General features: G+C 45.9%; 1 pseudogene; it reads right to left on the bottom strand.

The window, feature by feature from the left end:
• Positions 1–31,096: 31,096 nt before the first annotated feature.
• On the bottom strand, positions 31,097–67,600 carry LOC139569809 (uncharacterized; annotated as a pseudogene).
• Positions 67,601–68,036: the final 436 nt, after the last annotated feature.

Raw genomic sequence — 68,036 nt, 5'->3', positions numbered from 1 at the left:
GTGTGGCCATCTGGTAGGAACGCAGCAGGTACAGCACATAGACAATACACACACACACACACAAAATGTAATTTCAACTGGTTTAGTAATAACTTTGTGTGTGTGTATCTGAATTACTGAGGAGTGAACTGCTATGAGTTTGACTAGGCAAACAATCGCTGAGGTTCGTAGACAAACAAAGTAAAGTAGTTTACGTTGGCTGATGATGAACAGTCTGAAAAAAGTTGTGCGGTTACCAAGTGGCTGTTTGGGACCAAGAAAGATATAAACACAATGATGTGAGAATATGCTTTCTACGTGTATTATAAAATGGCCTAATGATAATATTATTCAGCGGAGATATTGCAGATGCTATAATGGAGGCCAGATATTCTGAGGCTAGGTCAGATGCAGTGTATTCTGAGGCAGTGTACTCAGCCTCCTCGGTCCTGTAGTCCGTGTACTCTTGTGTATTCTGGGCCATAGTAAGTATACTCTTTAGCTGAGCTACGGCCACAGTGGAGGAAGCCATTCATTACACCATGCTGGGTAGGCAACGGGGGAAAACCAAGCCGACCAGGGCCACCACGTAGCACCAGCCCTGGGTCACCGAACCCTGCTCACCCCCCCTGTACCAGCCACCCTCCACGCCCTCCCAGCCAACACCCACTGGCTCTCACAAACAGCATCCACCACACCCCTCCCTTCTCCGTCGTTCCCTGCCCCCTCGACGATTCACACTGGGAAGTCCCTAGCGGGAGTCTAGGCCGGCTTAATCCGGCCTTGCTTGAAGGAAATGGGAATATTTATAGAACCCAAACCGTCCTCCAAAAAGCATGACATGGAGCAAAAAAAAACAGAGGCGGGACGAGAAAGAGAGATGGGATAGGACAGTGCTAAAATAAAGATGCCACAGTCAGATGAGATCCATAAAGCAGAAGGAAAGGGTCATGGTCCAGACGTTTTAACCCAGGGAGGAGAAGGGAAATGGGTTGAGAGGTCACTGTTGTGTCCCTGTCTGGAGATGGAGCAGTGGGGGAGGGGACCAGGGTTTTGACCTGTGCCGTTTTGATGAAGGGCACCACCGCTTTGGGGAAACTTTATGAGAACGGTTTGGCAACGTTTGAGCTATATACGAAACAAATCAAACCGTCTTTGTACTGTTTTTTTTTGCGAGGCGTTTTACAGTCGGTGTTGAGCGTGTGTTGTGTGAGTATGTCACATTTAGCCTGGTAAAAATAGCGGTGGTGTGTGAGGGCTGTTATCAGGCTGCAGTCACTCCCACATCCATGACCAGGGACTGACCACAGGGCACGGCTAGACGCGCACGGCTAGACGCGCACAGGTACACGCGCACAGGCACACAGAAAAGTGCACCCAAACGCAAGAAACCACCAGAAAACACACATGCACAACACACAATCCCTTGAACAAGACACTTACACAAAAATACAAACAAATAAGCACACACTCAAATACGTTTGCTACATTTACACCTAAGCATGAGCATCCAAAGATACAAACACGCAAACAATTCCGAACTAATGATAGACATGGTCCTACACACACACACACACACACAAACACACACAAACACGTTCTGAGACAAACAAGCCCTGTGGCATGTGTGAACAATGACATCTTCAATCTTTACCCGTCACGGAGTTGTGGAGCTCAACTGCACCCCAGGGACTTGCTTGTTATTGCCACTGTGCAGACGAGGGAGAGAAGCATGACCAGTGTGTGTCTGCGTGTGTGTGTGTGTGTTATGTGAACGATCTGAGCAGACAAAGCAGCTAGGGTTGTTGTATTAGAACAGTGAGCCAGAGAGAACATGGAGGAGTGGTGACCTTCTGTGTCCTCTTTCATTACGCATACTAGTACTACTCACCCTAACTAACAAAACCCTGGTCCCACATCACTTTGTGCTGTACTAGTACTACTCTCTACAGACCCTGTTAAGCTAAAACTTGTCCCCAGATCTGTTTGTGCTGTACTAGTACTACTCTCTACAGACCCTGGCTGAGTTCAAGAGCATCAAAACCATGATGTATGATGGGTAAATTGTGACTGACTGATCTTCAAAATAATAGTGAGTGGTCATTTATGATGCAAGGTGATTTGTAGATCAGTCAGTATAGACGCGCCTTTAAAGTCAGCTGCAATGTTGAATGGCCCCTGTCTAGCTATAGCCTGGACCCAGATCTGTCTGGGTGGTCAACCATAGGACTTGGCAAGCCAGCACAAACAGGTCCGGGACCAGGATAAATCGGGCTACAACCTCAGAAACAGCACTACAGCTAGACTTCCGTCAGCTACAGAAAAGCTCTGAGGCTACACACATACAGATAGTTACATTTATTTTTTATTTCACCTTTATTTAACCAGGTAGGCCAGTTGAGAACAAGTTCTCATTTACAACGGCGACCTGGCCAAGATAAAGCAAAGCAGTGCGACAAAAACAACAGTTATTTACACATGGGATAATTAGAATTTAGCAATTTACTCTGGAATGATATATGTACAGATGAAGATGTGCAAGTAGAAATACTGGTGTGCAAAAGAGCAGAAAAACATAAACAAATATGGGGATGAGGTAGGTAGTTGGTTGGATGGGCTATTTACAGATGGGCTGTGTACAGCTGCAGCGATCGGTTAGCTGCTCTGACAGCTGACGCTTAAAGTTAGTGAGGGAGATATGAGTCTCCAACTTCAATGATTTTTGCAATTCGTTCCAGTCATTGGCAGCAGAGAACTGGAAGGAAAGGCGGCCACAGGCGGTGTTGGCTTCGGGGGTGACCAGTGAAAAATACCTGCTGGAGCACGTGCTACAGATGGGTGTTGCTATGGTGACCAGTGAGCTGAGATAAGGTGGAGCTATACCTAGCAAAGACTTATAGATGATCTGGAGCCAGTGGGTTTGGCAACGAATATGTATCGAGGACCAGCCAACGAGAGCATACAGGTTGCAGTGGGTAGTATATGGGGCTTTGGTGACAAAACGGATGGCACTGTGATAGACTGCATCCAATTTGCTGAGTAGAGTGTTGGAGTTTGTAATTTGTAAATGACATTGCCGAAGTCAAGGATCGGTAGGATAGTCAGTTTTACGAGGGTAAGTTTGGCAGCATGAGTGAATGAGGCTTTGTTGTGAAATAGGAAGCCGATTCTAGATTTAACTTTGGATTGGAGATGCTTAAGGTAAGTCTGGAAGGAGAGTTTACAGTCTAGCCAGACAACTAGGTATTTATAGTTGTCCACATATTAAGTCTGAACCGTCCAGAGTAGTGATGCTAGTCGGGCTGGTTTGAGCAGCGATCGGTTGAAGAGCGTGCATTTAGTTTTACTAGCATTTAAGAGCAGTTGGAGGCCACGGAAGGAGTGTTGTATGACATTGAAGCTCGTTTGGAGGTTTGTTAATACAGATCGAGATTTTACATTTACATTTTACTCATTTAGCAGACGCTCTTATTCAGAGCGATTTACAGGAGCAATTAGGGTAAAGTGCCTTGCTCAAGGACACGTCAACAGATTTTTCACCTAATCGGCTCGGGGATTCAAACCAGAAATCTTTCGGTTACTGGCCCAATGCTCTTAACAGCTTGGCAGATACAGGTAACTGCCAAAATAATGAAAACTTTTGAGTAAATGGGGGATACAAAGTATATTGAAAGCAGGTCCTTCCACACAGGTGTGGATACTGAGTTAATTAAGCAATTAACATCCCATCATGCTTAGGGTCATGTATAAAAATGCTGTGCAGGCCCTTATTTTGGCTAACATGGCTATGCCCTCATATAGGATGACAATGCCCCCATCCACAGGGCACGAGTGGTCACTGAATGGTTTAATGGGCACAAAAACGATGTAAACCATATACCATGGCTGTCTCAGTCTCCAGATCTCAACCCAATTGAACACTGATGGGAGATTCTGGAGCGGCACCTGAGACAGCATTTTCCACCACCATCAACAAAACACAACATTTTGGAATTTCTCGTCGATGAATAGCATCTCATCCCTCCAATAGAGCTTCAGACACTTGTAGAATCTATGCCAAGGTGCATTGAAGCTGTTCTGGCTCGTGGTGACCCAAAACCCTATTAAGACACTTTATGTTGGCGGTTCCTTTATTCTGGCACTTACAGCTACAATGCTGTTTAGGTAACGAACCCTTCCTCCAAACACTTAAGAAGAAAAAAAAGTGTGTCCATGGGCAAGTCTACTGTACAACTCCTGATTTGTGTTGTGGAAATACACAAAGGATTAATTCCCCACCGCGTGACCTAAAACGCTACTGACCAACGCTATGCATACTGGATAGACAGGCCTGGTGCGTGTCGGGTGCGGGCGTCGGGTTCTGTCAGTGCTGGTCCGTCTGTTCCCTTGTTAGGCCGGTCCAGGGGAAGCCCAGGGAGGTTGTGTCAACAGAACTTATCGGGTGGACCGGGACAGTGTTGGCTAGCACTGTGTTTGGTGGTGCTTTAACCAAAGAGCCATCTCTAATAACTCTAACCTCTGTCTGCTGATGCATGACGCTCTGGGGATGGTCTCCTGGGGACGCTGAAGGTCACACAGCTAGAGGTGTGGGAGAGAGAGCTGGGAAGACTTTATCAGTGTACAGGGAATGTGTACTGTCTACGCGCCCTGTTAATGGATGTGAAAAGGGGCATTCTGGATAGCAACAGAAGCTAAGTTAAAATCAGCAAATTAAAGCTAGGAAGGTTTTTCCCAATAGGGCAGAGACAGCCACATCTGCAGCCTGTTACACACACACCAACTGACTCCCGGACAGTGGCTGTAACACATTAACATACATTAGCCATCCCCTGCAGCTGAACACACTGTCCTCATCACTTCAGCATAAACAGGGCCTCAGTATGATGTGCGCATACACACTATCTCCTCTATCTAGTGGGCCCTGGGTGATGCTCCAGTCCACACGTACACTCTGTCTATTTTGGTCTCTCCTCTATACTCTACAGTGTGTTTACAACCTTAACGTTTGCGTACAAACCCCAGCGCTCTCCACAACAACCCTCCCCCCTCTTGGCTACCCCCAGCCAAGCGCTCCTCCAGATCTCGACCCAGTGTCTCCAAACACTCCCGTTTATCTGTGGTCCATCAGGGGAAAGACACCCCTCCGTATCCAGATTGAACGGGCGGGACCTGACACGCTGGCCGGTCTATCTGTGGTGGATCGTCTAAAGTAAACAAGTACACTGACGCAAGGGCCCTTATACGCACAGGCATGCATGCACATACCACACACACACACACACACACTAGGGATGGGCATTTGAAAGAATGTCTGTGTTCAAGTACTCTCGTCAACAAAGAATCTTGAGTTCTCGCAATGTTAGTGTGAAATGAGGCTGAGGGCAAAAAAAGGTTTGCAGTATGCTATCCATTTTTCCAATTAAGCCTTCTGGTTGTTTTGAAAATGAAATTTAATATCACAGTATTTTCAAGGCAGTTGACTTCCCCCCCACATTTAACCTGCTAAATAGTTGAATAAAAAATAAGCAATCTAATACAAACCTTGAATCGAGTACTCAAGCCCATCCCTAACACTCACTACTCCAGCCCATCCCTAACATTCACTATACTATGACTTGGCTGTCCACTCTCCCTAGGATATTCGCTATACTCGACTCGAGTGGGTTGAATCACTGACGTGATCTTTCTGTCTGGTTTTGCGACCCCACGAGGCTCGTGTGGTGGAGGAGATCTTCATGGGCTATACTCAGCCTTGTCTCAGGGTAGTAAGTTGGTGATCTGTTGATATCCCTTTGCTGGTGTGGGGGCTGTGCTTTGGCAAAGTGGGTGGAGTTATATCCTGCTTGGTTGGCCCTGTCTGTGGGTAAGTTTGGATGGGGCAACAGTGTTCCCAGACCCACAAGTCTCAGTCCCCAGTATCTATGCTGCAATAGTCTATGTGCCGGGGGGCTGGGGTGGGTCTGTCCTATTTGGTATCATTCTCCTGTCTTATCTGGTGTCCTGTGTGATCTGAGGAATGCTCCCTCTAATTCTCCTCTCCCAGAGAACATGAGCCCTAGGGCCATGCCACAGAACTACCTGGCCTGACGACTCCTGGCTGTCCCCGCCCCAGTCCACCTGGTCGTGTTGCTGATCCAGTTTCTGCTGTGGCTATGGAACCCTGACCTGTTCACCAGACGTGCCCCTCTATCTATCTCACTCCCTCTGGCCTTAGTGGCCATGTACTCTTATAATCTTCACCCGACAGAGCCGGAAGAGGACTGGCCACCCTTCGGGTCCTTCTTCCTCAATAGGTTTCTTCCTAAGTTTCTGCCTTTCTAGGTTTTTTTTCCTAGCCACCGTGCTTCTACATCTGCACTGCTAGCTCTTTGGGGTCTTTGGTGTTTTAGGCTGGGTCTCTAGATGGCACTTTGTGACAACTGCCGTTGTAAAAAGTGCTTTAGTAATATGATTGATTGACAACAGAGTGTCTTCTTCCCTGTCTAATATGGTAGACAGAGGTGGAGAGAGTGTGAGGGCTGAGGAAATGAAATTATTTTGAGGAAACTTCGGTTGCAAGCTTTGGCTCTACTGTAACACCCCGTAGAGTATACACGCATCACATGGATCTTACAATCATCTTATCCTCCCTGTATGTTCTCAAAGTGGTCGTCTCTATTTCTCTCCTCCCTCGACCCTCCCTCCCTCTCCATTGATCCCTCCCTCTCTCCTCCCTGGCCACAGAGACACGGCTCTCCTGTCATCCTCAACTCCCAGAGAGAGAGAGGGACATCTGTGAAAACTCCACACATGGCCACCATGACCGGAAATAAAATAAACCCTGCTCTCACAAAGCCACCCGTAAGCCTCTGCGAGCCCATCTCTCCTTTTCTGGCTCCTTTTCTGGCTCCTCCTCCCTCTCTTTACTTACTTTTTATGCTCCCTCTCTCCTACTCACTGTATACTCTTTCCTTCTCACCCTGTCTCCATCGCTCTCGCCCCATTCCTCTCCCTCTATCCCACAGACCTCCCTGAAACACAGCCAGTATTTAAGACAAGAAACCACTATCAAATCATAACTGTCAGATCATGAAAGGAAAATACAAAACAAAGTTATTAATTGCTCCCCCTGACACTAACGCCCGATTTGGGCCAAGCTGTCCCATTATGAGTAAGACTGTGGCAACATCTCATTAGTATGTGTTGATATTACTGTGTGAGTGTTCACTTGTTGTCAGAGTGTGTTGACAGTACTAAATCTGTATTTACGCTGGACTGTAACAGTGTGATAATGGGGTTGATGGGATGTGCACTCTGTGTTAAAAGGATGTGTTGAGATCTGTGTCTGCGAGTGTGTGTTGAGACTGTGCATACTGTGTCAGAATGTTTGTGCGCGTGCAAATGTGTGTGCGTTGAGACAGTGCATTCTTTTTCAGTGTGTGTTGCCAGTATTAGAGAATGGAATGGGTTCTAGACCTGGAATAGGGTTCCGTGGATGTGGTTCTCCTGGGTTCCAGAGGCAGGTCCTCCGAAAGGGTCTGGAGGGTGGAGGTGGAACTGGGTTACCATGACGAACGGGGCCAGGGAACCGGCAACCATCTCAAGGGTCTGGTAGACCGCAGAACAACCACAGCAGAACACACAAACAACATACAACGCAGGTTAGAGAAGAGGGATTCTATCAAATACAATTGAATTGGTTGCATACACATATTTAGAAGATGTTATATTATATAACATATATACACAGTTGAAGTCGGAAGATTACATCCACTTAGGTTGAGTGATGAAAACTCGTTTCTCAACCACTCCACACATTTCTTGTTAACAAACCATAGCTTTGGCAAGTCGGTTAGGACATCTACTTTGTGCATGACAAGTCATTTTTCCAACAATTGTTTACAGACAGATTATTTCACTTATAATTCTCTGTATCACAATTCCAGTGGGTCAGAAGTTTACATACACTAAGTTGACTGTGCCTTTAAACAGCTTGGAAAATTCCAGAAAAAGGATGTCATGGATTTAGGAGCTTCTGATAGGCTAATTATCATCAATTGTAGGTGTACCTGTGGATGTATTTCAAGGCCTACCTTCAAACTCAGTGCCTCTTTGCTTGACATCATGGGAAAATGAGAAGAAATCAGCCAAGACCTCAGAAAAAAAATTGTAGACCTCCACAAGCCTGGTTCATACATGGGAGCAATTTCCAAACGCCTGAAAGTACCACGTTCATTTGTACAAACAACAGTACGCAAGTATAAACACCCTGGGACCACGCAGCTGTCAAACTGCTCAGGAAGGAGACGCGTTCTGTCTCCTAGAGATGAACATACATTGGTGCGAAAAATGCAAATCAATCCCAGAACAGCAGCAAAGGACCTTGTGAAGATGCTGGAGGAAACAGTTACAAAAATATCTATATCCACAGTAAAAAAAAAAGAGTCCTATATCGACAAATCCTGAAAGACCGCTCAGCAAGGAAGAAGCCACTGCTCCAAAACCGCCATACAAAAAGCCAGACTACGGTTTGAAACTGCACATGGGGACAAAGATCGTACTTTTTGGAGAAATGTCCTCTGGTCTGATGAAACAAAAATATAACTGCTTGGCCAATGACCTTCACTATGTTTGGAGGAAAAAGGGGAGGCTTGCAAGCCGAAGAACACCATCCCAACCGTGACGCACAGGGGTGGCAGCATTATGTTGTGGGGGTGCTTTGCTGCAGGAGGGACTGGTGCACTTCACAAAATAGACAGCATCATGAGGACTGAAAATTATGTGGATATATTGAATCAACATCTCAAGACATCAGTCAGGAAGTTACAGCTTGGTCACAAATAGGTCTTCTGAATGGACAATGACCCCAAGCATACTTCCAAAGTTGTGGCAAAATGGCTTAAGGACAACAAAGTCAAGGTATTGGAGTGGCCATCACAAAGCCCTGACCTCAATCCCATAGAACATTTGTGGGCAGAACTGAAAAGGAGTGTGGAAGCAAGGAGGCCTACAAACCTGACTCAGTTACACCAGCTCTGTCAGGAGGAATGAGCAGAAATTCACCCAACTTATTGTGGGAAACATTTGACCCACATTAAGCAATTTAAAGGCAATGCTACCAAATACGAATTGAGTGTATGTAAACTTCTGACCCACTGGGAATGTGATAAAAAAAAAAAAAAACTGAAATAAATAATTCTCTTTACTATTATTTTGACATTTCACATTCTTAAAATAAAGTGGTGATCCTAACTGACCTAAGACATGGAATTTGTACTAGGATTAAATGTCAGGAATTGTGAAAGACGGAGTTTAAATGCATTTGGCTAAGGTGTATGTAAACTTCCGACTTCAACTGTATACATATATGTGTATGTATATATATATATATATATATAATATATATATATACACACACACACACACACACACACACACACGTTTGGACACCTTCTCATTCAAGGGTTTTTCTTTATTTGTACTTGTCAGGTTTTGGCCAGGACTGTTCTGGTTTTTGTCACTAGATGTCCCCATTGCACCTTTTTTGTACCTTTTGTTTTTCCCTTGCTCTATTATTGTTTGCACCTGTATGTCGTTCCCTTGTTAGTATTTAATCCCTGTGTGTTCCTTAGTTCCTTGCTCAGTGTTTGTATGTTAGCACCCAGCCCCAGCCCAAGCCTTGTTGTGAACATATATTTTTCTCTTGTTGGATTTTCCAGAGGTTCTCTGGTTTTGTTCTTTTGTATTTTGGATTAGTCTTTTAGGTTTGTTTTTTCCCTTGCTGTTTTTACCACTTTGTGGATTTTCTTTGTATTTTGGAAGTTATCTATTTTTTATTAAACCACCATCTCTAGTACTGCTGTGTCTGCCTCATCTTCTGGGTTCTGCCGATTTAGTGACTGTTTCTCGCACCGGGTCCTGACAGAAACACTGAGCCATTAAAATGAACCCAGAGGCAGCCAGTACCCAGGACTTTTTTCCCATGCTGTCCCACCACGAGGGGACTGTCCAACGTCACGAAGCTGCTCTGGTTCAGCAAGAGGCCTTAATGGCTGGACATTCTCAACTTCTGTCGGAGATGATGACTTCCATAAAGCAGATTTCTGATCAACTTTCTCCTGCAACCGCTTCTGCTCCAGTTCATCAGATTCAAGTGCCCGTGGCAGTTAACCCCCTGGCTGAACCTCGTCTGCCGCCTCCCCAACGGTTCTCAGGTGATCCGAGTGGTTGTAAGGGGTTTTTCACCCAATGTTCTCTCTCCTTCGAGCTGCAACCCTCGTCATTTCCCACCGACCGGTCCAAGATAGCATATATCATCACCCTGCTGTCGGAAAAAGCCCTAGCCTGGGCTACTGCTGTGTGGGATGCCCAAAGTCCCTGCTGTGCCAGCTACTCTACCTTTGCTGATGAATTCAAGCGAGTGTTTCAAGGTCCTACCAGCGGTCCTGACTCAGCCAAACAGCTCCTGACTCTCCGCCAAGGTCGGCGCAGCGTGACGGACTATGCCATCCAGTTCCGCACGGTGGCAGCAGCGAGTGGCTGGAATGACGAGGCGCTCACAGTGTGCTTTTTGAAGGGTCTTTCCGACACCATCCAAGATGAACTGGCCACTCGGGAACCACCGGACAACCTCGAGTCCCTGATCAAGTTGGCTTCACGCATAGACCAGCGTCTGAGAGAGAGAGAGCTCAACCGTAGATCTCTCACCCTAGCTCCTATCGGTCCCAGCTCCGAGTCTCCACCTTTATCCCCGCTGACTCCACCGGAACCCATGCAGGTTGGACGCATCTCCCAGGCTGAGAGAGACCGCCGGATGAGGGAGCGATGCTGTCTATATTGCGGCAAACCGGGCCATTTCCTCTCCACGTGTCCCGGGCTCCAGGGAAAACGCACTCTCCCGTGCAGGCCTGGGAGGACTGTAACGGGAAACATAACCTCCTCCCATCCATCCAACTCCCGCCTGCTCATTCCAGTTACCCTTTCCTGGGACAACCACGAGCTTCCCCTTCAAGCCTTGGTAGACTCTGGAGCCGCAGGTAACTTCATGGATGGTGTCTGGGCGAAGGAGAATGGCGTTCCCTCTGAACCTCTAAGTGACCCCATAAGGGTTACTACGTTGGATGGAAGCCCTTTGGGATCTGGACTTGTCACTCGTGTCACTACCCCCTTGTGTCTTTCAGTTTCCCAACACCAGGAAGTGATGAACTTTCATCTGACCTCGTGTTCCGAGTTCCCTCTCGTCCTTGGATACCCCTGGCTTCACAGCCATAACCCTCACATCGACTGGTCTGTGGGCACTATCAAGCAGTGGGGTCCTACGTGCCAAGCCACTTGTATCTTCCCAAGTTCCCCGAGTTCCCCTCCCGAGTCTCTAGAATCCATCGACCTGTCCCGAGTTCCCGAGTGTTACCATGACCTCAAACCGGTATTTAGCAAACAGAGGGCCACCAAACTACCACCCCATAGACCTTACGATTGCCCCATCGACCTGTTTCCGGGCACCTGCCCCCCCAGGGGTCGGATCTTTTCCCTATCTCCTCCCGAACGAGCTGCTATGGATACCTACATCAAGGACGCTCTGGCAGCAGGCCTCATGCGTCCATCCACCTCGCCGGCGGGAGCAGGGTTTTTCTTTGTGGCCAAAAAAGACGGGGGATTACGTCCTTGCATCGACTACCGGGGACTTAATGCCATAACCGTCCGTAACCGCTACCCGCTACCCCTTATGGCCACAGCCTTTGAGCTGCTCCAGGAAGCAGTGGTCTTCACTAAGCTTGACCTGCGGAACGCATACCATCTTGTGCGGATCAAACCCGGTGACGAGTGGAAGACCGCTTTCAACACGCCTACTGGTCACTACGAATACTTGGTGATGCCCTTCGGCCTGACCAACGCCCCGGCTGTGTTCCAAGCGCTCATAAACGATGTGCTTAGGGATATGCTTAACATTTTCGTGTTTGTTTACTTGGATGACATCCTCATCTTTTCGAGCTCCCTTCAAGAACACACTAAGCATGTCAGACAAGTGCTCAAACGCCTCCTAGACAGCCATTTGTACGTTAAGCCGGAAAAGTGTGAATTCCATTCCTCTCGAGTACAGTTCCTGGGATTTGTAGTGGAACCCGGTCGAGTCCAGATGGACCCCAAGAAGGTAGGGGCGGTAGCAGATTGGCCCACCCCCAAGTCCGTTAAGGAAGTTCAGCGTTTCCTGGGCTTCACTAACTTCTACCGCAAGTTCATCAAGAACTTCAGCTCGGTGGCAGCCCCTTTCTCAGCTTTAACCAAGGGTGGCAACACAAGGTTTCTGTGGGGAAGAGAAGCTGAGACGGCCTTCCAAGGACTCAAGCAGCGCATCCTCTCTGCTCCCATCCTGACACTACCGACGGCGGATGAACCTTTTGTGGTGGAGGTAGACGCATCAGAGGTTGGTGTTGGAGCTGTCCTGTCTCAGAGGGGTGAAGACAAGAGGCTTCATCCTTGCGCCTTCTTCTCTCACCGGCTTACCCCGGCCGAGAGGAATTACGATGTGGGGGATCGTGAACTCCTAGCGGTTAAGATGGCATTGAAGGAATGGAGACACTGGCTCGAGGGGGCTTCTCAACCGTTTCAAGTGCTTACGGACCACAAAAATCTGGAGTATATCCAGCAGGCGAAGCGGTTGAACTCCAGACAAGCTCGATGGTCTCTTTTCTTCAGCCGATTCCAGTTTATTCTCACCTATAGACCCGGGTCGAAGAATCTCAAACCGGATGCCTTGTCACGAGTCTACTCTCCTGCCATTCGAGAAGATACTGACATGACTGTTCTTCCTGCCGCTAAGATCGTGGCTCCGATCTCGTGGCAAGTGGAGGATACCGTGAAACAAGCTCAAGCCATCGAACCGGGCCCTGGAGGAGGTCCTGCTAATCGGTTGTTCGTTCCCAAGGCAGCAAGGTCCCAAGTCCTTCTGTGGGGGCACTCCTCTCGCCTCACCTGTCACCCGAGCGTAGGTCGCACCTTGGAGTTCATCCAGCGTAAGTTCTGGTGGCCCACCATAAAAGAAGACGTTGCCACTTTCGTCAAGGCCTGTTCCGTGTGCTGCCAGGGCAAATCTTCTCACCTCCGCCCTCAAGGACTCCTTCACCCTTTATCTATTCCCCACCGACCCTGGTCCCATATCTCGCTGGACTTTATTACTGGCCTTCCTCCGTCCCATGGTAATACTACGATCCTAGTCATCATCGACAGGTTTTCTAAGGCGGCCAGGTTTGTTCCCTTGACCAAATTACCTTCTGCCAAGGAAACAGCTGAGTTGGTGATTAACCATGTGTTCCGAGTCTTTGGCATCCCGCAAGATATGGTTTCCGACAGAGGTCCCCAATTCGCCTCAAGGTTTTGGAAGGCCTTCTGCCAACTCATAGGGGCCACGGCCAGTTTATCTTCAGGGTACCATCCGGAGTCCAACGGCCAAACTGAGAGGATGAATCAGGAGCTGGAAACCACCCTCAGATGTATGGTTTCCAACAACCCATCCACATGGTCATCCTTCATTGTTTGGGCTGAGTACGCGCACAACACCTTGTGCTCCTCCTCCACTGGTATATCCCCGCACGAGTGTCAGTTTGGCTATGCTCCTCTATTGTTCCCGGACCAGGAGGCAGAAGTCAGAGTGCCTTCAGCCTCGAGGTTCATCAGACGCTGTCGGCTTACGTGGAAGAAGGCCCGTCTTAATCTTCTGCGTTCCTCTCAGCAGTACCAACGACAAGCCAACAGACGTCGCCGTCCCGGTCCTACCCTGTACCCCGGCCAGAGAGTATGGCTCTCAACAAAAAACTTACCGCTACGGGTGGAGTCTCGCAAGCTGTCCCAGAGATTCATCGGACCCTTTAAGATTGCCAGGAGAGTCAATCCCGTTACTTTTCGCCTGCACTTACCCAGATCCCTTAAAATCAATCCCACATTTCACATTTCTTTATTAAAACCTGTTGTTTTTTCTCCCCTTATTCCGGCAGGCAGACCTCCCCCTCCGCCCCGTGTCATCGGAGGCCAGTCGGCTTATACCGTCCACCGGATACTGGACTCCCGCCGGGTGCAGCGGTCCTGGCAGTATCTGGTGGACTGGGAAGGCTACGGTCCCGAGGAGCGCTCCTGGGTTCCTGCCAAGGACATACTGGACCCTGACCTCATTCGTCAGTTCAGGGCCCTCCACCCTGAGAAGGCTGGTAGGAACGTCAGGAGCCGTTCCTAGGAGGGGGATTCTGTCAGGTTTTGGCCAGGACTGTTCTGGTTTTTGTCACTAGATGTCCCCATTGCACCTTTTTTGTACCTTTTGTTTTTCCCTTGCTCTATTATTGTTTGCACCTGTATGTCGTTCCCTTGTTAGTATTTAATCCCTGTGTGTTCCTTAGTTCCTTGCTCAGTGTTTGTATGTTAGCACCCAGCCCCAGCCCAAGCCTTGTTGTGAACATATATTTTTCTCTTGTTGGATTTTCCAGAGGTTCTCTGGTTTTGTTCTTTTGTATTTTGGATTAGTCTTTTAGGTTTGTTTTTACCACTTTGTGGATTTTCTTTGTATTTTGGAAGTTATCTATTTTTTATTAAACCACCATCTCTAGTACTGCTGTGTCTGCCTCATCTTCTGGGTTCTGCCGATTTAGTGACTGTTTCTCGCACCGGGTCCTGACAGTACTATTATCCAAATTGTAGAATAATAGTGAAGACATGAATACTATGAAATAACACATAGAATTATGTACTAACCAAAAAAAAGTGTTAATCAAAATATATTGTAGATTTTAGATTCTTCAAAGTAGCCACGCTTTGCCTTGACGATAGCTTTGCACACTCTTGGCGTTCTCTCAATCAGCTTCACCTGGAATGCTTGCCCAACAGTCTTGAAGGAATTCCCACATATGCTGAGAACTTGTTGGCTGCTTTTCCTGCACTCGGCGGTCCAACTCATCCCAAACCATCTCAATTGGGTTGAGGTCAGGTGATTGTGGAGGCCAGGTCATCTGATGCAGCACTCCATCACTATCCTTCTTGGTCAAATAGCCCTTACACAGCCTAGAGGTGTGTTGGGTCATTGTCCTGTTGAAAAACAAATGAGCCCAAACCAGATGGGATGGTGTATCGTTGCAGAATGCTGTGGTAGCCATGCTGGTTAAGTGTGCCTTGAATTCTAAATAAATCACTGACAGTGTCACCAGTAAAGCACCCCCACACATCACACCTCCTCCTCCATGCTTCATGGTGGGAACCACACATGCAGCGATCATCTGTTCACCTACTCTGCGTCTCACAAAGACATGGCTGTTAGAACCAAACATCTCAAATTTGGACTCATCAGACCAAAAGGACAGATTTTCACCAGTCTAATGTCCATTGCTTGTGTTTCTTGGCCGAAGCAAGTCTCTTCTTCATATTTATGTCCTTTAGTAGTGGTTTCTTGGCAGCAATTTAACCATGAAGGCCTGACTCACGCAGTCTCCTCTGAACAGTTGATGTTGAGAGGTGTCTGTTACTGGAAATCTGTGAAGCATTTAGGCTGCAATCTGAGGTGCAGTTAACTCTAATGAACGTATCCTCTGCGGCAGAGGTAAATCTGGGTCTTCCTTTCCTGTGGCGGTCCTCATGAGACAGTTTCATCATAGCGCTTGATGGTTTTGACTGACCTTTGACTGGTTTGACTGACTTTGATGCCTTAAAGCAATGATGGACTGTTGTTTCTCTTTGCTTATTTGAACTGTTCTTGCTATAATATGACTTGGTCTTTTACCAAATAGGGCTATCTTCTGTATACCAGCCCTACCTTGTCACAAAACAACTGATTGGCTCAAACACATTAAGGAGCAAAGAAATTCCACAAATTAACTGTTAACAAGACACCTGTTAATTGAAATGCATTCCAGGTGACGACCTCATGAAGCTGGTTGAGAGAATGCCAAGAGTGTGCAAAGCTATCATAAAGGCAAAGGGTGGCTACTTTGAAGAATCTCAAATATAAATATATTTAGATTTGTTTAACACTTTTTTGGTTACTACATGAATCCATTTGTGTTATTTCACAGTTTTGATGTCTTCACTATTATTCTACAATGTAGAAAATAGTAAAAATAAAATAAAAACCCTGGAATGAGTAGGTGTGTCCAAACTTTGGACTGGTACTGTATGTTTGATTGAGCCCAGGGCTGGCCCATCCAATACGAGCCAGAACAGCTTCAATGTACATTACCAGTCTGGACCTGTCTATCACCTGGAATGCATTTCAATTAACAGGTGTGCCTGTTTCATTGCCTTACGAAAAATACAACCAGGAAGTGGGATATCTGAGGTTGGTCGATTTTCAAATCATCGCCTATTGAATTCACAGTGGGATATGGATCTGTTTGCACTTCCTACGGCTTCCTACGAGATGTCAACAGTCTGTAGAACCTTGAATGAAGCTTCTACTGTGATGTGGAGCCGGATGACAGGGGAATGAGTCAGTGGTCTGGCAGAGAGCCAGGTCCTGGTCACACGCATTCCACATGATATCGACTTGCGTTCCATTTTCTATAGACACAAAGGAATTCTCCGGTTGGAACGTTATTGAATATTTATGATAACAACATCCTAAAGATTTATTCTATACTTAGTTTGAAATGTTTCTACGACCTGTAATATAACTTTTTGAAGTTTTCGTCTGACGTTCGCCTGGATCGGCACGAGCGTTTGGATGTGTGTACTAAACGTGCTAACAAAAGTAGCTACTTGGACATAAATAATGGACATTATCAAACAAAACAACAATTTATTGTGGAACTAGGATTCCTGGGAGTGCATTCTGATGAAGATCATCAAAGGTAAGGGAATATTTATAATGTAATTTCTGACTTCTGTTGACTACCCAATATGGCGGATATCTTTTTGGCTGCTTTGTCTGAAAGCTGTACTCAGATTATTGCATGGTTTGCTTTTTCCGTAAAGTTTTTTTGAAATCTGACACAACGGTTGCACCAATGTGTACCTAACCATAAACATCAATGCCTTTCTTAAAATCAATACACAAGTATATATTTTAAACCTGCATATTTAGTTAATATTGCCTGCTAACATGACTTTCTTTTAACTAGGGAAATTGTGTCACTTCTCTTGCGTTCCGTGCAAGCAGTCAGGGTTTATGCAGCAGTTTGGGCCACCTGGCTCATTGCAAACTGTGTGAAGACCATTTATTCCTAACAAAGACCGTAAATAATTTGCCAGAATTGTATATAATTATGACATAACTGTCACGCCCTGGCCTTAGTATTCTTTGTTTTCTTTATTATTTTAGTTAGGTCAGGGTGTGACATGGGAAATGTATGTGTTTTTGTATTGTCTAGGGGTTTTGTATGGTAAATGGGTCAGTGTCTTGTTGTAACGGTTTTCTTCCAGGGGTGAAGGAGAGGACCAAAGTGCAGCGCGGCTAGTGTTAAACATGTTTAATAAAGAACAAGTGAAACACTACAAACAACAATACAAAATAACAAATGAGCAAAAACCGAGACAGACCTATCTGGTGCAGACAATCACAGAGACAGGAAACAAACACCCACAAAATCCCAACACAAAACAAGCCTCCTATATATGATTCTCAATCAGGGACAACGATTACCATCTGCCTCTGATTGAGAACCATATTAGGCTGGACATAGAAACAGACAAACTAGACACACAACATAGAATTCCCACCCAGCTCACGTCCTGACCAACACTAAACAAGCAAAACACATAATAACTCTGGTCAGGACGTTACACTTGTCTAGGTGTTTGTATGTCTATGGCTGCCTAGATTGGTTCTCAATTAGAGGCAGCTGTGGTTCATTGTCTCTGATTGAGAGCCATATTTAAGGCAGTCATAGGCATTGGGGTTTTGTGGGTAATTGTCTATGTTGTACGTTTGTAGCTTGTGTGTGCACTTACGTCTATAGCTTCACGATCGTTTGTTGTTTTGTTTCAGTTTGTTAAAGTGTTCGTTGCGTGTTTTTTTCCCTTTTCAAATAAAAGAGAATGTATTTTGCACACGCTGCGCCTTGGTCCACTCTCTCTCAGCAAGACGATCGTGACAGAATTACCCACCAAACCCGGACCAAGCAGCGTGTTAAGCAGCAACAGGAGCAACCTACTAAGGATTTCTGGACATGGGAGGAGATACTGGATGGTAAGGGACCTTGGGCTCAGCCTGGAGAATATCGCCGCCCTCGTGAAGAGCTGGAGGCAGCAAAAGCCGAGAGGCGGCGGTATGAGGAGGCAGCAAGGAAACAGGAGAAAAAACTGGACTACACTACGTGGGAGGAGATCGACAGTTGGGCGATAAACCCAGGGAGAATGCCGGAGCCCGCCTGGGATTCTCTGGAACAGTGCGAGGAGGGATACCGGCGAATGGAGGCAGCACGACGACGCGGTAGGAAGCCTGTGAGTCAACCCCAAAAAATTATTGGGGGGAGGCTAAAAGGGAGTGTGGCGAAGTCAGGTAGGAGACCTGCGCCTACTCCCTGTACTTACCGTGGAGAGCGAGAGTACGGGCAGACACCGTGTTACGCAGTAGAGTGCATGGTGTCTCCTGTACGTGTTCATAGCCCGGTGCGGGTTATTCCACCTCCCCGCACTGGCAGGGCTAGATTGAGGATTGAGCCGGATGTCATGAAGCCGGCCCAACGCATCTGGTCACCAGTGCGTCTCCTCGGGCCGGCTTACATGGCACCAGCCTTACGCATGGTGTCCCCGGTTCGCCTACATAGCCCGGTGCGGGTTATTCCACCTCCCCGCACTGGTCGGGCGACGGGGAGCATACAACCAGGTAAGGTTGGGCAGGCTCAGTGCTCAAAGGAGCCAGTACGCCTGCACGGTCCGGTATTTCCGGCGCCACCTCCCCGCCCCAGCCCAGTACCACCAGTGCCTACACCACGCACCAGGCTTCCTGTGCGTCTCCAGAGCCCTGTTCCTCCTCCACGCACTAACCCTGTGGTGCGTGTCTCCAGCCCGGTACCACCAGTTCCAGCACCACGCACCAAGCTTCCTATGCGTCTCCAGAGCCCTGTTCCTCCTCCACGCACTAGCCCTATGGTGCGTGTCTCCAGCCCATTACCACCAGTGCCTACACCACGCACCAAGCCTCCTGTGTGTCCCCAGAGTCCTGTGCGTCCTGTTGCTGCTCCCCGCACTAGCTCTGAGATGCGTGTCCCCAGCCCGGTACCACCAGTGCCGGCACCACGCACTAGGCCTAATGTGCGTCTCCAGGGTCCAGTATGCCCTGTTCCTTCTCCCCGCACTAGCCTGAAGGTGCGTGTCCTTAGCCCGGTACCTCCAGTTCCGGCACCACGCACCAGGCATACAGTGTGCCTCAGCCGGCCAGAGCTGCCAGTCTGCCAAGCACCGTCAGAGCTGCCCTTCTGCAAAGCACCGTCAGAGCTGCCCGTCTGCCAAGCACCGTCAGAGCTGCCCGTCTGCCAAGCACCGTCTGAGCTGCCCGTCTGCCAAGCACCGTCTGAGCTGCCCGTCTGCCAAGCACCGTCTGAGCTGCCCGTCTGCCAAGCACCGTCTGAGCTGCCCGTCTGCCAAGCACCGTCTGAGCTGCCCGTCTGCCAAGCACCGTCAGAGCTGCCCGTCTGTCCTGAGCCGCTAGAGCCGTCCGCCAGACAGGATCAGCCAGAGCCGTCCGCCAGACAGGATCAGCCAGAGCCGTCCGCCAGCCATGATCAGCCAGAGCCGTCAGCCAGCCATGAGCAGCCAGATCCGTCAGCCAGCCATGAGCAGCCAGATCCGTCAGCCAGCCATGAGCAGCCAGATCCGTCAGCCAGCCATGAGCAGCCAGATCCGTCAGCCAGCCATGAGCAGCCAGATCCGTCAGCCAGCCATGAGCTGTCTCCCTCAGTCCCTCAGTCCGGAGTCCCTCAGTCCGGAGCTGCCGTCCCTCAGTCCGGAGCTGCCGTCCCTCAGTCCGGAGCTGCCCTCCAGTCATGAGCTGCCCTCCCCCCGTCATGAGCTGCCCCTCCAGTCATGAGCTGCCCCTCCAGTCATGAGCTGCCCCTCCAGTCATGAGCTGCCCCTCCAGTCATGAGCTGCCCCTCCAGTCATGAGCTGCCCCTCCAGTCATGAGCTGCCCCTCCAGTCATGAGCTGCCCCTCCAGTCATGAGCTGCCCCTCCAGTCCGGAGCTGCCCCTCCAGTCCGGAGCTGCCCCTCCAGTCCGGAGCTGCCCCTCCAGTCCGGAGCTGCCCCTCAGTCCGGAGCTACCCCTCAGTCCGGAGCTACCCCTCAGTCCGGAGCTACCCCTCAGTCCGGAGCTACCCCTCAGTCCGGTGGCGCCCTCTGGGATGGTCTTCAGTCCGGGACTTGCTACAAGAGTCGCCGCTCCAGAGGCGCCACCAAAGCGGGTATTGACAATGGTGGAGTGGGGGCCACGTCCCGCACCCGAGCCGCCGCCATAATAAGGCCCACCCCGGACCCTCCCCTTCAATGTCAGGTTGTGATGTCGGAGTCCGCACCTTTGGGGGGGGGGGGGTACTGTCACGCCCTGGTCTTAGTATTCTATGTTTTCTTTATTATTTTAGTTAGGTCAGGGTGTGACATGGGAAATGTATGTGTTTTTGTATTGTCTAGGGGTTTTGTATGGTAAATGGGTCAGTGTCTTGTCTAGGTGTTTGTATGTCTATGGCTGCCTAGATTGGTTCTCAATTAGAGGCAGCTTTGGTTCATTGTCTCTGATTGAGAGCCATATTTAAGGCAGTCATAGGCATTGGGGTTTTGTGGTCCACTCTCTCTCAGCAAGATGATCGTGACAATAACATTGAAGGTTGTACAATGTAACAGCAATATTTAGACTTAGGGATGCCACCCGTTAGATAAAATACAGAACGGTTCCGTATTTCACTGAAAGAATAAACGTTTTGTTTTCGAAATGATAGTTTCTGGATTTTACCATATTAATGAACTAAGGCTCGTATTTCTGTGTGTTATTATGTTATAATTAAGTCTATGATTTGATATTTGATAGAGCAGTCTGACTGAGCGGTGGTAGGCAGCAGCATGCTCGTAAGCATTCATTCAAACAGCACTTTCGTGCGTTTGCCAGCAGCTCTTCGTTGTGCTTCAAGCATTGAGCTGTTTGACTTCAAGCCTATCAACTCCCGAGATTAGGCTGGTGTAACCGATGTGAAATGGCTAGCTAGTTAGCAGGGTGCGCGCTAATAGCATTTCAAATCGGTGATGGCACTCGCTCTGAGACCTTGAAGTAGTTGTTCCCCTTGCTCTGCATTTGTGGAGCAATGGATAACGATGCTTCGAGGGTGGCTGTTTTCGATGTGTTCCTGGTTCGAGCCCAGGTAGGGGCGAGGAGAGGGACGGAAACTATACTGTTACACTGGCAATACTAAAGTGCCTATAAGAACATTCAATAGCCGAAGGTATATTAAATACAAATGGTATAGAAAGATAGTCCTATAATTCCTATAATAACTACAACCTAAAACTTCTTACCTGGGAAAATTGAAGACTCATGTTAAAAGGAACCATCAGCTTTCATATGTTCTCGTGTTCTGAGCAAGGAACTTAAACGTTAGCTTTTTTACATGGCACATTTCGCACTTTTACTTTCTTCTCCAACACTTTGTTTTTGCATCATTTCAACCAAATTGAACATGTTTCATTATTTATTTGAGTCTAAATTGACTTTATTGATGTATTATATTAAGTTAAAATAAAAGTGTTCATTCAGTATTAGGACTCCGACTATCTCTTCTCCGCCGGTGGCGTCTTGGAACAGCCTCTGGAATAAGTGGAATTGCCTTGGGGGGTACGAACAAAGGATCCAATTTAGGAAAGTCGTATTTATGGTCAAAATGCTGGTGAGTTACAGCTTCTCTAATATCTAAAGTTTTTTTCCAGCTGTATGTCAGAATGCAAAAAGTGTTCTGAGCTAATAATGTGAGAAATAACTTTTTTTTTAATACTGCAAAGTTGCTTAGGAGCCAGGCGACCATGTTTGTCGGCGTCATCTTGTCCTATGAAAGCCCTACTAAGCGCACACACCTACACCCACACAGCTTTGTTTTAGTGAAACTTCAGGACTGTTTGGAGTTGAAAAACATTTACCATTAGAAATCCTATATTCCCTAACCCCTAAAACTAAACCTAACCCTTAAGCTTAAAATTGCATGACCTGAAAAAAGTCCTGACCTTTCAAAAAAAGTTATTTTCCTACCTTTTCAGGACATTCGGGTGAATTGTTAGAACATTGGGGTCCTGATAATGTAGGAAAATAAGAAAACACACACACACACACAAACGTCCCTGTGTTTGGGTGAATAGTTTATTGTAGGAGAACAACTTGTTCCAAAACTCCAAACAAATTAGTGGACTGATATCTAAGTCTGAATATACATCCCACCTATCAAATAGTTATCAGGGAAGTAGGATGACCTTTCACCTACACACACAAACACAGTCCTCTACTGTATTATACTGTACATGGAGGTGTAAGGGAATGTGGTCACTGGTCAGTCACCATTAACACCTGCTAAAATTAGCCTTGTTTACAAGTGACTGTCTGTTTGTACCACTCTAATGTCACAACAAAACTGGCATGGAGGCAGAGTGGGTTGGACCTGGGTGAGACGTTTGAGGGAGGTGGGAATAAGGGCCTTTTGGCTGACTGAAGACCGATTGATAGACTAACTAACTGACTAACAAAAGTTAATTTACATTAAGACAGACAGAGAGACATTATCACGCCCTGATCAGTTTCACCTGTCTTTGTGATAGTCTCCACCCACCTCCAGGTGTCACCTGTTTTCCTATTAGCCACTGGGTATTTATTCCTGTGTTCCCTGCTTGTCTTTTACCAGTTCATCTTGTTTGTTAAGTCAACCGGCGTGTTTTTTCCCAGTCTCCTGTTTTTTTCTTCTCTCTATTTTGCGAGTCCTCCCGGTTATGACCCTTGCCTGTCTGGACTCTGAACCCGCCTGCCTTACCATTCTGCCTGTTGTGACCTCGAGCCTGCCTGCCTGCCACTCTGTATCTCCTGGACTCTGACCTGGTTTTGATCTTTTGCCTGTCCACGACCATTCTCGTGCCTACCCCTTGGATTGTAATAAATATCAGAGACTCTAACCATCTGCCTCCCATGTCTGCATCTGAGTCTCGCCTTATGCCCTTATAGACATGGCCTCTGCGCATTGTCTGAATAGCTCACTAGGGCTTTTCAGCATATCATTCCCCAGCCAACACTCTGGAGCACCACATGGAACTTGTTTACAAACACACCCACCCAGACAGTCAGATAACCTCTTAATTCTCCTCCGCAAGCCTGGGGCAGTGGGGGTAAGAGTTGGGGTAGGAGGAGGGTTGAGGAGGGAGAGGAAATTAAGAGGTGAGGGGCAGGAAAGGGATGCATGGGTGAAAAATAAGCAGGGGTGAAAAACTAGAAGAGGGAGGAAAGGCAATAGTTATGGGGTAGGCCAGTTAGGGGTGAGGGAAGGGAATTTGAGGGTGAGGTTGGGGAGGAGGGGTGAGGTGATAGGGAGTTGCTGTGACGTTGTCTGTTTGCGTCCTGGGCCTTCCATGTGTGTCTGCCACATTATCCGTGTGTGTGTTTACGGGGCCTTAGAGGAGCTGAGTGCTTTACAAGCGGCCCTCGCCATGCCGCTCTGTCTGGAAACTCCAGCGGGCTGTTCCAGAACAACAGCAGCAGAGGAGCGTCAATCCATCACCGCGGCTTAAGGAACGGAATGTCAAAATGAAGATGCTCTGCTACTTGGAGCTTTAGCTTGGCCTGGAGGGCTGGAAGATATGTTTACAACTCCCACAACTGCTCCTCCGCCCTTTCTCTATGATACACGAACACACACACACACACACACACACACACACACACACAATCCTCCAACAATCAATTGGGGTTCCAGTGATACTGCTCTACTTACAGAGAAGGAAACACCCCTTAGGGATGTAAACATTAACATGCCTTTGATTAAATATTGCCTGTTGAAATCGCCCACTCTCAATGGCCCTGTTTCACCATATAAATAAGAACCCATTTGTTTGGACATTCGTGAAATACAATTGAGAACAGTGTACTCGCCGATAAATCTTTTTTGCATCCAAAGCCACAATAACAAAAAAGCCACGGCATGATCCAACAGCAATAGTCTAGAGGGCAACATGACCTTATATACTCTGTGTGTAAGGAGAGGGAGCGAGTGAGAACGAGAGAGGGGGAGAGAGAGTGAATGAAAGAGATAATAAGGGGTGGACAAGGGGAGCCTGTTTAGACACAGAACACAACCTCTCAACAAATGGTCCTTCACCTGCTGTGTTATAACTCCCAGACAAACAGAACACAGAGGCCCTGTGTCAGAGAAAACAGTTATCATTCCTCTGCTCTGGACTGCCACACACACACACACACAATCATCTAATGGCCAACCACCCTGCCCCATCAACCCCCCCAGCCCCATTTGAGCCCCATATGTTAACTATCAGTGCTAATTTGTCTCATTAAAACTCTTTGGAGAGGAAATGACAGTTTGTAGGGTGTAATTTTAGAAACAGGGCCGTCCGAAGCTGTCTCCAGGGGGTCAGGACACGGAGAGGGACCTGCGCTACCCGCCAGCCCAGAGGAGGTGAGGGCTAGAGGGGGCATCTGGGGCTCATTGGGGTCTGGTTTCCTCCCCAACGAATGTCTCTATACCGTGTTAACACTAAACTAGATCAACTCTGAGCCGTAATGGAGTCCGTCAGGAAGGAATTGGCACAGTTAAATAGTGACTGTTACAGTGAAATGAGATCGCCAGAAGAGGGACGGGAGCAGAGAGAGAGAGAAAGAGAGGTGGGAGGAAGACACGCACAGAGATGCTTGGTCTGGATAGTGGAAAAACGATAAACGGTATCAGGTTAGTCAGAAGCAGTGCCAGTCTGCCAAGGGCACAGAGAAAAAGAGAGCGAGAGAGAGAGAGAGAGAGCGAAAGAGAGATAACGAAAACAGCCCGTTCATCTTTCCCAGACGGAGGGAGTCACGGGGGGGAAATACTGCAACCCAACACACAGCTGATCTGTCTAGTTATCACGATCATCGTCGTGGTCATCGTCATCACCCTTACTGACGAGAAGCATTGCAAAGGCTGAGCCGATAGAGGAACGCGTAGAGATCTGTCAGCGAGAGGTAAATCAGAGGAAGGGAGCTGGGGATGAGAAGGATGGAGGGAGATGAAACGGTGGATTAGGAACTGCTGAGCTGTTCTGTCACAGTGGGGATAAGTCCTGGAGGTAGAGACGTAGAGGGGGGAGAGCAGATAGTTATCACCCTCCCAGACACGTCCACACGCGCCTGATGGGGGGGGGGGGGGGGGAAGCAGCGAGAGGAAAGGAAAGAAAAAAGGCCAGAGTCTGAGCAGCCAGGGCCCTACTATATTTAACATCCCCAACATATGGGCTTAATTTGGGTGGATGTGCACTGCATACCTCCACTGACAAGAACCAGCCAGCACTCTGAACCGAGAACAGTTAACCCCCGCTGTAACAGACCAGACCAGCCATACACACACCCCTCCATCATCCCTTTATCCTCCTCTTCCTCTATCCATCAGGCAGCATAGAGAGTTGGGTCAGAGAGGTGACTGAGCACATCATTTATACATTATATTGAGAGGGGGGAAAAAATGTGGGGCCTAAAATATACAAATGTCTGTTGAAATCATTTAAGAGCTACACCATAAAACATAACAAAATGAGATCCTACTCAGAGTAAAGCAGCCTGGCCCGGGCTCTCTTAGGGGTTATTATTAGTTCTTTACTCATTAGCTAGCTTTTCCTCATTCTGTTACAGTAAAACTGCTGAGGAGTGTACAGTACGTGTGGGGGAAGATCACAATTGAATACTCCCTCCTGTCGTCTCTCCTTTGGTCTCTTTCTCAAAACCCATTGGAGAAAGCCCGAGGTCCCTCTCCTCCCTCGGTCTCTTCCCTCTATCCCAGGCACACACAGCCTTCCTTCCCATCCTCCTCCCTGCCTACTAATAGTCTAAGGGAGTGGGGGACGTGAATGTTTAATCCCTAACCGAAAACCACTAACAGGTCCCGATAATAATCATAAAGGGAAAAATACAAAACGTAACAAATAATTAATGCAACGACGCTGTAACGTTCGTAGGAGGAGATATGCATCTTTCAAATGATTTGCCAGAATGATTTGCCAGAATGATTTGCCAGCGCAACCGCCGGTAATCGTCGTTAACAGTTCGAAATATTCCAGAGTGAGACAGGCGGCGAAGTCCTGTATGGCAACGCTTTGAAAAGGTTCAATGAGAAGGTGGTGAAATAAATGCTAACTTGGCAAGGTGGAATTGAGCTACAGTGGCAGTGCAATGCTTAACCATCTGAAAAGGGAGTCACCGTGAGAGCCAACCTGTTGCTAGCAGCAGTGCGATAAAGGGACAGAGTAAGAAAATCCCAGCGCTGATTACAGAAATGATTGCAGTTGATACGCAGCCATAGTCAAATGGTAGAGGATGTCGGCTTCACTGCCCTGATGGCATATCTAGAACCAGACTACAAGATGCCATGTCGGAAAAACCGCGTACTGACAACTGAGAACACGGATAGGGACATAGCAGCGAACCTACAACGGGATTAACTACCATCGTTGCTGAGTGGATGGGGGACAGCAGTAAGGTGAGCGACGTCTGTTAGTTTGCCAGGACCGCGGTAGATTGAACCACATTGCCCCCTAGCGGTCATACCAATGGTGTATATACAGTGGGGCAAAAAAGTATTTAGTCAGCCACCAATTGTGCAAGTTCTCCCACTTAAAAAGATGAGAGAGGCCTGTAATTTTCATCATAGGTACACTTCAACTATGACTGTAACGTCCTGACCAGAGTTATTATGTGTTTTGCTTGTTTAGTGTTGGTCAGGACGTGAGCTGGGTGGGAATTCTATGTTGTGTGTCTAGTTTGTCTGTTTCTGTGTCCAGCCTAATATGGTTCTCAATCAGAGGCAGCTGGTAATCGTTGTCCCTGATTGAGAATCATATATAGGAGGCTTGTTTGGTGTTGGGATTTTGTGGGTGATTGTTTCCTGTCTCTGTGTTTGTGTTCTGCACCAGATAGGACTGTCTCGGCTTTCACGTTTGTTATTTTGTTATTTGTTAATGTTCACTGTTTATCTTCTTATTAAACATGTTGAACAATAACCGCGCTGCATTTTGGTCCTCTCCTTCATCCCAGGAAGAAAGCCGTTACAATGACAGACAAAATGAGAAAAAAAAATCCAGAAAATCACATTGTAGGATTTTTAATGAATTTATTTGCAAATTATGGTGGAAAATAAGTATTTGGTCACCTACAAACAAGCAAGATTTCAGGCTCTCACAGACCTGTAAATTCTTCTTTAAGAGGCTCCTCTGTCCTCCACTCGTTACCTGTATTAATGGCACCTGTTTGAACTTGTTATCAGTATAAAAGACACCTGTCCACAACCTCAAACAGTCACACTCCAAACTCCACTATGGCCAAGACCAAAGAGCTGTCAAAGGACACCAGAAACAAAATTGTAGACCTGCACCAGGCTGGGAAGACTGAATCTGCAATAGGTAAGCAGCTTGGTTTGAAGAAATCAACTGTGGGAGCAATTATTAGGAAATGGAAGACATACAAGACCACTGATAATCTCCCTCGATCTGGGGCTCCACGCAAGATCTCACCCCGTGGGGTCAAAATGATCACAAGAACGGTGAGCAAAAATCCCAGAATCACACGGGGGGACCTAGTGAATGACCTGCAGAGAGCTGGGACCAAAGTAACAAAGCCTACCATCAGTAACACACTACGCCGCCAGGGACTCAAATCCTGCAGTGCCAGACGTGTCCCCCTGCTTAAGCCAGTACATGTCCAGGCCCGTCTGAAGTTTGCTAGAGAGCATTTGGATGATCCAGAAGAAGATTGGGAGAATGTCATATGGTCAGATGAAACCAAAATAGAACTTTTTGGTAAAAACTCAACTCGTCGTGTTTGGAGGACAAAGAATGCTGAGTTGCATCCAAAGAACACCATACCTACTGTGAAGCATGGGGGTGGAAACATCATGCTTTGGGGCTGTTTTTCTGCAAAGGGACCAGGACGACTGATCCGTGTAAAGGAAAGAATGAATGGGGCCATGTATCGTGAGATTGAGTGAAAACCTCCTTCCATCAGCAAGGGCATTGAAGATGAAACGTGGCTGGGTCTTTCAGCATGACAATGATCCCAAACACACCGCCCGGGCAACGAAGGAGTGGCTTTGTAAGAAGCATTTCAAGGTCCTGGAGTGGCCTAGCCAGTCTCCAGATCTCAACCCCATAGAAAATCTTTGGAGGGAGTTGAAAGTCCATGTTGCCCAGCAACAGCCCCAAAACATCACTGCTCTAGAGGAGATCTGCATGGAGGAATGGGCCAAAATACCAGCAACAGTGTGTGAAAACCTTGTGAAGACTTACAGAAAACGTTTGACCTCTGTCATTGCCAACAAAGGGTATATAACAAAGTATTGAGATAAACTTTTGTATTGACCAAATACTTATTTTCCACCATAATTTGCAAATAAATTCATTTAAAATCCTACAATGTGATTTTCTGGATTTTTTTTCTCTCATTTTGTCTGTCATAGTTGAAGTGTACCTATGATGAAAATTACAGGCCTCTCTCGTCTTTTTAAGTGGGAGAAATTTTTAAGTGGGAGAAATATCATTGGGTCATACGCAGAATCTGTGTAATTTTAGAATATTGTCTTATCGTTCAAACCATAAAAAATGCCAGTTTAAATGTTAAGAACAATTGTACGTTTGTCACATCCGTATAAGGGACTACCTCTTCAAAGAGTTTCTTAAATAAGACATCATAGTCTTAGCTTTTTTCGTTGGGGGGGGGGAGGCGCGCTAGCACTAGTCTTTTCCTACTAGCACTGACAACTTTCTTATTGAAGAAAAATGTACTTAATACGACTGTGATATGTGCTTGTCTCGGCTAGCTACCTTAAGATAAATGTACTAACTGCAAGTTGCTGGGCAGGTAGCCTAGTGGTTGGGCCAGTAACCGAAAGGTTGCTGGATAGAAGCCCCGAGCTGACAAGGTACAAATCTGTCATTCTGCCCCTGAGCAAGGCAGTTAACCCACTGTACCCAGGGCACCGTGGATGTCGATTAAGGCAGCCCCCCGCACCTCTATGATTCTGAGGGGTTGGGTTAAATGTGGAAGACACATTTCAGTTGAATGCATTCAGTTGTACAACTGACTAGGTGTCCCCCTTTCCTTTCCCTTCTGGATAAGAGTGCCTGCTAAATGACTGATGAGTTTCCAAATATCCACCACACTTATCAAGGTGTAGTACAACCTATAGGAAAGCCTACAGACAAACAACTTCATTGAATTAATTATTTATTATAATGTCTACTTATCGAAATGCGTGTTGTGTTTCATGTTTCGTATTGTGTTGTCTGTCGTGTGTTTATGCGAAGGAACACGGGAAGATTAGTCTTGATGTACAACCTGGTATCTTAATCAACTGAACTGAATAGTGACAGACACTCGGTCTGAAAAATGACAAGTAAACGGTCGTCTTTGTTTACGCTGTACATCGTCATGGAGCTGTTTACGTGACATTGTGACGTTATGTGGCGTTGACTGTTTGCTGTGTCTGTTCTGTCTGTTGCTCTCCGCCAGTCTATTTTCCCTATAGTGTTAGAACAGAACGTTCCATTAGGGTGCATCTGACATCTCTGTGATAGAGAGACCCCCTCCCCCGCTCTTACTGGCTGATGTTACGAGTCAGGGGGGGGGGGGGGGTGGAGAGAGAGGGAATGGCTGTTAGCTCCTGGGCTGTTTTCAGGTGCTACGGTGGAATAATATTTTTACGTCTTTCCTTCCAGCTCAAAGAAGTGAGAAGAATGTGCGAGCCTAACCGCAGTTTCCCATGCGTCTGCCCGGACCCTCCCGACGCAGCGAGGCAGGAGGAGTAGAGATAAAGGAGTGGGAATCTGGGAACGTCATGAGATGTGGAGACACACAAACTTGCATGCATGCTTGCACACACACAAACACCTACGCACACACAAACAGCCTCCACACCCGGCTAAATACTGTCCTTTATTGACCAGAAATTAGGTCTACTATATTCTTGTAACTGTTACGGTTGGGGAAAGCTAAACTCAGCATTAAAAGAAACGTCCCTCTTTCAGGACCTGGTCTTCCAAAGATAATTTTTTTAAATCCAAATAACTTCACAGATTGTAAAGGGTTTAAACACTGTTTCCCATGCCTGTTCAATGAACCATAAACAAGTAATGAACATGCACCTGTGGAACGGTCGTTAAGACACTAACAGCTTACAGACGGTAGGCAATTAAGGTCACAGTTATGAAAACTTAGGACACTAAGGAGGCCTTTCTACTGACTCTGAAAAACACCAAAAGAAAGATGCCCTGGGTCCCTGCTCATCTGCGTGAACGTGCCTTAGGCATGCTGCAAGGAGGCATGAGGACTGCAGATCTGGTCAGGGCAATAAATAGCAATGTTCGTACTGTGAGACGCCTAAGACAGCGCTACAGGTAGACAGGACGGACAGCTGATTGTCCTCGCAGTGGCAGACCACGTGTAACAACACCTGCACAGGATCTGTACATCCGAACATCACACCTGCGGGACAGATACAGGATGGCAACAACTGCCCGAGTTACACCAGGAACGCACAATCCCTCCATCAGTGCTCAGACAGAGCTTTTAGGCCTGTTGTAAGGCAGGTCCTCATCACCGGCAACAACGTCGCCTATGGGCACAAACCCACTGTCGCTGGACCAGACTGGACTGGTAAAAAGTGCTCTTCACTGACTAGTCGCGGTTTTGTCTCACCAGGGGTGATGGTCGGATTCGTGTTTATCGCCGAAGGAATGAGCGTTACACCGAGGCCTGTACTCTGGCGCGGGATCGATTTGGAGGTGGAGGGTCCGTCGTGGTCTGGGGCGGTGTGTCACAGCATCATCGGACTGAACTGTATGATTATAGCTGCTAAATCACCATTGGATGAGGACAGTGAATTACAGTACATAATGTGAGTTAGAGTTAAATCTGAGAGAGAGTCCCGAAGTTATGTCATCAGTTTTTGTGTGTGTTGTCCTTATCTGATGAAAGGCATGAAGGGGGCCAGGCCCAGAGTGGAAGAAGACCTTTCCATGGGGAAGAGAAGCTCCCACACCAGCAGCAACAGGAACAGGCTGGGGTACAGAATCACCTGACCACCGTCACTAGAACAGACACACAGAGAGAGTTATTTATCATCTGTACTTGTTGTGGTACACGGATTTAACAACATTTAGTCTCTCGAGACAGCCGAAAACATGAAAAATGTTACGTCTTTCGGGCTGTGATCATTACGAAAACTATTCCGGTGCGCTGGTTTTTGAATTACTGGTTATTTGGACAAGTCGCCACGGCTATCTTTTGAATTTTAGTAGGGCTTTGTTGTTTTTTTCCTAGCCACTCGCACTAGTCTATATGTAACGTTTCCCTGTCCCAGAACCAAATCCAGTATCCAGCGTATCTGGCTAGACGTGAGATTTGGTTTTGGCATGCCGAAAATTAGACATTTGATTTCATCTTCATGCAAATAATTTGAATCGAATTAAAATTTATGCAGACTGACAAGAGAGAAAAGTGTGGTGCAGGCAAACAAAAGTATGGATAGGGGGTTCATAAAAAAAAAAAAAAAAGAGAGCAAGTGTAGACTAAAAAAAATCAAGGAAATGGTCCCCTAGAAAAAGGGAGGCAGAAAGAAAGAGGGTGTCGGTTTAAGCCAGAAAGCAACATTGCAATGATTTACTGATCATTGACCCATATGGAGTGACTCGCTGAGTGTGCAGGAAATCTGCTGTGTTTAGACAACCTTTATACACATATTTTGTCGTTTCACCCCCGTACTGGAAGACAGACGGAGCAGACTTGCCTGGGAAATATTACAGGCCAGATGTTCTCTGGATTTAGGAATATGGACAGGATACAGAAGAGGACAGGATACACACAGGGGAGATACAGTACACAGTAAAGTAATAGTTATTGAATAGAACTATACCCCCCCCCCCATCCCATCAGTCTAGTTCGTCTTACTCCGATCGCCTCTGCTTCACCTAATCTTTTAAAGACCTATTTTTCACTCAAACCCTATATCAATCCCTTTTTACCACACTCGACCTCTCCCATTCTAATCCTACAACTCTCTCATTCTACATTTCTCACTCTCAAACTCTACAACCCCCAGCTCTCTCCCGGACTCAGAATGGGGAGAGGAGAAGAGAGGAGAGGAGAGGTGCAAGATAGAAAGAGAGGAGTGCTTCGTGAGGCCTGTCGCCATGACTATGAGGTTGTCGTAGAAGGCCCAAAACCCAGACCCCCTCTGCCAGCTGGGTCCTTAAGCTTTTCAATATTACATTCAACAATCCCCCTCCCCCCTCCCTGGGATGGCCTGGACTGGCGATGGGTGAGATGGGAAATGTAATAGGCCGCTAATTAAGGCCCGTGTAATGTGTTTAGCGTCCGATTTCAGTCAGGCACAGCACAGACAAGCCCTGCCATGAGTGATGTCATGTGGCACTGAAGGGCAGAGGAATTGTCAACATACGAAGCCCTGCTGGAGAGGCTTATAAAGAGAGAGAGGGACTGGGTAAAGGAAGACAAGAGACAAAGGGATAGAGAGGGAGACCGAGAGAGAGTGATGGATATAAAAGGTAAAGGGGGCTGATCAAAAGGAAGGAGAGATGAGGAAAGAGAGAGAGCAAGGGGAGAGGACGACAACACATACTGTATGAGGTATGATGGGGAAAGGAGAGAGCTCAATCCACGAGCCTCACAATTACCCTGAAGTCAAAGTTGGCCTGACATGTACAGTAGGACTGACAAGAGGGCAGGTTCAAATAAAATGTGTGTGGGGGTCCAAGATACCCTGTGAGGGTCTGGATGAAGTTGGGCCTGTGAAGCTCTGGTTTGTCACGAGCTTATTTGGAGGACGAGGGGGGGGGCGGTTTAGTTTCGTGGGAAACTATACATGACTTCTACGAGAGGCAAAGGAGGGAATATGAGTGAGTGACTGAGTGAGAGAGAGTGAGAGTCCAAAAGCTTTTAGGTGGAGGCACTGAGACGAGAGAAACTGGTAGATATAAGAAGACTAAGACTCTTCCATAGAGAGTGGAGGAGTCGGTCTATTCCTCCTCCCTCCTCTTCCGTATCCAGGAAACTTGCCATTAGTCTGGCCAATAGCTTTAACGAGCTTAAAGAACTTAACGAGCCTTATGAAGCCGTCTCAGCGGGGCCTTAATTTAGGGCCCCAGAGAAACCAGAGGAGGCTGAAAAGAGGAAAGGAAAGGGAAAGGGGGTGACTGCTGTGCTGTCCAATGGTGGGATGGAACTAGGGCTGTTGCGGTGACCGTATTACCGTCACACCGGCGGTCACGAGTCACGAAGGCAGTCAAATTCCACGTGACCGTTTAGTCACGGTAATTAGGCTTCTCCAAGCTCTGATGCTGCTGATGGTCATTAGTAGCCTACCAAACTTTCTAACTGCCTGGTACACAGCACTATGTCCCTTTAATCACTCTGACATCAATGCAATGAAAATCTAATCATGAGAGCCCATGAGCTCATGTTGCGCAACATTTCTGTAGGCTATGTAATTTTGCGAGAAAACAGAGTAATGGCCCATACTAAAAAGAGGAGGATCCCATCAGCTCTCTATAGGCTAGGCATACAATATTTATTTCTCAACTTTCCTTATATTAAGCACATTGCTTATCTTTAAAACAGGAGTATAAGCCTACCTGACTGGCATGAAAATGAACCACGGGAAAAGCGTCTGCCATTCGCTATTTAAGTGCATTTTCCCGCTGCCCGGTTCGAGACAGTTGCATGATATTGGTCTATTCTAAATCAAATTACCCACATATATTAGTATATGTAAAATCAAGATTAAATCAAGAATAGTCTGATGGGTGACAATATTAGCCTATCACTTGTGAATTAGATATTATCACATGAATGATGCCCAGCATAAGAAACTTCGTTTTATTGTGACTTTTTCGCATCATAATCGCACACCTCATGTAGCCTAGCCCATAGGCCTATATGTTTTGATAAGGTTTGTATCATAACTAAAGCGGCCAAATAACTTCTTAAAATTAAAGCACATTAATCCGCTTTACAAGGTGTGTAGAGCCTAACTGGCATATATAAGCAGCGTGTGAGTTTCAAGTTTGGGGAATATAATTTTCACCATAAATATGCACCTTTATAATAAAAGCATTATATGCATAATCGCATTTGCGGTCACTTTTGATAATGGTGTTTTCGTGCTAATGGAACATTCGCGCTTATAGCCTACTGCCATGTGCACATTGCTGCGCTTATAATGTGAAGAAATAGCCTAATAGCTAATCAACACCTTAAGCTAAACGTTCTGAACTGTAGCGTCAGCCACATTGCGTAAACACGTTTTTTTTTATGCTAATAGTTGTATGAATTTGGAATCTATCACATCCCACAACTGGCCCAGATTATGATTGGAATATTTAATTTTCTCGCACAGAATAGGTCGACTTTTGTACTATGGAGGATAGTAGATTGACAGGCCTACTCATCGTGTTGGCTGACGAAAAGTGAATGTGGACAGTTCTTCCAATATTTTCAATATGCACCTCGGAATTGGACAAGGACGCGCGCAGTTGCGTCCCCGATGTGTCGGTCTTCACTTGTAGCCTGTGCAAAAGACCCAATCATGTGATGGAGAGCCATGTGAGCAAGAGATGCTTTGGAGCATGCAGCACTCAGGGAGAAGGGCACAACGCAGCACTCTGTGCCAAGGGCACAACGGCCACTAGACGCAAAAGGCATGGATTTTTTTGGGGTGTATTACGGCCGCAAAGGGGATGCCCCCGTGAAATTCGAGGCATTATCAAGTGCTTGTCAAATTGTGAATGAGAGACTGATGAAGTGTGTACAGCCTGCACAAAAAAAACAAAGCAGAGCTCATGCCTTTCAAGCTACTTTTTTAAAATCAGAGTCGTACCATGCAGCCTTACAATGTATTAAAAACCAAAACATATAGCCCAAAGTTTGTAGAACAACTAATGTTACATTAATAACTCTAAATTAAGCATATAGGAGTACCTATTTCTTTGTTAACCGCTCAACACAGAATAGCCGCATGTGCGCACTCCCTCAAATCGTTTGGAGAAAATATCCTTTCTATTTTATTTAGCTTTGTTAAAAAAAAATCTTCGCACTTTAAAATAATACCACGGAATTCTATACAAATTTTGTCTGCTAAATGAGCTAGTGTAGCCCACAGCCATATGGCATAGCCAGATCAGGACCTAACATAAGGGCAACTCCGAGCATGCTATTCTGTTCTTCTGAAATTGACTACATTTTCTTCATATCATGCTTCTTTAGACCTGTCTAAAATAAATAATGGATTTATTGTGAAGATGTAGGCTTTATTACATGGATTTATTAGAATTTTTTAAAATGTAGATGTTCCAAAGGTCTGCATCAGTGGCTTGTAGGCTATGTGTGGAAGCAGAGAGCGAGAACGAGAGCGATGAGGATTGGGAAAGTCAGTACAGGGGTCTTTCAACTCAGGTAGCCTATGTGTGTACAGTTCAACTTTTTGAACTGTACACACAGGGGTCGGTCGGCAACAGGCAGGTTTTGGCCCGCAAGTTTTTAGTAAAAAAATAAATAAATACTGTAAAATCACCAGAAATTCTGAAAAAAAAAAAAAAAGAAGAATTGATATGTGATCGTGTCTCAATGTAATCACGGTATGAAATTATAGTTATTTTCAAATATAAAACTATTTTTGGGCTTAGTTGTGGTAAATGTACAAATTATTATCATTTGGGTCGCCCCCGCTCGGACAAAAATCGCGGGTGAATCTAGTTGCCTACCCCTGCTGTAGATCTACTCTGTTATTTAAACAGTAGTGTAACGTCAGCAGAGCATCCTACCCAATTCTGCAAACCATTTGATAATTACACAAGTTTCCTTGTGCAGAGAAATGTGAGCGAGAGAGAGACTGGGGGGAGGGAGGGAGAGAGAGTGGGAGAGAAAGAAAACAACCTCTCCGGTGCAGTTCTGGCTTCTAAACCACTTCCTTCCATATCAAAGCGTTATAGGCCCATAAAGAGCTCATTAGAAGCAGGCCAGCAGGGTCGGATTCTCATGAGGCTCATGCCAACTACCAACTCAGAGAGAAACACACTTCACTTCAGCCTGCACCGCTTGTTTATCCCCAAAACAGGTAAGGCAAGCAGCGTGTCTGGAAAGAAAATGGTGTACTGTGGACAGCGGTAGCGTGTGCGGATAAACTTTGTTCAACCTTGGCAAGCGCAAACTCAAAACCCCACCATTTACCCCAAGCCAATAAAGGCCTATTTTTTGAACTCCTAAAGTCTAATAACGTGCCCCGAAACGGAAGGAAGGGTTTGCTAGGCTAGCCTGCAATGCCAAACAACGTATACCAATTACATGAAGACCGGAGCACACATATGCTTCAGCCATGACTGCGACACATTCTTTCCCGAAAGAGACACATCCACCCTTCCCACCCCACTTCCTCTCCCCCGCTACTAACTAAGCCGTCCCAGGCCTGGTCCGAGTTAGAGCCGGGGCGCCGTCATGGTAGAGGTGCGTCGGTTGTGTCTGGTGAGGCCGCATGTGGCGGCAAGCAGCGCCACAGCGCGACATGGAAAACAGTACCCCGATTGGGACTGACTAGGCCAATGTGGTAGCAGTTCAAGTCGCACAAAGCCCTGTATTCTTTCACTTAGGATTAGCGTAGCCTTCCAGCCAGGCCAAACGGCTTTAACACAGCTAACACGGCCCAGCCCACTGCAAACCTGTCCATCACAGGGCTCTGAGCTATGCCACACAAAATCACCTTTGACCTCTATACTCACACCAGTGCGCACGCACACACACAGTACACACACACAGTACACAGTACACACTGGGTTGAATAGCGGGAACCGGGTTACCGAGATGTCCCCGGCCAAACCCACTCCTTCTTCCAGGGATAAATAAGAGTGAGAAACCGGTAAATGATTATACATTTCTATGAACAGCATGACATGAAATGGAACTGTTAAATGATGTGCAATGTCTAAATCTGGCTTCTCCATGGCCTTCTCTCTGCGTCAAGATGAATCATCAACACTCAGGTACAGCGCGTATCTCGGTATGGAACGCAGTTCACAATCTCTCTATCATCTCATGATGGTAACTTTTTATCTGGTGACAGGTAGGCATAGCCTATACTACAGTAATATAATAAACTAAATGTGCGTCTAATTTAAAAATCTCCATCTAGATTTTGGGGGTCACATTATTTATGGATTTTTTTTTTGCTGCTGCAACGGTTTAAAATGGCCTAATCACTCAAATATCGTTGCTTTAAATCCGTGCGCACGCGAGCACTCACAGTCTCTCTCCATCAATTCCATCCAAAATAGATCGCCCTGTTCAAGATCGAAATGTCGACGTCCTAGTCAGGTACAAAAATTAAATGCGGTATTAGCCTCATATTTAGCTTGCGCATAAGCTTCTAACTTACGGTCTCCTGCACAAAACCCACCGGGCCTCTCTCTTTAAAAAAAACACTCTTGGAGTCCCAGGAAAAGCTAGACAAGAATAGCATTTCTTATGCTAATAAGACTATTCGAAGAGGGATACATGCTCTTGTTTGCTGAATGTTAAATACAGCAGCCGATAGAACTCACGGGAGTTTGAAAGGAGAGAGAATGTGCGATGGTGGTAGGCTATTGCAGTTATTTGTTTAGACCCATAGCCATTCAATTTTCGTCAAGAGAAGTGAAAGCCGTCTGCATCTTATTCCAGTCCTACATTATTCAAGCGTGTCATTAGAATGCGGAAGATCAGGACAACAAAACTAATTTCATTTTACTGTTGAAAGCAAGGAAGGAATGAAGCAACAATAGAGAGAGAACGAGGAGGTTGGCTCATACGCACGTTACACAACAAGGGAAATATTATGAAACGTATATTCAGACCTCTTGACTTTTATCACATTTTGTTACGTTACAACCTTATTCTAAAATGGATAAAATAATGACGAAGCAAAAACAGGTTTTTAAACATTTAAATTCAAACTAAATATCACATTTACATAAGTATTCAGACCCTTTACTCAGTACTTTGTTGAAGCACAAGTCTTCTTGGGTCTGAAGCTAAAAGCTTCGCTCATCTGTATTTGGGGAGTTTCTCCCGTTCTTCTCTGCAGATCCTCTCAAGCTCTGTCAGGTTGGATGGGAAGCGTCGCTGCACAGCTATTGTCAGGTCTCTCCAGACATGTTTGATCAGGTTCAAGTCCGGGCTCTGGCTGGGCCACTCAAGGACATTCAGAGACATGTCCTGAAGCCACTCGTATGTTGTCTTGGCTGTGTGCTTAGGGTTGTTGTCCTGTTGGATAGGGTGAACCTTCGCCCCAGTCTGAGTGCCTGAGCGCTCTGGAGCAGGATTTCATCAAGGATCTCTCTGTACCGAGCTGGCTGAACGGCTAAATTGAGCAATCAGGGGAGAAGGGCCTAGGTCAGGGAAGTGAACAAAAACCTTGATGGTCACTCTGACAGAGCTCCAGGGTACCTCTGTGGAGATGGCAGATCCTTCCAGATGGACAACCATCTCTGCAGCACTCCACCAATCAGGCCTTTATGGTAGTGGCCAGACGGAAGCCACTACCATGGGCACATGACAGCCCACTTGGAGTTTGCCATAAGGCACCTAAAGGACTCTGACCATGAAAAACAAGATTCTCTGGTCTGATGAAACCAAGATTGAACTATTTGGCCTGAATGCCAAGCGTCACATCTGGAGAAAACCTGGCACCATCCCTATGATGAAGCATGGTGGTGGCAGCATCATGCTGTGGGGATGTTTTTCAGAGGCAGGGACTGGTAGACTAGTCAGGATCGAGGGAAAGAAGAAAACCCGCTCCAGAGCGCTCAGGACCTCCGACTGGGGCGAAGGTTCACCTTCCAACAGGACAATGACCCTAAGCACACAGCCAAGACAAAGCACAAGTGGCTTCGGGACAAGTCTCTGAATGTCCTTGAGTGGTCCAGCTAGAGCCCGGACTTGAACATCTCTGGAGAGACCTGAAAATAGCTTTGCAGCGAAGCTCCCCATCCAACTTGACAGGGCTTGAGAGGATCTGCAGAGAATAATGGAATAAACTCCCCAAATACAGGTGTGCCAAGCTTGTAGCGTCATACCCAAGAAGACTTGAGGCTGTAATCGCTGCCAAATGTGCTATAACAAAGAACTGAGTAAAGGGTCTGAATACTTATGTAAATGTGATTTCTGTTTTAATTTTAAATACATTTGCAAAAATGTCTAAAAACCAGTTTTTGCTTTGTCATTATGGGTTATTGTGTTTAGATTGATGAGGGCAAAACAAATGTAATCAATTTTAGAATAAGGCTGTAACGTAACAAAATGTGGAAAAAGTCATGCGGTCTGAATACTTTCCGAATGCACTGTATATAGAAGGGTTTGGGCCTTTCCAAATCATGTCCAATCAATTTAATTTACCACAGGTGGACTCCAATCAAGTTGTAGAAACATCTCAAGGATGATCAATGGAAACAGGATGCACCCGAGCTCAATGTCTAGTCTCATAGCGAAGGGTCTGAATATTTATGGAAAACAAGGTTTCTATTTTTTTATACATTTGCAAACATTTCTAAAAATCTGTTTTCAGTTTGTCATATTGGGGTATTGTGTGTAGATTGATGAGGATTTAATTGAATACATTTAAAAATAAGGCTGTAACAAAATGTGGAAAAAGGGGTCTGAATACTTTCCAAATGCACTGTATGAGTCAGACTAAATACACAAATGTAAAATAGGCCATATTATATTCTAAAATTAAATCAAATTCGCTAGCCTATAATTATAACTTTGTAGGCCGCATGTCCTGCACCAGCATCGCATGTTCTCTCCCAGCTTCATGGTTTGAACTAGGTGCTTAACTACAGCTATAGCTGTTGGCCGGGGATTGTAGGGCAAAAGTTACTTTCTCATGAACTTTGAGCAGTGTTATCCAAATAAAATCCAGACGCAGAACGCCAATAATAAATAACAAAGAAATAACCATATTATAAACAGATTCACTAACTTCAGATTCAAACCTCATACAAAATCATTCTAACACGCACACAACACAAACACAGCTTTCACACGCACGCAAAAAACACACACACAGGTCAGAGGTCAGCCGGCCCGACGGATCCGATACACTTCACCTCCACTGGAGCCATGGGAGCCGACCCAACACACACACAGCGGTCTGACCAAACACACCAGCATCCAGCCAGACATTGGAGTGGACAGCCTGTCACAACGCATTTACTGTAGCCAGAACACACAACCAAATAATCACAGTAATAACACGAGCCAGACGCAGAACACACGAGCAGGGGAAACACAAACACACGTCTCTGTCTCTCACACACTAATAATATGGGACAGACTAAAACGCCAAGAAAAAGAAAATGGCAACAACAACAAAAAATCCCCAAAAACATTAACAAGATAGTTGGCCTGGCCCAGAGGGATCAGAAGGTTTCTTGCCACACAAGCAAATTAAACTAAAGGAAAACACTAAAACAGACTGTGCTGTCGGACGGGACAAAAGGACCACGGATTGGACATTATCAGGAGAAAGAGATTTTTCTTTCTCCTGATAATGTTCCGTGGTCCTTTTGTCTCTTCAGATCAACTCATCTGCCCCCATGGGTAAAAGTCCGTTCAGCTAAGACCTCAAAATAACATTAAATCGCACACACACAGCATCTATAAGCATAGGAATAGGATTAATTTTTGTATAACAATCAATTACTTTTTTCTAAGCCTCAGCAAGTCTCTCTACCCTCAACCTTTTTCTCATGCACTCCTCTCTCTTTTACCCCCCCCCCCCCCCTTCTCTCCATTCAACCTATACCCTTTGCCCTACTATCATCTCTCCCATCAATCCCCACTCACTCCAGATGTGACCTCTCTGTCCATACCCACAATGCAGTGCTCTGACGGGGGCGCTCGCTCGACGCTGTCCTGTGCAGGGCGAGATTAGCTACCCAGGACAGCGCTGAGCGAGCGCCCCGTCAGAGCACTGCATTGTGGGTATGGACAGAGGTCACATCTGCGGTGAGTGGGGAATGATGGGAGAGATGACAGTAGAGTAGGGCGAAGGCTATAGGGTGAACGCCAACCAGTCAAGTGCTTCAGGGGGTCCTGTCACGGACTAGTCTAACCCCCTCACGGTAACACCGACACACAGGTCAGAGGTGAAGGCCGGTGGAACAGTGATTGGAGGGCAGAGGGGGTGCAGGGTTGGGGGAGTGGAGGGAGGGCGCGACAACAGCAGCTTTGCTGTCAACTGGTGAAGGTGTGTGTGGGGGGTGGAGTGAGTGAGTGAGTGAGTGAGTGAGTGAGTGAGTGAGTGAGTGAGTGAGTGAGTGAGTGAGTGAGTGAGTGAGTGATGGAGTGATGGAGTGAGTTAGTGAGTGAGTGAGTGAGTGAGTGAGAGTGAAAGAGTCTGTCTAGTGCGTGAGTGTGTGCGACTGTACGTGCATACTCCTATTTGTAGACAGGTATGCAGCTCATATTTCACTAGACTTGATTAAAACAAACTTAAAATAATTCTAGAGTCCTGGATATCACAGTGGATATCACAGTGAGAAAAAGCATAGGAGAGAGAGGGAAGAGGGAGGGGGAGAAAAGAGAGAAAAGAGAGAGAGAGAGAGAGGGAGAGAGGAGAGAGAGAGAGAAATGGGGTTATGGATGACTAGAAAACAAAGAAAGCAGATGGGGAGTTTGAGTGTGCAGTGCCACCATCCCTTCTAAAGGCACAGTGTGAGAGGATACTCAAGTCTTTCAGGGAATCGTAGCACCAGACTGTATGTTCCTGCCATACTCTTCAGGCAAAGAGAGAGTTGTAGGGCTTTCGGTTGGGGTTGAGGAAGCGCTTGGCTGGTGGGGCCTCACTGCCCCCTGGTGGTACAGGACAGAACCAACCGGGCCGAGCACAACATTCTGGTAGAGTTCAAAGGTCAAATCATAACAGACAAACACCTTCAGCTTTTGTGTATAAACCGTGCATCAATGCCAATGGGAGATTTGCACTAACATATGCTAGTGTAGGCCCTATAGAGAAGTACAGGGGCTGAGCAAGCAGGTGTGGGATGTTGGTGCTCTACTATAGGAAACAGTGAGAGATGTTGTCTAGGGTACTGAGGACAGATCCAGACCTGTTCTTTTTGGAGTGTTTGTCCTTCCCTTTCTTCATTCCAAAGATCCTCATGATGAGGATGTTGAATAGTAGGGCGGAGGAGATACTCACCTGAGACGGAGAGAGAGGAGAGATTACATTCAGAAGACTATCCTCCTGCAGGATAGATTCAGATGAAGGGAGAGAGAGAGAGAGGGACGATGAAGAGGAGGAGCGCGTGACGGAGGGAGGGATGAGGACTCACAGCCCAGACGGGGGAGGTGAAGCCCAGGACTGCAGCGTGCATTCCCTCGGAGACGAAGGGAACGATGTTCTCCCCCAGATGAGTGTCTGTGTGAAGAGCACCTCAGGATGTTGAGCACATGAACCTAGAGGAGGGACAAACAGGGACATCACTATACTGCATGTGTTACCATAGAAAGAGACATATAGAGCACACAGTCTATGGTTCCCGTACAGAGCCAGTGTTAGATCTAGAGGATCAAAGGGGTTAAAATGTCACCAATACGACAAGCTATGGTTAGAGCTAAATTCAATTGCAACCCCTTCCCCCCCCCATTGGAACTTGTGATCCCTCCAGTAAGTGTTGCCTCAGGTGACTGTGTTAAGTCGTAGTGTTCAGTAGTAGTGTTGAGTACCTAAGGGACAGTGGTCTGGTCGGCGGCTCTGTCAGGAGAGGGCATGGCCAGATCAGTCAGCTCTCTCATGGTCATCTTCAGCAAGCTACAGCTGGGTGACTTTGGCTCAGACGACAACAGGGCCTGGACAGGCGACATGACAGATACAATGGGTACAGACAGAACACACCTGCTGCATCCGCCTGCATGTCAATAGTCTAGACTCTAAAAGTGTCCTTTCATTCATCTGCAGCACTAATCTATAACTGGATAGGTGAATAGCAGCCCACTGGTTGACCTCGACCAATGACATACATATGCATATTTATTTATTGTATTATTTTATTTCACCTTTATTTAACCAGGTAGGCTAGTTGAGAACAAGTTCTCATTTACAACTGCGACCTGGCCAAGATAGAGCAAACCCGTGCGACACAAACAACAACACAGAGTTACACAAGGCATAAACAAACATTCAGTCAATAATACAGTAGAAAAAGTCTATATACAGCGTGTGCAAATGAGGTAGGATAAGGGAGGTAAAGGCAATAAATAGGCCATAGTGGCGAAATAATAATCTGTGAGCTGCTCTGACAGTTGGTGCTTAAAGTGAGTGAAGGAGTAAATGACATCGAAGTCAAGGATAGGTAGAATAGTCAGTTTTACGAGGGTATGTTTGGCAGCATGAGTGAAGGATGCTTTGTTGGAAATAGGAAGCTGATTCTAGATTTAATTTTGGTTTGGAGATGCTTAATGTGAGTCTGGAAGGAGAGTTTACAGTCTAGCCAGACACCTAGGTATTTGTAGTTGTCCACATATTCTAAGTCAGAACCGTCCAGAGTAGTGATGCTGGACGGGCGGGCAGGTGTGGGCAGCGATCAGTTGAAGAGCATGTATTTAGTTTTACTTGCATTTAGGAGCAGTTGGAGGCGAAAGCCTTGGCCAGGTCGATGAATACAGCTGCACAGTATTGTCTCCTATGATTGGCAGTTATGATATCGTTTAGGACCTTGAGCGTGGCCAATTATACACTGCTCAAAAAAATAAAGGGAACACTAAAATAACACATCCTAGATCTGAATGAATGAAATATTCTTATTAAATACTTTTTTCTTTACATAGTTGAATGTGCTGACAACAAAATCACACAAAAATTATCAATGGAAATCAAATTTATCAACCCATGGAGGTCTGGATTTGGAGTCACACTCAAAATTAAAGTGGAAAACCACACTACAGGCTGATCCAACTTTGATGTAATGTCCTTAAAACAACTCAAAATGAGGCTCAGTAGTGTGTGTGGCCTCCACGTGCCTGTATGACCTCCCTACAACGCCTGGGCATGCTCCTGATGAGGTGGCGGATGGTCTCCTGAGGGATCTCCTCCCAGACCTGGACTAAAGCATCCGCCAACTCCTGGACAGTCTGTGGTGCAACGTGGCGTTGGTGGATGGAGCGAGACATGTTGTCCCAGATGTGCTCAATTGGATTCAGGTCTGGGGAACGGGCGGGCCAGTCCATAGCATCAATGCCTTCCTCTTGCAGGAACTGCTGACACACTCCAGCCACATGAGGTCTAGCATTGTCTTGCATTAGGAGGAACCCAGGGCCAACCGCACCAGCATATGGTCTCACAAGGGGTCTGAGGATCTCATCTCGGTACCTAATGGCAGTCAGGCTACCTCTGGCGAGCACATGGGGGGCTGTGCGGCCCCCCAAAGAAATGCCACCCCACACCCTGACTGACCCACCGCCAAACCGGAGGATGTTGCAGGCAGCAGAACGTTCTCCACGGCGTCTCCAGACTCTGTCACGTCTGTCACATGTGCTCATGTGCTCAGTGTGAACCTCCTTTCATCTGTGAAGAGCACAGGGCGCCAGTGGCGAATTTGCCAATTTTGGTGTTCTCTGGCAAATGCCAAACGTCCTGCACGGTGTTGGGCTGTAAGCACAACCCCCACCTGTGGACGTCGGGCCCTCATACCACCCTCATGGAGTCTGTTTCTGACCGTTTGAGCAGACACATGCACATTTGTGGCCTGCTGGAGGTCATTTTGCAGGGCTCTGGCAGTGCTCCTCCTTGCACAAAGGCGGAGGTAGCGGTCCTGCTGCTGGGTTGTTGCCCTCCTACGGCCTCCTCTACGTCTCCTGATGTACTGGCCTGTCTCCTGGTAGCGCCTCCATGCTCTGGACACTACGCTGACAGACACAGCAAACCTTCTTGCCACAGCTCGCATTGATGTGCCATCCTGGATGAGCTGCACTACCTGAGCCACTTGTGTGGGTTGTTGACTCCGTCTCATGCTACCACTAGAGTGAAAGCACCGCCAGCATTCAAAAGTGACCAAAACATCAGCCAGGAAGCATAGGAACTGAAAAGTGGTCTGTGGTCACCACCTGCAGAACCACTCCTTTATTGGGGGTGTCTTGCTAATTGCCTATAATTTCCACCTGTTGTCTATTCCATTTGCACAACAGCATGTGACATTTATTGTCAATCAGTGTTGCTTCCTAAGTGGACAGTTTGATTTCACAGAAGTGTGATTGACTTGGAGTTACATTGTGTTGTTTAAGTGTTCCCTTTATTTTTTTGAGCAGTGTATATATGAATGGACAAAGCCATCGATCACGTAACACCATTTATGAAGACTCAATAGTGCATTTAAGCCAAATAAAGTCGGCAAAGATGGCGTCTCATGGAGACATAACATACGCAGTTTGAGCTACCCCAGGAAGTGACGTTGTAGGCAAGCTCAGTGGTGCCCCCTCTCATTGAGTAACTAAAATTGAAGGCCGACCGGGGTACTGCAGGCTGTCATTAGCAACTAAATTATCCTTATAACTTCTTCTGTGTGCTATTTTAAAATAATCGGTTCAAGGACATATGTCTGGTGTATTAGAAGATTTCAATTTTTCCATTCACTATAAATGGGGGATTCTGTTTTTTTGCTAACAATGCCTGCAGTACCGCGGTCGGGCCTTGCACTTCAGTGGCTTCACTGAGGCAGACAGTCGTTCTCCCCTTATTCTCTACTATGTTGCCATTAGTGCAGAAGAGGGAGAAGAGACAAGGAAAATAAGTCACTTAGGCCGTGTTTACACAGGCAGACCAATTCTGATATTTTTTGACCAATCAGATCAGCTCTTTTGCCCATAATTGTGCAAAGGATCAGAATTGGGGTGCCTGCTTAAACACACCATTATAGAATAATACATAAACAGTAAGGACATAAACACAACGGGACAGATTACTATTGGACAACTGCCAGTACACTGTCATTACGTAACACAAGCCTTTGTACAAACACTTCTGGGGTGGTGACGTCAGCAGCGTGCACCGGCTGGCCGGTGTGCTGGCTGACTGTGGGTGCTGATGAGTGACAGCTGTGTGTCTGGCCTGGGGGCTGGGGGGTAGGCGAGGGGGTCCAGGCTGGTTCCTGTGATGTCTATCCCAGTTCAGAGCCAGGCCAGTAGGAGACCAGCAGCACACCAGCCAGCTCTTTCCTATGTTTAAATGGCGCCGGAGAAGAAGGCTGACTTTTTACGTGTCCCCAACCGATTGTGTTTTTTAATTAGTTTATTTGCGTTGTTTGTAACTTATTTTTTAAACTTATTTTGTACATAATGTTGTCGCTACCGTCTCTTAGGACCGAAAATAACTTCTGGACATCAGGACTACGATTACTCACCACGGACTGGCAGAATCCTATTTTTCCTTTAACGAGTCCGACGCAAATGATATACAGCTTTCTCGGGAACGGGCCCAGATCCCAGTGATTTGCGTGAAGAGGAGGCGGAGAAGGGGCCAGAGGGCAGGCTGCCTTCTGAGAATTCGTAGGCAATCGAATAAACCCCCACTTCCTTCCATTCTGCTAGCAAACGTGAAATCTTTGGTGAATAAAATTGATGACCTACACGGAAGACTAAACTACCAACGGGACATTCAAAACTGTAATATCTTATGCTTCACGGAGTCATGGCTGATCGAAGACACTATCAACATACAGCTGGCTGGTTATACGCTGCACCGGCAGGATAGAACAGCGGCGTCTGGTAAGACAAGGGGCGGCGGACTATGTATTTTTGTAAATAACAGCTGGTGCACGATATCTAAGGAAGTCTCGAGCTATTGCTTGCCTGAGGTAGAGTATCTCATGATAAGCTGTAGACCACACTATCTACCTAGAGAGTTATCTGTATTTTTCATAGCTGTTTACATACCACCACAGACTGAGGCTGGCACTAAGACAGCATTGAATGAGCTGTATTCCGCCATAAGCAAACAAGAAAATGATCACCCAGAGGCAGTGCTCCTAGTATCCGGGGACTTTAATGCAGGCAAACTGAAATCTGTTTTACCAAATTTCTATCAGCATGTTAAATGTGCAACCAGAGGGGAAAAAAACTCTGGACCACCTTTACTCCACACACAAAGCTCTCCCTCGCCCTCCATTTGGCAAATCTGACCATAATTCTATCATCCTGATTCCTGGAAGCACCAGTGACTAGATCAATAAAAAAGCAGTCAGATGAAGCAGATGCTAAGCTACTGGACTGCAAGCACAGACTGGAATATGTTACAGGGATTCCTCTGATGGCCTTGAGGAGTACACCACATCAGTCAGTCATTGGCTTCATCAATAAGTGCATTGATGACGTCGTCCCCATAGTGACCGTATGTACATACCCCAACCAGAAGCCATGGATTACAGCAAACATCCGCACTGAGCTAAAGGCTAGAGCTGCCACTTTCAAGGAGTGGGACTCTTACCCAGAAGCTTATAAGAAATCCCGCTATGCCCTCCGACGAACCATTGAACAGGCAAAGCGTCAATACAGGACTCAAAACAGGATACAGATTGAATTGTCCTACACCGGCCCTGACGCTCGTCGGATGTGGCAGGGCTTGCAAACCATTACAGACTCCAATGGGAAGCACAGCTGAGAGCTGCCCAGTGACACGAGCATACCAGATGAACTAAACTACTTCTATGCTCGCTTAGAGGCAAATAACACTGAAACATGCATGAGAGTACCAGCTGTTCCAGAAGACTGTGTGATCGCGCTCTCCGCAGCCGATGTGAGTAAGACCTTAAAACAGGTCAACATTCACAAGGCCACAGGGCCAGACGGATTACCAGGACGTGTACTGCGAGCATGCGCTGACCAACTGGCAAGTGTCTTCACTCACATTTTCAACCTCTCCCTGTCCGAGTCTGTAATAACAACGTTTTAAGCAGACCACCATAGTGCCTGTGCCCAAGAACACTAAGGTAACCTGCCTAAATGACCTGCCTAAATGCCTAACGACCCGTAGCACTCACGTCTGTAGCCATGAAATGCTTTGAAAGGCTGGTCATGGCTCACATCAACACCATTATCCCAGAAGCCCTAGACCCACTCCAATTTGCATACCACCCCAACAGATCCACAGATGATGCAATCTTTATTGCACTCCACACTGCCCTTTCCCACCTGGACAAAAGGAACACCTATGTGAGAATGCTATTCATTGACTGCAGCTCAGCATTCAACACCATAGTGCCCACAAAGCTCATCAATAAGCTAAAGACCCTGGGACTAAACACCTCCCTCTGCAACTGGATCCTGAATTTCCTGACAGGTAGCCGCCAGGTGGTAAGAGTAGGTAACAACACATCCGCCACACTGATCCTCAACACAGGGGAGCGTGCTCAGTCCCTCCTGTACGCCCTGTTCACTAATGACTGCACGGCCAGGCATGACTCCAACACCATCATTAAGTTTGCCGATGACACAACAGTGGTAGGCCTGATCACCGACAACGACAAAAGCAGCCTATAGGGAGGAGGTCAGAGACCTGGCCGTGTGGTGCCAGGACAACAACCTCTCCCTCAACGTGATCAAGACAAAGGAGATGATTGTGGACAACAGGAAAAAGAGGGCCGAGCATGCCCCCATTCTTATCGACGGGGCTGCAGTGGAGTAGGTTGAGAGCTTCAAGTTTCTTGGTGTCCACATCACCAACAAACTAACATGGTCCAAGCACACCAAGACAGTCGTGAAGAAGGCATGACAAAACCTATTCCCCTCAGGAGACTGAAGATATTTGGCATGGGTCCTCAGATCCTCAAAAGGTTCTACAGCTGCACCATCGAGAGCATCCTGACTGGTTGCATCACTGCCTGGTATGGCAACTGCTCAGCATCCGACCGCAAGGCACTACAGAGGGTAGTGCGAACAGCCCAGTACATTCCTGGGGCCAAGCTTCCTGCCATCCAGGACTTGTTCTCTCTGCTACCGCATGGCAAGTGGTACTGGAGCACCAAGTCTAAGTCCAAGAAGCTTCTAAACAGCTTCTACCCCCAAGCCATAACACTCCTGAACATCTAATCAAATGGCTACCCAGACTATTTGCTTTGCCCCCCCCCCCCCCTCTTAACCGCTGCTACTCTCTGTTGTCATCTATGCATAGTCACTTTAATAACTCTACTTACATATACACATTACTTCAACTAACCGGTGCCCCCGCATATTGACTCTGTACCGCTACCTCCTTGTATTCAGTCTCGCTATTGTTATTTTAATGCTGTTAGTTACTTCTTACTTTTATTTATTATCTGTATTTTTTTCCAACTGCATTGTTGGTTTTTTGCTCGTAAGTAAGCATTTCACTGTAAGGTCTACATCTGTTGTATTCGGTGCATGTGACTAATACCATTTAATTTGATTTGATTTTCGTATTTCACCGCAGCAATGGAATGCACAAGCCTGCCATGGTGTGGAGATCAGCCTCCTCTCTTCACTTTCTCTCTCCTAATATCTCTCTATTACCTTGCTACCTCTCAGACCCTACTACCCTCCTTCCTTACCCTCTACCTCATTATCTCCCTAATGTTTCCCTCCCATCTCTCTAATATAGTATTTACTAGAGAGAGAAGGATGGCGATACATGGTGTTCTTCCAGCATGACTGTTCTAAAGGCATGCCAAGAACTTCCTCTCCAAACATAAACACACACAGACACACCTGGATGAAGAATAGGATCCCTGCGGTGCGTGGCACACAGTTTGGAGGAGCGGTCGCTGGACTTGGCCTCCTGTAGGACCTCCGTGAGCCAGCGAGCAGGCAGCTGCTGCAGGGTCCGGCTTCCGCTCCTAAAACACACACACACAGTGGTCAGAGGTCACACTCATGAGAGGCTCCTTCCTGACTAGCCAAGGCTGAACAGTGAGTAGTGATGTCAAAAACATTTATGAATACACACAAATAATATGTTGTAAATATACATGTAACTGCCAAAATAATGGAAACATTTGAGTACAAATGGGGGATACAAAATATATTGAAAGCAGGTGATTCCACACAAGTGTGGTTCCTGAGTTAATTAAGCAATTAACATCCCATCATGCTTAGGGTCAGGTATAAAAATGCTAAGCAGGCCCTTATTTTGGCAACCATTGCTGTGCCCCCATAGGATGACAATGTCCCCATCCACAGAGCACGAGCGGTCACTGAATGGTTTAATGAGCATGAAAATGATGTAAACCATATACCATGGCCGTCTCAGTCTCCAGATCTCAACCCAATTCAACACTTATGGGAGAATCTGGAGCGGCACCTGAGACAGCGTTTTCCACCACCATCAACAAAACATAAAATTATGAAAATTCTCGTGGCAGAATGATTTCTCATCCCTCCAATAGAGTTCCAGACACTTGAATCTATGCTAAGCTGCATTGAAGCTGTTCTGGCTCGTGGTGGCCCAACGCCCTATTAAAACAATTTATGTTGGTGTTTCCTTTATTTTGGCAGTTACCTGTATGTGGCAGTAAGCTGGAAAATACACCCACACAAACACGTCTACTCACAAAAAATTTAACTCTGACTACGTTGTTGTTGTTGAAAGAGTTTAAATCCTCAACAGTAGTCGTGTAAATCCTCTCTCTGACACGAGTATTAAGTGTTTCAGACAAATTTAGCAGTACGACAACCTTAAAAAACTGCTCCCAAACCAGTTCTCATGTCTGTTAATTAAAACTTCTTAGGGATAGGCGTCCCACAAGCGGAACAACTTCCGGTTAAACTGGAGAGCGCGAAATTCAAATAAATAATCATAAATATTATGGATTTTAAACATTTAGGTACATATACAGTTGAAATCGGAAGTTTACATAGACTTAGGTTGGAGTCATTAAAACTTGTTTTTCAACCACTCCACAAATTTCTGTGTTAAACTATAGTTTTGGCAAGTCGGTTAGGACATCTACTTCGTGCATGACACAAGTAATTTGTCCAACAATTGTTTACAGACAGATTATTTCACTATCATAATTCCAGTGGGTCAGAAGTTTACATTCACTAAGTTGACTGTGCCTTAAACAGCTTGGAAAACTCCAGAAAATGATGTCATGGCTTTAGAAGCTTCTGATAGGCTAATTGACATCATTTCAGTCAATTGGAGGTGTACCTGTGGATGTATTTCAAGGCCTACCTTCAAACTCACTGCCTCTTTGCTTGACATCATGGGAAAATCAAAAGAAATCAGCCAAGACCTTAGAACATTTTTTTTTTTTAGACCTCTACAAGTCTGGTTCATCCTTGGGAGCAATTTCCAAAAGCATGAAGGTACAACGTTCATCTGTACAAACAATAGTACGCAAGTAACAACACCATGGGACCATGCAGCCGTCATACCACTCAGGAGACGCATTCTGTCTCCTAGAGATGAACGTACTTTGGTGCGAAAAGTGCAAATCAATCCCAGAACAACAGCAAAGGACCTTGTGAAGATGCTGGAGGAAACAGGTACAAAAGTATCTATATCCACAGTGAAACACGTCCTATATCGACATAACCTGAAAGGCCTCTCAGCAAGGAAGAAGCCACTGCTCCAAAACTGTCATAAAAAAGCCAGACTACAGTTTGCAACTGCACATGGGGACAAAGATCATACTTTTTGAAATAATGTCCTCTGGTCTGATGAAACAAAAATAACTGTTTGGCCATAATGACCGTCGTTATGTTTGGAGGATAAAGGGGGAGGCTTGCAAGCCGAAGAACACCATCCCAACCGTGAAACCCGTGGGTGGCAGCATCATGTTGTGGGGGTGCTTTGCTGCAGGAAGGACTGGTGCACTTCACAAAATAGATGGTATCACGAGGCAGGTCAAATTATGTGGATATATTGAAGCAACATCTCAAGACATCAGTCAGGAAGTTAAAGCTTGGTCACAAATGGGTCTTCCAAATGGACAATGACCCTAAGCAAACTTCCAAAGTTGTGGCAAAATGGCTTAAGGACAACAAAGTCAAGGTATTGCAGTGGCCATCACAAAGCCCTGACCTCAATCCTATAGAAAATTTGTGGGCAAAACTGAAAAATGTGTGCGAGCAAGGAGGCCTACAAAGCTGACTCAGTTACACCAGCTCTGTCAGGAGGAATGGGCAAAAATTCACCCAACTTATTGTGGGAAGGTTGTGGAAGGCTACCCGAAACGTTTGACCCAAGTTAAACAATTTAAAGGCAATGCTACCAAATACTAATTGAGTGTATGTAAACTTCTGACCCACTGGGAATGTGATGAAAGAAATAAAAGCACTCTACTATTATGACATTTCACATTCTTAAAATAAAGTGGTGATCCTAACTGACCCAAGACAGGCAATGTTTACTCGGATTAAATGTCAGGAAATGTGAAAAACTGAGTTTAAATGTTTTTGGCTAAGGTGTATGTAAACTTCCAACTTCAACTGTAAGTGTCTTATATCGGCTGAAAGCTTAAACTCTTGTTAATCAAATTTTCTCCTACCATATCTATTGTGTTACATTGTCCTACATTATTTTAACATTTCTACAAACTTCAAAGTGTTTTCTTTCCAATGGTACCAATTATATGCATATCCCGGCGTCAGGGCCTGAGCTACAGGCAGTTTACTTTGGGCACGTCATTCAGGCAGGAAATTGAGAAAAAAGGGGCCTATCCCTAAAAGGTCAAGGAAACTGATTGTGTGCCATACAGCAAGGCACTGAACCTGAAAGGATTTGGAGAAGCGTATGCGTACATATGCTGAATAGAGAAATAATTGAAATGCCTGAGTGATTTGATGAGGGGAATGTTCTTGTGGGTTGGTGTGTGCAAGTGTGTGTGTGTTGGGCCTGTGTTTGGAGGGAGAGCGTTGGGGTGGAAACAGCAGTCCTGATGGTATGCACGGAACTGGGTTATGGGGTGTTGATTGTGGGGTGCTTAACTGCCCGCCTCTTGAAGCTCAGTTTTGTTTCTGGGGTGGTATGTTCGTTCCACTGGGCTCTGGGAGATGGCAGTATGGGTTTGTGTGTGTGTGCCTTGCCCTTCCTCCACAGTGGAATGCTTGATCTGGCCAGCTTGGTCCACTGCCCCTTGTAAAACAGAGCAGCACATTTCTCCCTAGCTGCCGCCTGCGCCTCCCAAGTGTGCCGCTTTGGTACTGATGTGGATAGAGCGTGCGCACACACACACACACACACACCCTCTCGCTCACTCATCTGTACAGCATGTCGGTGAGATGTACAAAGCCCACGTAGGCCAGCTTAAAGGCCCCTCGGTGACGAGACTGGAGGAGCTGCTGACTGACCCACTTCAACTGAGATAGGTGAGAGGGGTACAGAAAGAGAGGTAGACAGAAAGAGAGAGGGGGGGGGGGGTATGGGAACATAACACGGTCAAATTCCTCTGGATGAGTTACACGTGGGTAGGTAAACAAGCATATAAAAGTTATAGTAATGATTGACAGATTTCAATATCATTCAATCGGGTTCATTGTCAGTAATTAGTTACTATATATGATTACATGTGGTGATGTAATTAACTTCTAGAACATCAACACAGCCCACGTGTGTTTCTGTAGTTCGTCAACATGCGGGGGTGTTCCAGGTGAGGTAGAGCAGGGTGGAGCTGGCTGAGGCCTTTGTGCTCTGTCATTACACTGTGGCATCACTACCACAGGCTGGGCCCAGGCGCCGTGCCAGGCTGGGGTGGCACAGGGGGCACAGGGAGGGATGGAGGGATGGGCATAGCTCTGTGGGAATGAGAATGGAATACTTCTAGAGTTCCACATACCCTCTTGAGTTTCATCACACAACCTGGCTGGACTTATCCCCTCTAAAACGCTGAGATTTAGACAGGCATCTTTCAGCACAGCCCTGAATAAGGACTCCAGTCTGCTCTCCTTGTCACATGTGTATAAAGCAGACACACACTACAAAATAACACTCACCAACAACCTACCATCACCCCAGGTCAACATGATTTTAAATCGTTTTGTTTTTTCAAGTAATACATTTAAAATGTCACGTCTCAACTGTAATATGCTAAGTTTGACACATTTTTTACCATCCTAGTTTAATTTCATGAATAGTATTTATTCAGCTCTTTCTCTGGGCTGGATGCGCTAATGGTCTGTGACTTCTACACCACAGCACCTACGGACTTTTCCTGGTCTGCACTGTCCCTGAATCTTGACCCTTACTTAAGTTGTCCTGCGGTCAACTTTGACCTTGTGAATGTGGCATTTACAATGTTAAGTATTTTCTATGGTCTTACTCCCTTGATTGCCCTGCTCTCTTCTTAGCCCGTTACATAATCCCCCTGGGGTTCCAGTCAATGGCATCAGATCGACAACAACAATAGTAGCAGTAGTAGCATCAGCAGCAGCTTTCCCTCCTTAAGGCTCTTACACCCGCCACAACGCCAGGCCCCGAGGACCGGCAGCCAACCCAGTTGTCAAGAGGAAAAGCTGCTATTTGGGTCACTGACACACAGCCCTATGTAATTAGGACTTTGGGAAACAGCGTCTCCGCTCACGGACGCTTTTCTGGGAAATGGGTGCATTGCAAACAGGAAGTGTCCAGTCTAAATTAAGTTCCCCCACCAACCAGGAACCCGAGTGGAACTTTAACGATTACACAAACGCCTTACACCTTAAATAACTGCCCCCCTCTCTTCCGCATGCCACAGCCCAGCACCGCGGTTTGGTCACTACCCTCCCTGAGTAACTTTCACTAGGGTTTTACTGCAGTGAGGTCAGCTCTGTCCTCAGGCTGCACTCTAGACTCAGGGTTGTTACTGAGTGGGTCTGATGGAACAGTCATTGGGTTGGTACTGCAGTGGTTAAATTGGTAATGCACTGCAATACAGTAGGGTGCAGGTGGGTAAGCCCAAAGGTTGAGGCAATAGGGTCAGATTGGTTGATGGGGCATGAACTTGTTGAGTTTGTCACCCCAGGGTTGGGTCTATTTTATTTTATTTTTTTCAAAGTTCATGGGGTATGTGTGTACTACTAAAAAGGACAACTCCGCCACTTTTCAACCTCATTTGCATTATCTCGAGCACCAAACCAGTGTCTACATATGTGAAATTAACGCATTTATATCTTGTCAAAAAAAGATATAGCATTAAAAAGTTCTAACCAATGACATTTTCAAACACTATGAGATACGCGGTGATGTGGGGAGCAAACAAATTGCCTCCCTCTGGCTAGAAACTTGTTGCAGGTTTTGAAAAATCTATTTTTTTTTGTACTTTTAATCCTACCCTGTGATGTTACATAGAAGCATTTTTTAGAACCTTCTTATCTTTATAACCTCAGATCATAGAAACGTGCCATTTTCACATACGTAGACACTGGTTTGGTGCTCGAGATAATGCATATGAGGTTGAAGTGGCGGAGTTGTCCTTTAAGAGGATGTGACGCTCGAGTTTGACAGTTTACACCAACGATTCTCAACTGGTGGCTCGCGACGGGAGGTTTTGAAACGGTTGCGTGTGAGAAAAAAAAAAAGGGGGAAAAATAAACAAATCATTGTTTTGATGTTGAAAAATACCCCAGTATGAATTTAAAATGACTAAACCAGGTAGAAAGTGATTCAATAATTTTTATCTCTGAACTACATTTCTTCAATCACAGTATTTTCAACATAGAGCTATTAGCAGAGCTACAGTATTAAGTGGTTTATTTTGTGGGCTCAAAACAGTGAGCTTATTAACATTCTTCATCAAGAATATGGGCAAAATTATTGACAATGAAAAAAGGTGGGAATGTTTTTGCCTTGGTATGTCATTGTTACATTTACTATAGTATTAAAAATAGTTTCCCAGATTGCATTTTGGCTACTTTTTTGGCGATGTGAAAATTGGGTCACGACTGAGACAACCGGGTTAATATTTGGGTCCTGAGGCAAAACCAGTTGAGAACCACTGCTTCCCCCTTAGTTTCTGTTCCTTTCATAAATGTGTTTGGGAAACATGACCCACACAATAACAGATACTATCAGCAATCCTAAAATGCTGAGAGAGAGCGAGAACGCGTGAGAAAGAGAGGGAGAGTCACAGCACCTAGTTGAGCTGCAGTAAGACACTGCCCCCTATCTAAGCTAATTTCTCTAGTCTAGCTTAGAACAAATTGGCCTCTCCAAATGTCCAGAGGCAAGACTGAAGGCTCTGTCTCCACTGTAGACCAAACTGTCCATCTATTCCAGGCCAGGCCAAACAAACACTACAGCTGTGAAAACATGGAGGACCTTGGATTCACACCAGCTCACTAGTGGTCTATCACACATACACATAACCCCTCTTAAGATGGAGACATATCCCAGAATGCCCCCCAGGGTAAAAATGCTTTATCTCCTGGCTCCGTTTACTGTATCCGTCTACCATCTGAAGCCCAGGCAGTGCCGTGAATATGAAGGATTAAATACCATCGGCCAATCGCCGTGACTAATGATTACCATTGCTACGGTGCAGACGAGGAGCAGAAACATCTGCCACGTCGCCATGGCAAAGGAGTGCGCTGGCGAAGGCCACGGAAGGTTGACGGCACGCGTATTGGAAAGATGTCTCGCGCCGTCATAAATAAACAAACTCACACGAGTAGTAGCATTGACTGAGCGTGCCATCTCTGTGGTAGGTTAGAAAGCGTTTGTCTGTGCAGAAAAGACCAGAACCACTCCACAAATACAGAACTGGACTGAACCCGTCGCACTGACATTTAAACACTACCACATAGAGAAGAGGAAGAGAGAAATAGAGAGAGCAAGAGAAAAGGAAAGACGGCGAGAGAAAGAGCTACCATGAAAAAAGACTAAAGCCGGTAGGAGTACTGTTGAGGACAGTGGTGTCTCTCCATCACAGGTGAAGGATCTTTCAAACAAACAAAAAGAGTTGTACAAGCAGCTGTTACAACAATAAAATTGCTTCAAGTGTCGTGTCCAAACACTGGTGGAGTCAACTAATAAAATAATGATCTGACCAGAGAGGTCCAGGACCTTAAGCACAGTTTGCAGTTCTCCCAGGTTCAGCTCGATGACTTTAAAACAGGAAAACAGCAAGATGACAATCTGTAAGGCACTGAGAGAGGACATTAGTTCTGTATGTGAACCCATGATAACAATGAAGGAAAAACCTGATTATCTAGAGGAACAATCAAGGCAGGGCAACATTGTTGTGGTTGGAATTGCAGAATCTTCACATGAGACTTGGACGGAGTTGGAGGACAAAGTGAGGAAAATTATCACTGAGAAACTGAAGATGGATCGCAGGACAATTGACGTTGAGCGCACACACAGGACTAGACAACCCACAACCGGGCCAGGTGACAGGCCCAGGTCAATAGTGGTCAAGTTCCTAAGGTTCAAGGACAAGGGTAGCTGTTCTAGATAGAGCCAAGAACTTCAGAGGAACGTGTATCTTCCTCAACGAGGACTATCCTGTAGCTGTGAGCCAGAAGAGGAAAACTTATCCCAGCATGAAAGCTGACAGAGTGCGTGGGGGCATTGCTTACATCCGCTATGACAGGCTCATTGTCCACCCTCCCTCCCAGAAGCATGGAAGGGATGAGAGAGCCTGTGGGTTCGTAGCTTCAACTCCACCATCCACTGATTGATGGACTGCTGAAGAATTATAAATGTTTTCTTACTTTGTTTGTTCTTTTCCATATTTTGTCTATCTCTGATAAGCTAAGGACAGGGCTAAAAATAGCCAATATTAATATATGTAGCCTGAGAAATAATGTTGATGAAATCAATGACTTAATCAATGACTTAATGACTTAATTGATTAATATTCACACTGTATATTAGCTATTTCTGAGACTCACTTAAAAAAATATATATATATGATACAGCATTAGCAATACAAGGATATAACATCTACAGAAGACACAGGAATACCTATGGGGGAGCTGTTGCTGCATACAGTGCCTTCGGAGAGTATTCAGACCCATTTACTTTTTCCACATTTTGTTAAGTTACAGCCTTAATCTAAAATATATACAGTGGGGAGAACAAGTATTTGATACACTGCCGATTTTGCAGGTTTTCCTACTTACAAAGCATGTAGAGGTCTGTAATTTTTATCATAGGTACACTTCAACTGTGAGAGACGGAATCTAAAACAAAAATCCAGAAAATCACATTGTATGATTTTTAAGTAATTAATTTGCATTTTATTGCATGACATAAGTATTTGATCACCTACCAACCAGTAAGAATTCCGGCTCTCACAGACCTGTTAGTTTTTCTTTAAGAAGCCCTCCTGTTCTCCACTCATTACCTGTATTAACTGCACCTGTTTGAACTCGTTACCTGTATAAAAGACACCTGTCCACACGCTCAATCAAACAGACTCCAACCTCTCCACAATGGCCAAGACCAGAGAGCTGTGTAAGGACATCAGGGATAAAATTGTAGACCTGCACAAGGCTGGGATGGGCTACGGGACAATAGGCAAGCAGCTTGGTGAGAAGGCAACAACTGTTGGCGCAATTATTAGAAAATGGAAGAAGTTCAAGATGACTGTCAATCACCCTCGGTCTGGGGCTCCATGCAAGATATCACCTCGTGGGGCATCAATGATCATGAGGAAGGTGAGGGATCAGCCCAGAACTACACGGCAGGACCTGGTCAATGACCTGAAGAGAGCTGGGACCACAGTCTCAAAGAAAACCATTAGTAACACACTACGCCGTCATGGATTAAAATCCTGCAGCGCACGCAAGGTCCCCCTGCTCAAGCCAGCGCATGTCCAGGCCCGTCTGAAGTTTGCCAATGACCATCTGGATGATCCAGAGGAGGAATGGGAGAAGGTCATGTGGTCTGATGAGACAAAAATATAACTTTTTGGTCTAAACTCCACTCGCTGTGTTTGGAGGAAGAAGAAGGATGAGTACAACCCCAAGAACCCATCCCAAACGTGAAGCATGGAGGTGGAAACATCATTCTTTGGGGCTGCTTTTCTGCAAAGGGGACAGGACGACTGCACCGTATTGAGGGGAGGATGGATGGGGCCATGTATCGCGAGATCTTGGCCAACAACCTCCTTCCCTCAGTAAGAGCATTGAAGATGGGTCGTGGCTGGGTCTTCCAGCATGACAACGACCCGAAACACACAGCCAGGGCAACTAAGGAGTGGCTCCGTAAGAAGCATCTCAAGGTCCTGGAGTGGTCTAGCCAGTCTCCAGACCTGAATCCAATAGAAAATCTTTGGAGGGAGCTGAAATTCCGTATTGCCCAGCGACAGCCCCGAAACCTGAAGGATCTGGAGAAGGTCTGTATGGAGGAGTGGGCCAAAATCCCTGCTGCAGTGTGTGCAAACCTGGTCAAGAACTACAGGAAACGTATGATCTCTGTAATTGCAAACAAAGGTTTCTGTACCAAATATTAAGTTCTGCTTTTCTGATGTATCAAATACTTATGTCATGCAATAAAATGCAAAGGAATTACTTAAAAATCATACAATGTGATTTTCTGGATTTTTGTTTTAGATTCCGTCTCTCACAGTTGAAGTGTACCTATGATAAAAATGACAGACCTCTACATGCTTTGTAAGTAGGAAAACCTGCAAAATCGGCAGTGTATCAAATACTTGTTCTCCCCACTGTATATTTTTCCATTCTCAATCTACACACAATACCTCATAATGAAAAAGAAAAAACAGGTTTTTAGATTTTTTTGTAAATAAGAAAACAACCCAACAAGTCTCTGTTCAGTCTCCTCCTTGCCCGGTCATCCAGTTTGGAGGGACGGCCTGATCTATGCATGGTCTGGGTGGTGTCATACGCCTTCCACTTCTCAATAATGGTCTTAACTGCGCTCCAATGGATAGACAAAGCCTTTGAAATCTTTTAATATCCATCCCCTGACTTGTGCCTTTCTAGAACTTTGTATCATATCTTTTGAAAGTACCTTTCAGCCCATAGTGGATTATTTGCTTTGAATTGCACTACTAAGCAGTGGAGTCCTCTATGAACAGCTGCTTTTATTCTGAACTAATCAAAGTCACTACAATTGATCTCATTTTTTATTTTTTTTCTCCGCTTGGATATTGGGGTTTACTGTGTGTAAAGAAAGCAGTAAAAAGTTTTCATTTCAGGCTTTAAGGCAACAAAAGGTGCACATTTTGAAAGGGGGTGGTGACTTTCTACACCCACTGTATTAACATAATTTAAAAAACAAAAACAAGAATCTATCGGCGATATCACCCTCTGCGGTGAAAGGAGGTAGAGCTAGAACGGTGTTTGTCAGACATCTCACAAAATCGTATGTAGCGTCCGAACAATTTGGCCAACAAACTACCCCCTGTGGGAAGATGAGACTCTCACGCGTACGATGGTCTTCTCCGTTTTGCTCCAGGATGCCTACAAGCCTCACAAGACTCATCTGAAGATTCCTGGTACCAGTTTTTTTTATGTATGGAAGTATGCTGTACCACTCCCTTCACAGAACAGCGCAAGCTGGCTCTAACCAGAATAAAAAGAGGAGTGGGAGGCCCCCGTGCACAACTGAGCAAGAGGACAAGTATATTAGAGTGTCTAGTTTGAGAAACAGATGCCTCAAGTCCTCAACTGGCAGCTTCATTAAATAGTACCCGCAAAACACCAGTATCAGCGTCAACAGTGAGGAGGCGACTCCGGGATGCTGGCCTTCTAGGCAGAGTTCCTCTGTCCGGTGTTTGCGTTTTTTTGACCATCTTAATCTTTTATTTTTATTGGCCAGTCTGAGATATGGCTGTTTCTTTCCAACTATGCCTAGAAGGCCAGCATCCCGGAGTCGCCTCTTGGCCTAGAGTTGAGGAAAGAATGACTGGATTGCTTCTTGTTTTTATAAGAAACAATAATTCCAAATTGTTTGCATAGTAAACTTACACACACCACTGGCACACACAATTATCCCACCAGACATACCTACAGGGGTCTTTTCACAGTCCCCAGGTAAAGAACAAATTCACGGAAACATACAGTATTATACAGAGCCATCATATAGCACAAGTGAACAGCAAACCTGGTTTAAAAAAAAACAAATAAAGCAACACCTCACGGCACAAGGCTTTTCCCCGTAACCTACTTGTTGTGTGTATGTACTGCAGTGGTGGCTGCTGAGGGGAGGACAGCTCATAATAAAATGGCTGGAACAGAGCAAATGGAATGGCATCGACCACATGGAAACCATGTGTTTGATACAATTTCACTGATTCTGTTCCAGCCATTACCATGAGCCAGTCCTCGCCAATTGACCAACGACCTTTGATGTACTGACATGTATCTGTAACAGAGATGCAAACACACACGTACACTACATGTTCATGTTTTACATTTACTTAAATTGTATAGTCTTTTGTCTGTAATGTCTTTTTCGTTATGTGTCGGACCCATATAAGACTGTCGCCACTGGCGTCGGCTAATGGATCCTAATAAAATAAAATGTAAAAAATGACGAGCAGGCCTAGAACAGCTGATTATTGGAAGATGATTGAAGTCATTTTTATATGCTTAAATTGACCAGATGCAGTTTAGATGCTCAAGAAGCGACGACAAGTCGCTGGCCTGAGGGTAAGGTAGGGTGTCTAAAGACTGAACAGGCTGTGTGTTCGCTATGTGGACAGGCGGAAGGTGGGGGGGGGTCTAGGGACTTTTTTGTGTTTACCTCTTCAGGGAGAGAGCGGTGGTGATGGAAGTGATTTGGAAAGAATGCGAGGCAAGTTGGGAACCAAGGCAATTGTGGCCGTTAAACAGTGGGTCGGCCTAAAATGAAAGCTTTCCGCTAAACGAGGACGGATGCTAATTGAAGACAGTTGCAGCGTGGTGACACACACATATTCACGTTGTTTTTCACTACAGTAGACACACAGTAAACATGCCATCCCTAAACACTACCTCCAGGCCCACATGCATGCTGGGAGCACTGAGGGACGGAGTGGGTTGGCATGTGTGTAGCTGGATGTTAACAACAACGTACAATTAACTGGGAGTGTGTTTTACTGGTATTACGTTCAAACATGTATTCAGTGAGTGTGAGGTTGTGTTTACATATGTTTCTGGATCTCTCAAGTGAGGTGTAAGATGGACATTCCTAATTCCCAGGAGAGATGTTTGAAATGCTTTTTTCCAACACTTTTGCAGAAATACCTTCTTGAACATATGAAATTTCATGTGGCTTAATAACTGGCCACCCTCATAGCCTGGTTCCTCTCTAGGCTCCTTCTACACCGGCATTGCTTGCTGTTTGGGGTTTTAGGCTGGGCTTCTGTACAGCACTTTGTGACATCAGCTAGTGTAAGAAGGGCTTTATAAATACATTTGATTGATAGTAGGTGATCTGTAAAATCTCACGGAGAAACAATTGATTCTTTCTGGCTAGCCTTAATTGGCTGAGATCATAGAGGGGCTGCATGCTGAGAGATGAGTCCTGATTGGTCTGCCATGCCACAAGTTACTGTCTATAACATAATGGGGGTTTCCCTGATCCGTTTACGACAGATGCGATGATTCTTGGAATATTGAACACAGTCAATGTGAACTGGAGCGACATGACTAGGGCTGTGGCGGTCATGAAATGTTGTCAGCCGGCTATTGTCATGCAAAAGACTGCCGGTCTCACAGTAATTGACCGTTAATAAAACATAAACACATTTAGCATCTCCAGACCTCCACGCATACAAGCCGCTGATGCGCGCCTTTGGAACATCTACATTTAGTAAAGTCTAATAAATCTATTTAATATACACCATCACAATAAATCTATTATTTTAGTCAGGTCTAAAGCAACATTATGATATGGAGAAAATGTATTTCAGAAGAAAAGAATATGAGTTGGCCTACTGTATGTTATCTGGCTATGCACCGTGTGGTAGGCGTGTTCATTTAGCAGATAGCATATCCTCATAAATTCCATGCCACTATATCATATGATTTTCTAGTAATAAGAATATAATTGAATTTGGCTGAATGAAATAGAAAGGACATTTTTCCCATTCCGGAGCGAGTGTGCGAATATGAAGTGGCTATGTTTAAAACAGGTTCTATACGCTAGATTTTGAGTTATACAAGCCTTAAAATGTCTTAGAAATGAAAACATATATGGGCTGCATGATGCGACTATAGGCCATTGATGATTTTAGAAATGCTTGTGTTCTGTTCCTTGCCTCAGGCTGCACATGCTGTTCTCTCATCAAGTGATCATATTTTTAAACTTCAGACTATTCTCAATTTAATCTTGTCTTTACTAATATGTCAAATTAGTTTAGACTTAGAATGGCCCATTATCTAATGGGTAAGAACATGGGCAAGACAAAAAAAAGACAGTGAAAAACGTACCAGAGGGAAAGTGACCTAATGTCTTCCATTCATGTCGGTTAGTCTACTCCGATAATTTCACTGCCCAACAGGTAATATTCTGCCCAAACTCTGTATGCCATGGGTTCTCCAACCCTGTTCCTGCTGCTAACCCATGCTTAATTTGGGAAACGAAATGAAATCTGTTCGGGAACATCGATAGTAACGTTTCCACAACGAAACACATTTAATTAAACTGTTGACAGCCCCACTTTCTGCGCGCTGGAGAAAGGAATGACGGAGAGAGATGGAAACTCACTGTGGTGAGATATTCTGTAGCTAAACGGTAATGTGTCAGTCTATTAATTATTATAGTAATTTTTTAAAGGCCTATTAGTAGGCTATTCGAAATCAAATACAAACTCACTATAATTGTTGACCAAATATGAATTTGTTTAATTTAGGTCTATGTACCAAAGATATCTTAAATCAGTATTTTGTTAATGTTTTTCTGAAACGTGTAATATGCAGTAGGCTTTGTATTTTATAACGTCACAATCATTCATTTTATTCATTAAAAAAAAAAGTGATTTGAATGCATTTGCATTGATGTCAAAGTGGTTAGAGGGACACTAGAGCTCTGAGCACCAGGACATTAGTGATCTGATGAACAGTAGGCTTTAACTAGCAATGCAAATGACTATAACAAAATGAGATATGAATAATATCGTTACATGAAGCTAACGTTAGACTCTTACCCATATACATGGATGAATGCTTCACGGCAGACTGGAACTCCTTTGATTAAGTAAAAGGTCCTCTGTCTTGTGCGTTTTGTCTGCTCAGCTTTTTTGGGACGTCATGTCTAGGGCTGTTGCGGTGACCGTATTACCGCCACGCCGGCAGTCATGTGTCATGGCTACAGTAAAGTTCTACGTGACCGTTGAGTCGTGGTAATCTCCTCTTATGCACTCTGGACATGCGTTCGTAGTACCCAACTCGCTAATGTTAGCTACCTGAATGGATAGCTAACGTTAGCTAGCCAACATTTAACCTAGCTAGCAAGCTAAATTCAATTGCTTGGTATCTAATGCCAGCCAACGTTAAAAATCGTATCTCATTTTGCTAGTTATAGCCTACTGTTAGCTAGCTAGTTGGTTAGCGTTACATGCATATTAATACTACATCATTTCATGCATGGTGGCTGGCTAGCTAAGTGTATGAGAAAGTTTATTGCTTAACTGTATCGGTTGGTATTATGGTTCAATAACTTGTTTAGCTAGCTACAGTGCCTTCGGAAAGTATTCAGACCCCTTGACTTTTTCCACATGTTACAGCCTTATTCTAAAAGGATTAAATATATATATATATATATATCCTCAGAAATACCTTATTTACATAAGTATTCATACCCTTTCCAATGAGATACGAAATTGAACTCAGGTGCATCCTGTTTCCATTGATCATCCTTGACATGTTTCTACAACTTGAGTGGAGTCCACCTGTGGTAAATTCAATTGATTGGACATGATTTGGAAAGGCAAACACCTGTCTATATAAAGGTCCCACAGTTGACAGTGCATGTCAGAGCAAAAACCAAGCAATGAGGTTGAAGGAATTGTCCGTAGAGCTCAGAGACAGGATTGTGTCGAGGCACAGATCTGGGGAAGGGTACCAAAACATTTATGCAGCACTGAAAGTCCGCAATAACACAGTGGCCTCCATCATTCTTAAATGGAGGAGGTTTGGAACCACCAAGGCTCTTCCTAGAGCTGGGCGCTCCCAGACAAAAAGTTAGCAATCAGGGAGGTGACCAAGAACCTGATGGCCACTCTGACAGAGCTCTAGAATTCCTCTGTGGAGATGGGGGAACCTTCGAGAAGGACAACCATCTCGGCAGCACTCCACCAATCAGGCCTTTAAAGTAGAGTGGCCAGACGAAAGCCACTTTTCAGTAAAAGGCACATGACAGCCCCCTTAGAGTTTGCCAAAAGGCATCTAAAGGACTCTTAGACCATGAGAAACAAGATCCTCCAGTTCAGCATAGCCAGGGCCCCGTGACACAGGTACAGAGACACACCCGCGGGACGGCCACTGTCATATGGCCCCGTACAGCTTTGTCTCAGCGACACGGGGGCGCACTCACCAACCTGTTCTGAACCTTGCAGGAGACCTGCCACCTAGAGAAGCAGATGGACAGACAAAAACATACAAAAAGTTCCAGAAATCAACATCATGGCCATTACTATCAATGAACAACGAAAATGAATCCAATCAAAATGAGTCATTCAGTGTACTTGTGAGTGTATGGGGTGTAGTCACTCACCCCTGCGGCCACTATCTCCACTCCCCATGACACACCTGGCCAACCATGCTCTGGACCGACTGCACACAATCTATAGAGAAAAAGAGAGTGGGGGGGAGCCTACTCATTACTTAAAAGCTGAGTGCTCACACTTTATGAGCTAATGTTGAGTAACCTGGAGTGTATTCATTCAGACCAAGACCATAGCAAACCGTGGCTAACAGTTGCAAAAGTTCTGCAACGGAGACCGTTTACTCCAAACGGGAATCATTTTACAATGAAAACGAGAGTTTCTATTGGACAAATTCAGGTAGGTCCCTGCCCGTTTCTGTCGGTTTCCTAGTGACCACACCCCTGGTGTAACATACACGGTCCTCACCATCTGTGAGGATGTGTGTGTAGCAGTCCAGTAGGCCACTAAGGGTCAGCTGCAAGGTGCAGTAAAGATGGGTAAGCCTTGTAGGGTGGCGCTGATGGACTCCTGGGACCTCTGCACTACCAGCATGGAGGCCTTGGCCGCAGCTAAACACGAGCTAGGCCTGTACCACATGGCGACCTGCTAGCTAGACCACTAAGACAGCAGGGGGCGACATACACACACACAAGTCAGTCAGAGGCCACGCACCACATGTTTTTCCTATCCTGATACTTGGGACCGGTGCCACTTTTGTTTTAGCCCAAACACAGCTAATTTAACCACCCAACTAATTAAGTCCTGGAATAGTTGAATCATGTGTGTTACTACCGAGCTGGAACAAAGGCATGCCGTCCTGTGGGTCCAGAGTACCAAGACTTAGGAGCACAGGATGTCTTACCTGTTGGAGATATTCACTTAAGGCCTTCTGGAGGAACTGTAACACTGGAGAGAAGAACAGAGGGAGAGGCATATTAACTAAAGACATCAATGAACTCCGGGAAAAATGTTTCTGTGTTTGAGCTCATCATCCTGAGCAGGTTTGATAATAACCTGAAGGAAAACAAAGCACTCACCTTCTGTTAGCAGACTGTATACACCTTTCACCTGAAAGGCAATAGAACATTCGATATATAATGAACTGTGGATGAAGTGTATCTTTTAAAAATTATACCAAACACAAGAGACAGCCTAAGTGAGGAGATTCCATACGTACCGAGTGGGAAGCCGCCTAGGCAAGATGTGATGGGAGTCAATCAGATATGGGTATGCGGTGTGGTCTGAGCCGAGAGTGGACAGACAGTCAGACAGGCACCCGGACAGCCAACCAACAGTCTGCTCCTGCAGCCTGTCTGGTACAGAGCTCAGGGCACTGCAGATTGCAGAGAGAACATGTAGATTAAAGAGAGTAGCAATTCTATAACATGTTTGCTAATCTACTGGAAAGACAGAGCTGTGGTCACAATCCCTGGTCCTGGATGTGCAGGCTTTGGTTCCACTTCCAACCCAGCCGTAACACCTGTTCAACTCGTCAAGGTGTTGATCAGCAGTTGAGTAGTTGAAATCAGGTGTGGTTGTGCTGGGCTGGAACAAAAGCCTGCACACCTTATGTGCCAGGGCTTGAGACTGAGGGAGAGGAGGAGGTGGTGAGATGTACCTGGCCCTACGGGGGGGGGGGGGGGGTTCTTGGCCTGCAGGGAGGTGTAGATGAGGGCCAGCGTGTGCAGACAGTCCTGGAGGAGAGACCCATGGGAAGTTTCCGCCTCACTCAGCTGCTCCACCTGAGACCCTGCCTGGAGAGACACAGACACAATTAGACCAGCCAGGAGAACATAAGATGTACCTGCACTGCAACATAAGGCTTACAATATCTCTACGACGGGACAAGAAAAACAACAATACTGTCATCCAATTACCTCCTCCACACACATTTTCATTTATGTCAACCTCACACGTTTGCTAGGGTTGGGCGTTAACCAGATTTTCATTCCATCATTCCAGTACCATACCGGCGTATACGGTATTTCCAAAATGTTAAAACAGACAAAACAAATTTAGGCAGCAGGGATCTTGATTCAAGATTCATTGTCTCTGCTGTAACCAAGAACCTTGATCAGGTGAGTCCCATAGGGTGGCGCAGAATTGGCCCAGCGTTGTTGGAGTTAGGGTTTGGCCAGGGTAGGCCGTCATTGTAAATAAGAATGTGTTCTTAACTGACTTGCCTAGTTAAATAAAGGTAAAAATTAAAAACCGACGACTTTGGGCCAATTGTGCTCCGCCCTATGGGACTCCTGATCACGGCCGATTGTGGTACAGCCCGTGATCTAACCAGGGTCTGTAGTGACGCCTCTAGCACTGATGCAGTGC

The sequence above is a fragment of the Salvelinus alpinus genome, chromosome 3 (assembly GCF_045679555.1).
Source record: "Salvelinus alpinus chromosome 3, SLU_Salpinus.1, whole genome shotgun sequence".
Lineage (NCBI taxonomy): Eukaryota > Metazoa > Chordata > Actinopteri > Salmoniformes > Salmonidae > Salvelinus > Salvelinus alpinus.
This window is presented reverse-complemented; position numbering and strand designations above follow the sequence as displayed.